The sequence below is a fragment of the Mus caroli genome, unplaced genomic scaffold, assembly GCF_978045245.1.
Source record: "Mus caroli unplaced genomic scaffold, Mus_caroli_1 scaffold_3, whole genome shotgun sequence".
NCBI classification, from domain to species: domain Eukaryota; kingdom Metazoa; phylum Chordata; class Mammalia; order Rodentia; family Muridae; genus Mus; species Mus caroli.
In genome coordinates, this window is record NW_028227258.1 from 35,448,349 (window position 1) to 35,520,437 (window position 72,089).

Consider the following 72,089-nt stretch of genomic DNA (forward strand, 5'->3'; position numbering starts at 1 on the left):
CATTCCTTTAATCCCAGCACTTGGGAGGCAGAGGCAGTCGAATTTCTGAGTTCAAGGCCAATCTGGTCTACAGAGTGAGTTCCAGGACAGCCAGGCTACCCAGAGAAACCCTGCCTTGAAAAACCAAAAAAACAAAAACAAAAGAAATGAACACTGGCTGCTCTTCCAGGAGACCTAGGTTCAATTCCCAGTACCTGCATAGCAGCTGAAAACAGTCTCTAACATCAGTTCCAGGAGATCAAATACTTCCACATAAACACACATGCTGGCAAAATACCAATGGAAATAAAATAAAAATAAATTATAAAATAAAAAGAGTTTACTTCCTTAACAACTGAGCCATGCCTCTAAAACCAAAATTTTAAGATTAAAAATGATTGTTCGGTTTTCCCTGATTAACAGGATGAAGGTGCTGGAGAAAGACAGGTGGAGAAGCTCAGGTAGAACCCACATGTAAGGGCAAGACTTGGAGGAGTCAAGGTGAAGACCTAAGACATGTGCAATAACACAGAGACCTGAAACCTCAGGCTCGGTCTGCAGACAACTCTGAAATCCTCAAAGACTCTGTGTGTCTATGTCCTAGTTCTTCAGTCATTCAAAGGGAAAGGCTTAAGATGAGCTTACTTCATTAGCAATGCTGGAAGTCTAGGATGACAATTACCTGAAAATAAAAGGTTTGCCCTCAAGTACCAATTTATTAAATATTTATTGTATTTGTTTTGTGCCAGTGTGTTATCTGGCAACAATGCACTTAAGGTTAGCTAGCTAGCTATATGGATAGATAGATAGATAGATAGATAGATAGATAGATAGATAGATAGATAGATAGATGATAGATAGATGATAGATAGATAGATAATAGATAGATGATAGATAGATAGATAGATAGATAGATAGATAGATAGATAGATAGATAGATAGATAGATAGATAGATAGATGAGATAGATAGATAGATAGATAGATAGATAGATAGATAGATAGATAGATAGATAGATAGATAGATAGATGATAGATACATAGATGATAGATAGATAGATAGATAGATAGATAGATAGATAGATAGATAGATAGATAGATGATAGATAGATAGATAGATAGATAGATAGATAGATAGATGATATAGATATATATATATATAGATAGATGATAGATACATAGATGATAGATAGATAGATAGATAGATAGATAGATAGATAGATAGATAGATAGATAGATATGTATTTTTGACTGAGGAAATGAGATTGTTGCAGAAGAAGGGCAGAAAGATTATAAACAGCAGTAGGGCATGGATTGCTTTGTGACTGTGCCTCCTGGTATGGCAGAAAATACACCGAGAAACTCTCACCAAAATGATTGCCTAAACAGGCACTGAGCAAATAGAACACCAACAGTTATAAAAATATGATGGGGAAAAAACCCAAGAGATCTAAACCCTACAGGAAGAGCTACAGGCAACTTAAAAATTCTGAGAGCAGCAGAAATAATCTTTTTGTATCACTGTATTGGGATTCCTTATGGGATTTGCAAACATACTTCCTTTGTTGATCCTCTTCCTTTCAGCCCTCAGTGAAGCCCCCTTTCCTGATCCTGCAACTCCCTTTAGGTCCTACACTAGCCACATTTCTGCTTACTTCTAATATGTTATTGTTTTATTTTTTTCCTCCTTTGAACATGGTTTTCATAGCCCAATGGTTCTTTCTCAAGTATCATGGTATATCAGCAATATATATTCCTGTGTAAAAGTTAACATTTAATTTGTTTGAGTTAATTTTATATGCAGCCACTTTGCTGAAGTTGTTTTTCAGCAGTAGACATTCTAAGTAGAATTTTAAGGGTTGCTTATGTATAATACCATATCATCTGCAAATGATACCTTGACTTCTGCCTTTTTCATTTGTATCCCCTGTTGATTACCATTTGCTGTCATACTGTATTAGAATGTTGAGTACTGTATTGAATAGATATGGAGAAAGTGGGCAGCCTTTTCTTGTCCCTAATTTTAGTGGAATTGCTTCAAGTTTCTCTTCATTTAATTTGATATTAGTTGTTCAAAATTTTTAACCCAGAATTGTTCCTGTTGAAAGGAAATGGAGGGACAAAAAGTGGAGCATAAACTGAAGAGAAGGCCATCCAGAGACCGCCCCAACTTGGGATCAATATCATGTGCACACACCAAATCCTAACACTATTACTGAGGCCATATTGTGCCTGCATACAAGGAGCCTAGCAAGGTTGTCCTCTGAGAGGCTCTACCAACACCTGACTGAGACTGTTGCAGATAGTTACAGCCAACCATTGCATTGAGGTCAGGGACCAATATGGAAGACTGAAGGAGCTAAAGGGGATTGCAACCCCATAGGAAGAACAGTATAAACTAACTGGTCCCCTCAGAGGTCCCAGAGAGTAAACCAAAACCAAGGAGCATACATGAACTGGTTCCTGGCCCCAGGCACATGTGTAGCAGAGGACTACCTTGTATAGAGAGCATTCACTTACTCTTGTGGAATCTTGATGTCTCAGGAGAGAAGGATGCTAGTAGGGGTGAGGTGGAATGGATGGCCTCGTGGGGAAGCATCCTCTTAGAGGTGGGGTGGTGAAGAACTCAGGGAGGGATGACTGGGATGGGGGACAACTTTTGGAATGTAAATAAATTAAGTAACTTAATAAAAAATGAAATTTCAGAAACTATTAAAAATTAACATGTATAATCTATATATGAAAAATTGTGGTGTTTGTCTGACCTTAAGATAAAACACTTAATAATTTACAGGTTTTTGCTTTTCCTTTACACTTTTCTGTCCAACAGAAAAACATTCAACTGTCTGCATATACTATATTCTCTTTATTCATTTTTTTGTTGGTGGATACTTACACTATATCAATTTATCAGCTTTTGTGAATATATTTAGTTATAGACTTATATGGTCATATGGTCAGATATTTCTGTGTGAGGACTCAGTGTCATTTGGATATATGTGGGGGGTGGATGGGTGGTTTATGTGGTAATTATTTTCAGTTTTTGATAAACCTCCATATCTATTGTCAAATATGGACCATTTTTTACTCCCACTGACAGTGAATGAGCACTCCTCTTACTATATATTTCTCAAACTTTTAACTCATTAATGTAATTAATTAACCATTTCATTAACCTAATAATGATTCTGAGATGGGCTCCCTAAATTCTCAATGTATTTTGAATTTGTGTTTTTCTGATGGTTAATGTTGTGCAACTCTCTTTGGAAGGTGTTTTGGAAGTTTGTGTTTCTTTTTTAGAAGTATATACTCAGTTCATTAATTCATTTTCAAATTATAGTTTTTTATATATTTTTGCTCTTATTTTACAAATTACTTTATTTATTTACATTTCAAATGTTCTCCTTCCTGGTTCCTCCTCCACAAGCCAGCCATCCCATCCCCTCACCCCTTTGCCTCTAAGAGGATGATCCCCACCCCAACCCATCCACTCAATCCTCACCCCTCTCTGGGGCATCAAGCCTCCACAGGAACAAGTGGATTCTCTCCCACTGAGGTCAGATAAGTCCTCTGCTACATACTTAGTGAGTGGCCGAGTACCAGCCCATGTACACTTTTTTGGTTGGTGGCTTAATCTCGGGGAGCTCTGAGGGATCTAACTAGTTGATATTGTTGTCCTTCTTATGGAGTTGCAATTCTCTTCAGCTCTTTCAGTCCTTCCCCTAACTCTGTAATAGGGATCCCTGAGCTTAGTCCATTGGTTGGCTGTAAGTATCTGTTTCAGTCAGGTGCTGGTAGAGCCTCTCAAAGACAGTCATGCCAGGCTCCTGTCTGTAAGCACAACCTAGCATCAGCAGGTTTGGAATCTGAACATGGGATGAACACCAAGGTGGGGTGGTCTATGGATTGCCTTTCCTTCAGTCTCTGCTCAATTTTTGTCCCTGTTCCTTTATACAAGTACAATTCTGGGTCAAAATTTTTGAGATGGGTGGGTGGTCCCATCATTCAACTGAAGGCAGTGTCTATCTGCTGGAGGTGGCCTCTTCAGATTCCATCTCCCAACTGTTGGGCATTTCAGCTAAAGTCATCCCCATTTAGTCCTGGGAGCCTCTCACATTCCAGGCCTTTGAGACTTTCTAGATGTACACACACACACACACACACACACACACACACACACACCTCCATGCTGCATATTTTTATTCATTCTCCTGAGTCTCTGGGCTTCTCTCTTATCTTTTCCCATAACTGATCCTGCTCTCCCTATTTACTCTCTCCTCCCCTCTTCCACCCAGGATCTTCCCTCTGCCTCCCATGATTATTTTGTTTCCCCTTCTAAGTACTTTGAAGCATCCATACTTTGACCTTCTTTCTTGTTAAACTTCATATGGTCTGTGAGTTGTATCATAGCCGTACTTAATAGTAGTATTCCATTGTGTAAATGAACCACATTTTCTGTATCAGTTCTTAAGCTGACGAACATTTCTGTGGTTTCCAGCTTCTAGACATTAAAAATAAGGCTGCTATGAACATAGTGGAGCACGTGTCCTTGTAGTATGGTGGGGCATCTTTTGGGTATATTCCCAGGAGTGGTATAGCTGGGTCTTCAGGTAGAACCATTTTCAATTTTCTGAGGAACCACCAGATTGATTTCCAGAGTTGTTGCACCAGTTTGCAATTTCACCAGCAATAGAGGAGTGTCCCTTTTTCTCCACATCCTCACTAACATCTGCTGTCACCGAGACTTTTTATTTTTTATTTTATCTTAGCTATTCTAATTGGTGTAAGGTTGAATCTTGGGGTTGTTTTGTATTTGCATTTCTCTGATGTCTAAGGATGTTAAACATTTCTTTACTTGCTTCTGGGCCATTCAAGACTTTAAAGTTGAGAACTCTCTCTTTAGCTCTGTAGACTTTTAAATATGGGTTGTTTGGTTGTCTGGAGTCTAACTTCTTGAGTTCTTTGTATATTGTGGATATTATCCCTCTATCAGATGTAGGGTTAGTGAAGTTTTTACCAATGTATAGATTGCTTTTTTTTTGCCTTATTGACAGTATCCTTTGCCTTATAGAAGATTTTCAGGTATCTGAGGTACTATTTGTCAATTGTTGATCTTAGAGCCTGAGCCATTGGTGATCTGTTCAGGAAATTTCTCTTTGTGATAATGTGTTCAAGGCTATTTCCAACTTTCTCTTCTATTAGATTCAGTTTATCTGGTTTATATGGGGCCCTTGATCCGTTTGGACTTGAGCTTTGTACAAGGAAATAAAGATGGTTTAATTTTCACTCTTCTACATGCAGACTTCCAGTTAGACCATCTGCATTTTCTGAAGATGCTTTCCTTTTTCCATTGTATTGTTGTGGCTCCTTTGTCAAAAATAAAGTGTGTGAGTTGATTTCTGAGTTTCCAATTCTATTCCACTGGTCAACCTGTTTATATGTTTTTAAAAATAAGTTTATTGAAAACAGATTTTTTTTCTCATACAATACATCCCAAACACACACTCCCTTCCCTTCCCTCCTGGAAGTTTTGTTCCCCACTTTCTATCTCCCCTAGATCCACTACTCCCTTTCCTGTTCAGAAAAGAGTAGGTCTTCAAGAGTCTATAGCTACAGGGGACAAAACAAAATGCAATAGGACTAGAAAAAAAATTCCTCATACTGAGACCGGAAAGGAAATCCAATAGGAAGGAAAGAGTTTCAAGAGTAAGCAAAGAACCTGGTGTATAATCATGTAGGCCTCTTGCTTGCTTCTTCAGTCTCTCTGAGCCCATGTGAGCCCTGCTTAACTGATTCAGAGGGCCTTGTTCTTCTGGTGTCCTCCATCCTCTCTGACTACTACAGTTTGTTTTCCCTCTCTCTTATTGATTGGCATATTTGAGGTTGTGCTGTATAATTTTACAGGTTTCATATATTCTAGGTCTCATCCCTCTGAGCTATAGGTAATTAATTATAGCTAAGATCTGGAATACAAGCATTGAAAGAAGATAACCTTTTCAAATGGACCTGGGAAAAATAGATATTAGTGTGGATAATAATAAAATTACACCCATACCTATCTCTTCTCCAAACACAATTCAAGAGGATTAAAGACTTTAATATAAAATACCAACTTCAGGGACAATTTAAAATCTAAGCCTAAGCAACAATTTTTTTTCCAGAGAACTTCAAAAGCACAGAGAATGATCTCAAGTAGGGGTAAATGGATTCATATATGAACGCAGAATCTACACATCAAGGGAAACTACTATCAACAGAATGTTGAGACACTTTGGGAATGGGTCAACTCTTGAAAACAGTCCCTGGGTTGAAACACTAATCAAATATCAGAAGAACATTAACTCATCATTGAAACAGAGCAGTTACTTACAATATGTGTTTCCTGAAGCAGGTGCTCTTAGAAAAGGGAGGTCCTGAGTCAAGAAGAAGAAGCCACCATTGCGAACATCGCCGGTGCTGAGAGTAGCAATGAACAGGTTTATACTTTTCACTGTCCACATGTGTACACTATCAATGAGGGAAGGAGGTATATTTTAAATGATTCTGAAATATAAGAGTGATTTATGATCATTGGAAATAAAATGATTCCCAGGTCTAAAAAGTATTAGGAAGCTAAGAATACTAGAATAGTAATAAAGAAGAAATTATATTTATTTATTTGTGGATAATTACTTTTAGATAACCAACCAAGTGATATTTATAGTTTTACTTTGCCAAGTGAAATGTCTTTTAGCAGTGAAAACATATTTCTTATCATGATCACCTTTAAAATTATTTCAAAGGAAAAAAAGTTCATGGTCAATCTATATCACCTTATTTTATCATTGAAAAAGAAATGTCACTGATAAGAGATAAATGATTCTGCAGGCAGTATTAAGTAGATAAAACAAATACCAAAGTTAAAGCAAGGATATTCTTTAACTCTGTTGAGCAGATAAATTATGCCTTTGAAACATATTTTCCATTTATCTGATAGGCAAATCTTAATGTAATGGTTGCTTAATGTTTATCTAGATGGAGCAATGTGAGGAAATTGCAGTAATGAGCCATCTTAAAGTATTTTAATGACAATCTAAGGAACTATGCCAATATATTTAATAGATTTGAAATGATTGAACAGAGAATAATGCCACCTTTAAAGAGATCTGAAAATATATGAGGCATGTCCTTAGCACTGCAATCTTCACACCAGATTTCTTCAATAGCAGATAATGAATGTCAAAATAAAAGGTCAAACTACACTGGAATTTAAAAAAATAAATGCAGATCTTTCACTGGACAACATACATCTTTATGTCAGAAAATAAAAAGCAATCATAAGTTTACTCATAGTAAGATAAACCCATCAACTCCATTTTTGCTGCCTATATATTGATAGAGTGTATTATGGAGTATTATGCACCTACTAGCAGAAACACACTTAAAGAAAATTGACTCTGCCTATCCCAGAAGCTGTCAATTACTAGACAGCAAGGGGTGGAGCTTCATGTTCACCTCTGCTCTCTATGCTGGAATTTTGTCTGGCTTGGGTTTGCACAGGGATTGTACATACTGTTATAACCTGTGAATTCATATGTGCAGATGCCTTGGTTTGTGTAGATGACATTGTCCTTATTATCCATTCACTGCCATTGGCTCTTAAAGTCTTTCTGCCCCCTCTTCCACGACAAGCTTGTGAGAAGAGGATGCAGTGTTGATGTGCCATTTAGGGTTGAGCATTCTTAAGGCTGTTAGTATCTACCCCATCACCTATTGTATTAAATCTATGGGTAAAGCAATAAATAATTAAGGTTCATTTTTAATACTATGCTCATTTAACAAAGTAATAGAAAAGTTACAGGTTCTTGATCTGACAACAGTTCCATGTATGCTTTTTTTATTGGATATTTTCTTTATTTACATTTCAAATGTTATCTCCTTTCTTGGTTTCCTTTCCTAAAAACACCCTTCCCCTATCCCCTCCTCCCTCCCATTGCTCACCAACTTACCCATTCCTGCATCCTGGCCCTGGCATTCCCTGACACTGGGGCATAGAGCCTTCAAAGGACAAAGGGCCTCTGCTCCCATTGATGTCCGACTAGGCCATCTTCTGCTACATATGCAGCTGGAGCCATGAGTCCTACCATGTGTGCTCTTTGGTTGGTAGTTTAGACCCTGGGAGTTCTGGGGATACTGACTAGTTCATATCCTTGTTCCTCCTATGAAGCAGGATTTACATGAAGTCAGGAAGTAGGTGAAAACTCCCATATCAATTTCACTATTACACCCCTAAAAACAACTTACAGTAATTACTGTAGTTCACAGAATTCACAGCTATGTTAAAACTGATGATTTTTGTCTGCTACAAAAAAAATCTGTGTAATATGAAACTATGCATATGCAAGATGAAAACTAATCCGTTTGAATGGATAAGACTTCCATGTCAGTACCAGTTTGATTTGTCCATGTTCTGTTCCTCTCATACATAGAATTTTCAGCAATAGTTTTTTACTGTAAAGAGTAATAGGAGTAGGACCACAGGAGTAGGTCTTCCGGCCAGACCAGCACCAGGGTAGCTAGAGCACAGGGTCGGCTGACACCCGCCAGCTACCCACGACCCCCGCCACAGGATTTTGAGACTGCTGGTGAGTGGAACACAGCTTCTGCTCCAGTCCAATCACGCGGGACCTGAGACTGCTCTGGTTGGGGAGGCAGAAATCCGGCCTGAGTAGGGCCAAAAGCCTCTTCCAGTAAGAAAAGCACCGGGGTAGCTAGGGCACAGGGTCGGCTGACACTCGCCAGCTAACCACAACACCCACCCGCCACAGGAACTTAAGACTTCTGGTGAGTGGAACACAGCTTCTGCTCCAATCCAATTTCGCAGGACCTGAGACTGCATTAGTTAGGGAAGCAGAAAACCGGCCTGAGTAGGATCACAGGCCTCTTCCTGCCTGACCAGCACCAGGATAGCTAGAGCGCAGGGTCGGCTGATACCTGCCAGCTACCCACGACCCCCAACACAGGATTTTGAGACTGCTGGTGAGTGGAACACAGCTTCTGCTCCAATCTTTAAACAGTGACAACGACAACAACTAACCCCAGAGATTACCAGATGGCGAAAGGTAAATGTAATAATCTTACTAACAGAAACCAAGACCACTCACCATCATCAGAACCCAGCACTCCCACTTCGCCCAGTCCAGGGCATCCCGAAGCACTGGAAAAGCTAGACACGGATCTAAAAGCATATCTCATGATGATGGTAGAGGACTTCAAGAAGGACTTTAATAACACACTTAAAGAAATACAAAGGAACACTGGTAAACAGGTAGAAGACAGTAAAGAGGAAGCACAAAAATCCCTTAAAGAATTGCAGGAGAACACTGCTAAAGACTTACAAATCCTTAAAGAAAAACAGGATAACATAATCAAACAGGTAGAAGTCCTTAAAGAAAAACAGGAATACACATCCAAACAGATGATGGAAATGAACAAAACCATACTAGACCTAAAAAGGGAAGTAGACACAATAAAGAAAACCCAAAATGAGGCAACACTGGAGATAGAAACCCTAGGAAAGAAATCTGGAACCATAGATACCAGCATCAGCAACAGAATACAAGAGATGGAAGAGAGAATCTCAGGTGCAGAAGATTCCATAGAGAACATCGGCACAACAATCAAGGAAAATGTAAAATGCAAAAAGATCCTAACTCAAAACATCCAAGAAATACAGGACACAATGAGAAGACCAAACCTACGGATAATAGGAGAGGATGAGAATGAAGATTTTCAAACTTATGGGACGCAATGAAAGCATTTCTAAGAGGAAAACTCATAGCTCTGATTGCCTCCAAAAGGAAACTAGAGAGAGCACACATTAGCAGCTTGACAACATACCTAAAAGCACTAGAACAAAAGGAAGCAAATTTACCCAAGAGGAGTAGACGGCAGGAAATAATCAAACTCAGGGGCGAAATCAACCAAGTGGAAACAAGAAAAACTATTCAAAGAATCAACCAATCAAGGAGCTGGTTCTTTGAGAAAATCAACAAGATAGATAAACCCTTAGCCAGACTCACTAGAGGGCACAGGGAAAGCATCCTAATTAACAAAATCAGAAATGAAAAAGGAGACATAACAACAGATCCTGAAGACATCCAAAACACCATCAGATCCTTCTACCAAAGGCTATACTCAACAAAACTGGAGAACCTGGATGAAATGGAGAAGTTCCTAGACAGATACCAGGTACCAAAGTTGAATCAAGATCAGGTTAATGATCTAAACAGCCCTATATCCCCCAAAGAAATAAAAGGAGTCATTAATAGTCTCCCAACTAAAAAAAGCCCAGGACTAGATGGGTTTAGTGCAGAGTTCTATCAGACCTTCAAAGAAGATCTAATCCCAGTTCTTCACAAACTATTCCACAAAATAGAAACAGAAGGTACTCTACCCAACTCATTCTATGAAGCCAAAACTACTCTGATACCTAAACCACAAAAAGACCCAACAAAGATAGAAAACTTCACACCAATATCCCTTATGAATATTGATGCAAAAATCCTCAATAAAGTTCTTGCTAACCGAATCCAAGAACACATCAAAACAATCATCCATCCAGACTAAATAGGTTTCATCCCAGGGATGCAGGGATGGTTCAATATACGGAAATCCATCAACATAATCCAGTATATAAACAAACTCAAAGACAAAAACCACATAGTCATTTCCTTAGAAGCAGAAAAATCATTTGACAAGATCCAACACCCATTCATGATAAAAGTCTTAGAAAGATTAGGAATTCAAGGCCCCTACCTAAACATGATAAAAGCAATCTACAGCAAACCAGTAGCCAACATCAAAGTAAATGGTGAGAAGCTTGAAGCAATCCCTCTAAAATCAGGGACTAGACAAGGCTGTCCACTTTCTCCATACCTATTCAACATTGTACTTGAAGTCCTAGCCAGAGCAATTCGACAACAAAAGGAGATCAAAGGGATACAAATTGGAAAAGATGAAGTCAAAATATCACTTTTTGCAGATGATATGATAGTATATATAAGTGACCCTAAAAATTCCACCAGAGAACTCCTAAGCCTGATAAACAGCTTCGGTGAAGTAGCTGGATATAAAATAAACAAATCAATGGCCTTTCTCTACACAAAGAATAAACAGGCTGAGAAAGAAATTAGGGAAACAACACTCTTCTCAATAGTCACAAATAATATAAAATATCTTGGCGTGACTCTAACTAAGGAAGTGAAAGATCTGTATAATAAAAACTTCAAGTCTCTGAAGAAAGAAATTATAGAAGATCTCAGAAGATGGAAAGATCTCCCATGCTCATGGATTGGCAGGATCAACATTGTAAAAATGGCTATCTTGCCAAAAGCAATCTACAGTCAATGCAATCCCCATCAAAATTCCAAATCAATTCTTCAACGAATTAGAAAGTGCAATCTGCAAATTCATCTGGAATAACAAAAAACCTAGGATAGCAAAAACTCTTCTCAAGGATATAAGAACCTCTGGTGGAATCACCATGCCGGACCTAAAGCTTTACTACAGAGCAATTGTGATAAAAACTGCATGGTACTGGTATAGTGACAGACAAATACACCAATGGAATAGAATTGAAGACCCAGAAATGAACCCACACACCTATGGTCACTTGATCTTCGACAAGGGAGCTAAAAACATCCAGTGGAAGAAAGACAGCATTTTCAACAAATGGTGCTGGCACAACTGGTTGTTAACATGTAGAAGAATGCGAATCGATCCATTCCTATCTCCTTGTACTAAGGTCAATTCTAAGTGGATCAAGGAACTTCACATAAAACCAGAGACACTGAAACTTATAGAGGAGAAAGTGGGGAAAAGCCTTGAAAATATGGGCACAGGGGAAAAATTCTTGAATTGAACAGTAATGGCTTGTGCTGTAAGATCGAGAATTGACAAGTGGGACCTCATGAAACTGCAAAGCTTCTGCAAGGCTAAAGACACCATCAATAAGACAAAAAAACCACCAACAGATTGGGAAAGGATCTTCACCTATCCTAAATCAGATAAGGGACTAATATCCAATATATATAAAGAACTCAAGAAGGTGGACTCCAGAAAGTCAAATAACCCCATTAAAAAATGGGGCTCAGAACTGAACAAAGAATTCTCACCTGAGGAATACCGAATGGCAGAGAAGCACCTGAAAAAAATGTTCAACATCCTTAATCATCAGGGAAATGCAACTCAAAACAACCCTGAGATTCCACCTCACACCAGTCAGAATGGCTAAGATCAAAAATTCAGGTGACAGCAGATGCTGGCGAGGATGTGGAGAAAGAGGAACACTCCTCCATTGTTGGTGGGATTGCAAGCTTGTACAACCACTCTGGAAATCAGTCTGGTGGTTCCTCAGGAAATTGGACATAGTACTACCAGAGGATCCAGCAATACCTCTCCTGGGCATATATCCAGAAGATGTCCAAACCGGTAAAAAGGACACATGCTCCACTATGTTCATAGCAGCCCTATTTATAATAGCCAGAAGCTGGAAAGAACCCAGGTGTCCCTCAACAGAGGAATGGATACAGAAATTATGGTACATTTACACAATGGAGTACTACTCAGCTATTAAAAAGAATGAATTTATGAAATTCCTAGCCAAATGGATGGACCTGGAGGGCATCATCTTGAGTGAAGTAACACAATCACAAAAGAACTCACACAATATGTATTCACTGATAAGTGGATATTAGCCCAAAACTTAGGATACCCAAGATATAAGATACAATTTGCTAAACGCATGAAACTCAAGAAGAATGAAGACCAAAGTGTGGACACTGTGCCCCTTCTTAGAATTGGGAACAAAACACCCAGGGAAGGAGTTACAGAGACAAAGTTCGTAGCTGTGATGAAAGGACGGACCATTTAGAGACTCCCGTATCCAGGGTTCCATCCCATAATCAGCTTCTAAACGCTGACACCATTGCATACACTAGCAAGATTTTGCTGAAAGGACCCAAATATAGCTGTTTCTTGTGAGATGATGCCGGGGCCTAGCACACACAGGAGTGGATGTTCACAGTCAGCTATTGGATGTATCACAGGGCTCCCAATGGAGAAGCTAGAGAAAGTACCCAAGGAGCTAAAGGGATCTGCAACCCTATTGTTGGAACAACATGATGTACTTACCAGAACCCCGGAGCTCTTGTCTCTAGCTGCATATGTATCGAAAGATGGCCTAGTCGGCCATCACTGGAAAGAGAGGCCCATTGGACTTGCAAACTTTATATGCCCCAATATAGGGGAATGCCAGGGCCAAAAGAATGGGAATGGGTGGGTAGGGAAGTGGGGGGCGCTATGGGGGACTTTTGGGATAGCATTGGAAATGTAATTTAGGAAAATATGTAATAAAAATATTAAAAATAAAAAAAAAGAGTAATAGGAGCATTGAGAACAGCCTGTAAGGTTTGGAATCTATAAGACTTAGAAGTTCAATAATTCTAAACGAGGAGACCCATACTTAGCCCTCCCTAGGACTTTGCATTAGTTAGTATGTTGTCTCTAGTAGGGATATTATTGTTTATTTATAAAGAAAATACATTTAAATAAAGCACAGACACACACACATGTAACTATATCTATCTATGGATAGATACATAGAGATAGATGTATATGACTATCGATGATAGATAGATAGATAGATAGATAGATAGATAGATAGATAGATAGATAGATAGATAGATAGATAGATAGATTTATATGACATATAGAAACTTACCTACTACTGTAGACACTTCCATAGTAAGTTTCCATGTTTCCATATGACTTTTGGAAAGGTTTTGATAGTTTATTCCTTCACAACTTGTATTTCTTGCTCTAACCTAGTATTCCTATACTCCATTGTAATTTAACCCTTCTTGTTTCATTAATGGCTTTCAAGCTTTCAAATGACAGTTTTCTATATCCTATCCTTGAATCCATTGCCTGCTACAGAAATCAAGATATATATGGACATTCCAAATGAACAATTAACATAAAATACCCAAAGGTAGCATTCACAAATGAGATCTTTAACATTTGATATTTGCATTATCTTTTATTCAGAATGACTGTTTATAGTTCCATCCATTTAGCTTTTAATTTCACTTGTGTTAGCAACTGAGTAATGTAATACATATTACAGAATATTTTTATCTCTTCATCATCTGATGAATGTCTCAGTTGTTTCATTTTCTGGTTATTTCAAAAAATAACTATGGATGAGCAGGTATCTCTATAGTAGGATATAGAGTCCTTTGAAAATGGTATAGCTATACCTCTTTACATATCTAGTTTCAAGTTTCTGAAGAATTTTTACACCAGTTTCCATAATGGAAACACTGATGGTTGTACTCACCATCAGGAAATAAATAACTTTTAAGAAAAGAAGATCATTGGAATTTCTAAACTGATGATCGTCAAGAATTGAATTGGGCTATAAAAGAGAAGACTAGTCAAGAAAGAGATTTTAATTTTTTTCTTGACTCAAAGATGATCTCTCTTTTGTTCCAGTGAGAAAAAGGAATACAATCCTTACATTTCTAAACAAATATGTTTAATTTCATATGTAAATAATGTTTAAATATGACAATTACACATTATGTTTCTGTGTCAGAATACTAGTGTTTGAGCACTAGAATACATCTTAACCATGCCTTGGAACTTATTCATTTGGCAACGACTAATTTTTCAGAAAACATTCATACTATCTACACTACTTCAATCTTTCAAAAGACATTCATTGCCATAATACATTTTCTTGGAAGAGTAAATATTTGTTTAATATTTTATTTGTTATATAAAATTGCCTTCAATGAGTAAAAAAAAAAAAAACAAACAGAAATAGATGAAAATGTCTGCCAAATTAATCTTACTTTCAGTGATGTCTATCTTGAATACATAGTCAGATGATGAAGAATGTTGAAATGACAAAAATTAAACAAAGAATTTCATCCAATTAGAAATTAATATCCACCAGAACCAAGAACTATATTTTACATGAATGATTTACTTTTATAACTAGAAGAGGAATACAATGGATTACAATTTTCCAAATAATGAATGCCACACTCATCTTCCAAAGTAGAAAATGGCATTTAAAAAATAATTAGATGTCTGAGCTGAAGCTGGTTATTTTTCTGTTTTCTTGGCTCATTAATCTTTAACTTATGTCCCATGCATTTCAAGATCATTTTCTATGCAAAGGCTTGAATTCTACATTTTTGCTAGTGATAATTGAGAAAAAAATCATTCTCAGCTTGATAACTTGATATATAATGTTCAGGATTTTTTATTTTGCTGTAATAAGTCCCATGGCAAAAGTCACTTATGAGATGACAGATTTTATTCAGTTTAAAGATTATAACCCATCATTGAGAGAAATTTTGTAGGAATGACTTCATGTCATTACTGCATGCCTTTCCATACACTATTTCCTCACATCAAGAAATTATGTCAAAGCAAAGAAAGTCCAGTAGAAACTATGCTGAGTATTTATTGCTTATGACTGGCAAAGTTATGCTGACCTTACACTCTTATAAGCCCAACACCAACAGTGCAGTAACTAGCGTTGCCGTAGGTAAATAAACCCACCTGCACCAATTAACATTCAAGATCATTTCCCTCAGGTTAACTTGATGTCTGAAGTCTCCTTTTAGATTACTTGTAGGAGGTACCAAGTTGACAGTCAAAGCCAGTGAAGATGGTCATATAAATTGCAGAATTATTTCTGGTTAGAAAAAAGAAACTGGTTTTTCTTCTTATGTATTTGATCTATACTATTTGTATGTCATCTCAAGTTTTCCAAAGCTGTAATATTATAAATTACTGTTGATAGCTCATGTCTGTAATCTTTGAACCTGGACAATAGAAGCAGGAAGATAGTCTCAAGTTGAAAGTCAGTCTAGGAATTCTAACAAGATTTTGGCAGCAATAGCAACATAGTCAGACACTGTTTTTATGAAGAACATTAGGGAATAACAAGGCCCAAACTCTACAAACAGAAAGTGATCAGCCTTGGATATGATGGTACTTCTCTGTGTCTTTAGACCTTTAGAGGTGGAAAGGAACAATGGTGATTTCAGGCATATGGGTTACAGAGTGAGGTCATGGGCAAGCTAGGCTGTTTCATAAGGAAAAGAATCATAGAAACTGAAGAAAATGATGAGTAACTAGTTTAACTTTTAACTTTAAAATTTTTATATACCTCTGCTCCCAGAATAGTTTTAACACAGACAGAATTGGTTTTTTTTTATAATTATCTTTACGTTTTTCTATCTCCATAGGCAAAGAAACAACACTAGGAAAACTGAGATCAAAACCTGAGCCAAGAAGAGCATTTTACTCTTTTTTTTTTTTTTTTTAACCTATGGAAGAGGAGTCAGTGCTCTTTTTTTTCTTTTAATAATTTTTAAGATTTATTTATTTTATGTATATGAGTACACTGTAGCTGTCTTCAGATACCCCAGAAGAGGGCATCGGATCCCATTACAGATGGTTGTGAGCCACCATGTGGTTGCTGGGAATTGAACTCAGGACCTCTGGAAGAGCAGTCAGTGCTCTTAACCGCTGAGCCATCTCTCCAGCCCCCACATTTTACTCTTTAGTTTAAGGTCAAAGATAAAGGTTTTTAAAAAAAATCCAGAATATATAGTAAAATCATGAGTGGATTTTGTGACCATGGATCCTTTTTTTTTTTTTTTTTAATATTTTTATTACATATTTTCCTCAATTACATTTCCAATACTATCCCAAAAGTCCCCCATAGCGCCCCCCACTTCCCTACCCACCCATTCCCATTCTTTTGGCCTGGCATTCCCCTATATTGTGGCATATAAAGTTTGCAAGTCCAATGGGCCTCTCTTTCCATTGATGGCCGACTAGGCCATCTTTCGATACATATGCAGCTAGAGACAAGAGCTCCAGGGTTCTGGTTAGTACATCCTGTTGTTCCAACAATAGGGTTGCAGATCCCTTTAGCTCCTTGGGTACTTTCTCTAGCTTCTCCATTGGGAGCCCTGTGATGCATCCAATAGCTGACTGTGAACATCCACTCCTGTGTTTGCTAGGCCCCGGCATCGTCTCACAAGAGACAGCTATATTTGGGTCCTTTCAGCAAGATCTTACTAGTGTATGCAATGGTGTCAGCGTTTAGAAGCTGATTATGGGACGGATCCCTGGATACAGCAGTCTCTAAATGGTCCATCCTTTCATCACAGCTACGAACTTTGTCTCTGTAACTCCTTCCCTGGGTGTTTTGTTCCCAATTCTAAGAAGGTGCACAGTGTCCACACTTTGGTCTTCATTCTTCTTGAGTTTCATGCGTTTATCAAATTGTATCTTATATCTTGGGTATCCTAAGTTTTGGGCTAATATCCACTTATCAATGAATACATATTGTGTGAGTTCTTTTGTGATTGTGTTACTTCACTCAAGATGATGCCCTCCAGGTCCATCCATTTGGCTAGGAATTTCATAAATTCATTCTTTTTAATAGCTGAGTAGTACTCCATTGTGTAAATGTACCATAATTTCTGTATCCATTCCTCTGTTGAGGGACATCTGGGTTCTTTCCAGCTTCTGGCTATTATAAATAGGGCTGCTATGAACATAGTGGAGCATGTGTCCTTTTTACCGGTTGGGACATCTTCTGGATATATGCCCAGGAGAGGTATTGCTGGATCCTCCGGTAGTACTATGTCCAATTTTCTGAGGAACCGCCAGACTGATTTCCAGAGTGGTTGTACAAGCTTGCAATCCCACCAACAATGGAGGAGTGTTCCACTTTCTCCACATCCTCGCCAGCATCTGCTGTCACCTGAATTTTTGATCTTAGCCATTCTGACTGGTGTGAGGTGGAATCTCAGGGTTGTTTTGATTTGCATTTCCCTGATGATTAAGGATGTTGAACATTTTTTCAGGTGCTTCTCTGCCATTCGGTATTCCTCAGGTGAGAATTCTTTGTTCAGTTCTGAGCCCCATTTTTTAATGGGGTTATTTGACTTTCTGGAGTCCACCTTCTTGAGTTCTTTATATATATTGGATATTAGTCCCTTATCTGATTTAGGATAGGTGAAGATCCTTTCCCAATCTGTTGGTGGTTTTTTTGTCTTATTGATGGTGTCTTTAGCCTTGCAGAAGCTTTGTAGTTTCATGAGGTCCCACTTGTCAATTCTCGATCTTACAGCACAAGCCATTACTGTTCTATTCAGGAATTTTTCCCCTGTGCCCATATCTTCAAGGCTTTTCCCCACTTTCTCCTCTATAAGTTTCAGTGTCTCTGGTTTTATGTGAAGTTCCTTGATCCACTTAGACTTGACCTTAGTACAAGGAGATAGGAATGGATCGATTCGCATTCTTCTACATGTTAACAACCAGTTGTGCCAGCACCATTTGTTGAAAATGCTGTCTTTCTTCCACTGGATGTTTTTAGCTCCCTTGTCGAAGATCAAGTGACCATAGGTGTGTGGGTTCATTTCTGGGTCTTCAATTCTATTCCATTGGTCTATTTGTCTGTCACTATACCAGTACCATGCAGTTTTTATCACAATTGCTCTGTAGTAGAGCTTTAGGTCCGGCATGGTGATTCCACCAGAGGTTCTTTTATCCTTGAGGAGAGTTTTTGCTATCCTAGGTTTTTTGTTATTCCAGATGAATTTGTAGATTGCACTTTCTAATTCGTTGAAGAATTGATTTGGAATTTTGATGGGGATTGCATTGAATCTGTAGATTGCTTTTGGCAAGATAGCCATTTTTACAATGTTGATCCTGCCAATCCATGAGCATGGGAGATCTTTCCATCTTCTGAGATCTTCTATAATTTCTTTCTTCAGAGACTTGAAGTTTTTATTATACAGATCTTTCACTTCCTTAGTTAGAGTCACGCCAAGATATTTTATATTATTTGTGACTATTGAGAAGGGTGTTGTTTCCCTAATTTCTTTCTCAGCCTGTTTATTCTTTGTGTAGAGAAAGGCCATTGATTTGTTTGAGTTAATTTTATATCCAGCTACTTCACCGAAGCTGTTTATCAGGCTTAGGAGTTCTCTGGTGGAATTTTTAGGGTCACTTATATATACTATCATATCATCTGCGAAAAGTGATATTTTGACTTCATCTTTTCCAATTTGTATCCCTTTGATCTCCTTTTGTTGTCGAATTGCTCTGGCTAGGACTTCAAGTACAATGTTGAATAGGTATGGAGAAAGTGGACAGCCTTGTCTAGTCCCTGATTTTAGAGGGATTGCTTCAAGCTTCTGACCATTTACTTTGATGTTGGCTACTGGTTTGCTGTAGATTGCTTTTATCATGTTTAGGTATGGGCCTTGACTTCCTGATCTTTCCAAGACTTTTATCATGAATGGGTGTTGGATCTTGTCAAATGCTTTTTCCGCATCTAAGGAGATGACCATGTGGTTTTTGTCTTTGAGTTTGTTTATATACTGGATTACGTTGATGGATTTCCGTATATTGAACCATCCCTGCATCCCTGGGATGAAGCCTACTTGGTCAGGATGGATGATTGTTTTGATGTGTTCTTGGATTCGGTTAGCAAGAACTTTATTGAGGATTTTTGCATCAATATTCATAAGGGATATTGGTCTGAAGTTTTCTATCTTTGTTGGGTCTTTTTGTGGTTTAGGTATCAGAGTAATTGTGGCTTCATAGAATGAGTTGGGTAGAGTACCTTCTGTTTCTATTTTGTGGAATAGTTTGTGAAGAACTGGGATTAGATCTTCTTTGAAGGTCTGATAGAACTCTGCACTAAACCCATCTGGTCCTGGGCTTTTTTTAGTTGGGAGACTATTAATGACTGCTTCTATTTCTTTGGGGGATATAGGGCTGTTTAGATCATTAACCTGATCTTGATTCAACTTTGGTACCTGGTATCTGTCTAGGAACTTCTCCATTTCATCGAGGTTCTCCAGTTTTGTTGAGTATAGCCTTTGGTAGAAGGATCTGATGGTGTTTTGGATGTCTTCAGGATCTGTTGTTATGTCTCCTTTTTCATTTCTGATTTTGTTAATTAGGATGCTTTCCCTGTGCCCTCTAGTGAGTCTGGCTAAGGGTTTATCTATCTTGTTGATTTTCTCAAAGAACCAGCTCCTTGATTGGTTGATTCTTTGAATAGTTTTTCTTGTTTCCACTTGGTTGATTTCACCCCTGAGTTTGATTATTTCCTGCCGTCTACTCCTCTTGGGTGAATTTGCTTCCTTTTGTTCTAGTGCTTTTAGGTGTGTTGTCAAGCTGCTAATGTGTGCTCTCTCTAGTTTCCTTTTGGAGGCACTCAGAGCTATGAGTTTTCCTCTTAAGAATGCTTTCATTGCGTCCCATAAGTTTGGGTATGTTGTGGCTTCATTTTCATTGAACTCTAAAAAGTCCTTAATTTCTTTCTTTATTCCTTCCTTGACCAAGGTATCATTGAGAAGAGTGTTGTTCAGTTTCCACGTGAAGGTTGGCTTTCTATTATTTATTTTGTTATTGAAGATCAGCCTTAGTCCATGGTGATCTGATAGGATGCATGGGACAATTTCAATATTTTTATATCTGTTGAGGCCTGTTTTGTGACCAATTATGTGGTCAATTTTGGAGAAGGTACCATGAGGTGCTGAGAAGAAGGTATATCCTTTTGTTTTAGGATAGAATGTTCTGTAGATATCTGCCAGATCCATTTGATTCATAGTTTCTGTTAGTTTCACTGTGTCCCTGTTTAGTTTCTGTTTCCATGATCTGTCCATTGGTGAAAGTGGTGTGTTGAAGTCTCCCACTATTATTGTATGAGGTGCAATGTGTGCTTTGAGCTTTACTAAAGTTTCTTTAATGAATGTGGCTGCCTTTGTATTTGGAGCATAGATATTCAGGATTGATAGTTCCTCTTGGAGGATTTTACCTTTGATGAGTATGAAGTGTCCCTCCCTGTCTTTTTTAATGACTTTGGGTTGGAAGTCAATCTTATCAGATATTAGAATGGCTACTCCAGCTTGTTTCTTCATGCCATTTGCTTGGAAAATTGTTTTCCAGCCTTTCATTCTGAGGTAGTGTCTATCCTTTTCTCTGAGATGAGTTTCCTGTAAGCAGCAAAATGTTGGGTCTTGTTTGTGTAGCCAGTTTGTTAGTCTATGTCTTTTTATCGGGGAGTTTAGTCCATTGATATTAAGAGATATTAAGGAAAAGTAATTGTTGTTTCCTGTTATTTTTGATGTTAAAGTTGGCATTTTGTTCTTGTGGCTGTCTTCTTTTAGGTTTGTTGAGGGATTACCTTCTTGTTGTTTCTAGGGCTTGGTTCCTGTCCTTGTATTGGTTTTTTTCTGTTATTATCCTTTGAAGGGCTGGATTCGTGGAGAGATAATGTGTGAATTTGGTTTTGTCGTGGAATACTTTGGTTTCTCCATCTATGTTAATTGAGAGTTTGGCTGGGTATAGTAGCCTGGGCTGGAATTTGTGTTCTTTTAGTGTCTGTATAACATCCGTCCAGGATCTTCTGGCTTTCATAGTCTCTGGTGAAAAGTCTGGTGTAATTCTGATAGGCTTGCCTTTATATGTTACTTGGCCTTTTTCTCTTACTGCTTTTAGTATTCTATCTTTATTTAGAGCATTTGTTGCTCTGATTATTATGTGTCGGGAGGTATTTCTTTTCTGGTCCAGTCTATTTGGAGTTCTGTAGGCTTCTTGTATGTTCATGGGCATCTCTTTCTTTAGATTTGGGAAGTTTTCTTCTATAATTTTGTTGAAGATGTTTGCTGGTCCTTTGAGTTGAAAATCTTCATTCTCATCCACTCCTATTATCCGTAGGTTTGGTCTTCTCATTATGTCCTGTATTTCTTGGATGTTTTGAGTTAGGATCTTTTTGCATTTTACATTTTCCTTGATTGTTGTGCCGATGTTCTCTATGGAATCTTCTGCACCTGAGATTCTCTCTTCCATCTCTTGTATTCTGTTGCTGATGCTCGTATCTATGGTTCCAGATTTCTTTCCTAGGGTTTCTATCTCCAGTGTTGCCTCATTTTGGGTTTTCTTTATTGTGTCTACTTCCCTTTTTAGGTCTAGTATGGTTTTGTTCATTTCCATCATCTGTTTGGATGTGTTTTCCTGTTTTTCTGTAAGGACTTCTACCTGTTTGATTATGTTATCATGTTTTTCTTTAAGGATTTGTAACTCTTTAGCAGTGTTCTCCTGCAATTCTTTAAGGGATTTTTGTGCTTCCTCTTTATTGTCTTCTGCCTTTTTATCAGTGTTCTCCTGCATTTCTTTAAGTGTGTTATTAAAGTCCTTCTTGAAGTCCTCTATCATCATCAGGAGATATGCTTTTAAATCCGTGTCTAGTTTTTCCGGTATGTTGGGGTGCCCTGGACTGGGCGAAGTGGGGGTGCTGGGTTCTGATGATGGTGAGTGGTCTTGGTTCCTGTTAGTAAGATTATTACGTTTACCTTTCGCCATCTGGTAATCTCTGGGGTTAGTTGTTATCGTTGTCACTATTTAAAGAATGGAGCAGAAGCTGTGTTCCACTCACCAGCAGTCTCTAAATCCTGCGGCGGGGGTCGTGGGTAGCTGACGGTACCCCGGTGCTGGTCCAGCCGGAAGAGGCCTGTGGTCCTACTCAGGCCGTTTTTCTGCTTCCCTAACTAATGCAGTCTCTGGTCCCGCGTGCAATTGGATTGGAGCAGAAGCTGTGTTCCACTCACCAGCAGTCCCAAAATCCTGCGGCGGGGGTCGTGGGTAGCTGGCGGGTGTCAGGCAACCCTGCGCTCTCGCTACCCCGGCGCTGATCCAGCCGGAAGAGGCCTGTGGTCCTACTCAGGCCGGTTTCTGCTTCCCTAACTAATGCAGTCTCAGGTCCCGCGCAATTGGATTGGAGCAGAAGCTGTGCTCCACTCACCAGAAGTCTTAAGATCCTGTGGCGGGTGTTGTGGGTAGCTGGCGAGTGTCAGCAGACCCTGCGCCCCAGCTGCCCTGGTGCTTTTCTGACCGGAAGAGGGTTGTGGCCCTATGTAGGCCGGATTTCTCTCCCCAACCAGAGCAGTCTCAGGTCCCGCGTGATTGGACTGGAGCAGAAGCTGTGTTCCACTCACCAGCAGTCCCAAAATCCTGCGGCGGGGGTCGTGGGTAGCTGGCGGGTGTCAGGTAACCCTGTGCTCCCGCTACCCAGGCGCTGATCCGGCCGGATGAGGCCTGTGGTCCTACTCAGGCCGGTTTTCTGCTTCCCTAACTAATGCAGTCTCAGGTCCCGCGCAATTGGATTGGAGCAGAAGCTGTGTTCCACTCACCAGCAGTCCCAAAATCCTGCGGCGGGGGTCGTGGGTAGCTGGTGGGTGTCAGGCAACCCTGCGCTCCAGCTACCCTGGCGCTGATCTGGCCGGGTGAGGCCTGTGGCCCTACTCCGTGACCATGGATCCTTAAGATGGACCAGAACTGATTTTCAGGCAAAGTGTTGATTTGTTTTTAATTATGTGTACTAGTGGTGCTGTGTGTGTGAATATAAGCAAAGCTGCTAACAGAGGTCAGAGGGAGCATAGAGTCATATGGATCTGTAGTTACAGGCAGATTCTTTATAATAAAATATATTTATTTTTAATACAATAGCTACCAGCAATATACTAGTGCTGATGTCCCAAAGAGAAGGCAATATAAGCATTTTATTATGAGCTTTCTTTCCTCCCCAAGGAATTCTATAAAATATTCTAATCCTGTTCTGCATCATGGCTTGGGAGCTGAATCTGTATGAATTGGACTTAATATTTTCTCCATGATAAAATAATTTTAGTTGTTCCCACTTTGATAATTGTAACAATGAACTTTTAGAAGTCTATTATGAGTCAGTCTCTCTCTCTCTCTCTCTCTCTCTCTCTCTCTCTCTCTCTCTCTCTCTCTCTCTCTCTCTCTCTCTCTCTCCTACATGTCAATTATTTCCAGCCCAAGAATGAATCTCCAGGACCACTGCAGCAGGCTGACTGGACCTCCCCCGGGGAGCTTGTGACGATGCTTTGGCAAAGGCTTCTTGACTAGAATCCATTCTGTTCAGTGCTCACTTAATTTAAAAGTCAACAATACACACACAGGCGTGCACACACACACACACATACACACACATGCAAACACACACACACACACAAACACACACACACACACACACACAGAATGAATCCCTTACAACTCTATAAGATATGGACCAAAATTGTCACCAAAAAAAAATACTTTCTATATCCCCTCATTTTTTTTCCTCTATAGTATTTCCTAACTGCTACTTATATGCAAATCTGAGGACATTCTGGAAATATAAATCATCAAAACCATAAATGCCTACATTCTAAAACTGATCTACCTCCTATACATACAAGTCAGAACCTCTTGCTGGCATGCAAACTGCTCACAAGTTTAAAGCTATGAAAGCTGATGTTACTGAGAAAAATCTCAGATGTGAACTGCCTGCTATAAGGACTGGAAACAGGACTGGGACCTTTACAAGAATGAGTAAGTACTCTTTTTTTTTTTTTAGGTATTTATTTCATTTACATTTCCAATGCTATCCCAAAAGTCCCCCACACGCTCCCCCACACCCTCCCCCACCCACCCACTACCACTTCTTGGCCCTGACGTTCCCCTGTACTGAGGCAGATAAAGTTTGCACGACCAATGGGCCTCTCATTCCACTGATGGCCAACTAAGCCATCTTCTGATACATATGCAGCTAGAGACACGAGCTCCGGGGGGTACTGGTTAGTTCATATTGTTGTTCCACCTATAGGGTCGCAGATCCCCCCAGCTACTTGGGTACTTTCTCTAGCTCCTCCATTGGGGACCCTGTGATCCATCCAATAGCTGACTGTGAGCATCCACTTCTGTGTTTGCTAGGCCCCAGCATAGTCTCACAAGAGACAGCTATATCTGGGTCCTTTCAGCAAAATCTTGTTAGTGTATGCAATGGTGTCAGCATTTGGAGGCTGATTATGGGATGGATCCCCGGGTATGGCAGTCTCTAAATGGTCCTTCCTTTCGTCTCAGCTCCAAACTTTGTCTCTGTAACTTCTTCCATGGGTGTTTTGTTCCCAATTCTAAGAAGGAGTAAAGTGTCCACACTTTGGTCTTTGTTCTTCTTGAGTTTCATGTGTTTCGCAAATTGTATCTTATATCTTGAGTATTCTAAGTTTAATTACTGAGCCAACTTTTTCAGCTCTGTTTTTAAAAACTCAATAGCAGATAATCTATATGTTTATACCTAATGGGTTTCAGGATGCCTTTTACAATTTTAAAGACTTCTCTATTGTATTTCATGTGTTTGAATGTTTTGTTTATGTGCATGAGTGCCTTATTCATGACTAGTACCAGAGCTTTTGAAGTCATAAGCTATCAGATTTGGGATTTCTGATCTTTGTAATCCACTATGTGTGTGCTGGGTGCTGAACATGGCTCCTCTGCCATAGCAACTACTCTTGATGGCTGAATGACTTCTCCAACCCCTGCTTATGACATGTTCATAGATGTCTTTATGAGAAATGTATGGTATATGGGCTACTTAGCAGAGGCTACATCACTGAAACCTGAGTCCCCTCTCACAGCAAGTATTTATTGTCAATAGCTCTTCAGAGAGATGTGAGGCCCTGGGAAACTCTCTAAATCCATAACAGAATGGCAGAATCCAAATATTGTTCAAGTTTGGTCTGAATCCTCAAAGCTGCAGAGAGTTCATGATTACCACTTGTAGGTCTTTCTAGGAACTCAGTGCTTTTCAGTATTCATCTCCTCCCTTCAACTTGTACTTCTTGCCACCTTCTGTTTTATAATATCCTTTGAGTTCTAAAAGAGGAGGTACTGCTGTTATATTTATGACAAAGACTCTAATATTTGGACCAGCTCTAAGCCTCCGGACTAATTTTAGCCAATAGGGTGAATAATCATTGATGTTCATAGCTGAGAGAAACAATATTATATGATCAGTGTGATGGTTTGTATGTGTTTGGCCCAGGGAGTGGCACTGTTAAAAGGTGTGGCCCTGTTGGAGTAGGTGTGTCACTGTGGGTGTGGACTTTAAGACATTCAACCTTGCTGCCTGGAAGTGAGTATTCTGCTAGCAGCCTTCAGATGAAGATGTAGAACTCTCAGCTCCTCCTGCACCATGCCTGCCTGGATTCTGCCATGTTCCTGACTTGATGATAATGGGCTGAACTTTTGAACAGGTAAGCCAACCCCAATTAAATATTGTCCTTGTAAGAGTTGCCATGATGTTTTTTCACAGCAGTAAAATCCTAAGACACTCAGTTTGACAGGGACAGCTGCTCTAACAAAACAAAAGTAGGTTACGCTATAGGGCCTAAAATCTCCTCAGCCCTGGGCTTTGATCAGACTTACAGAACAAGACACAGGTTCCTTTCTGTAAAGAAGCCCTCACAGCCAATTAGAAAGCTGTTGGCTAATCGACAGCAATCATGCCATTATAGCACCGGGGAGAGTCTAGAAATCCTGTAGTGTACCCAGCAGAGGCTATAGCCTACCCTGGCACTGAGATTTTCATTTCAGAACCTTCTGTGAGTCACTGTGAATCATTTCTAATGTCAAGTGTTTTAATATAATCCATTTTCTTCTAATTTGTTTTTCTTAAAAATTCAGATTATATGGTAGTCAATACATTTGCATAATTCCAATAAAATATGTTGATATATTAAGTGATTCCAGTGAATATTACTATAGACATTGTTAACCCTTAAATTAGTTTTAAATATTTAGCCAGTGTTTTACCCGTTGCTTCAGCTTAAGTTTGAAAGAAATACAGAATTAGTATGTGAATATGCAAATGAATAAAACTGTAATAGCTGCATTTTTATTTTAGATACATGTGTATAGGTAATCTTCATGTCTTACAACATGTCATATTTGGATTAAACTTTTATCTCTGGCATCAGTGGGAGGTGAGGCCCTTGGTTCTATTGAGGGTCTATGTTCCAGCTTAGAGGGATGCTAGGACTGTGAGACAGGAGTGGGTGGGTGGGTGAGGGAGCATCCTCACCAACTTACTTCTCAGTCATGATGTTTGTGCAGGAATAAAAACCCTAAGTCAGATAGAGACCTCCCTACCTCTAGTAATGTGATTAGTGTTATCTTTGAATAACTCACAATTAAATATCTGTTTCTAACTCTGCATAGAATTAAAGTAACTCCAGAAAGACTATGGACTTATCTCCACATAAAAATATTATGTTACTTCTTGTACCTCAGTGAGTCTATAGGTCTTTCCATAATAGATTCTAAAAGTCAGTTATTTTTGAAAATTTTGTTTTGGGTGTTTCCTCTGCTTTCCCTTGTCTTAGACTGCATGGCCTTTTGTAACATTCTTCCTTTCAACTTTATAGCCCATCATTTCCAACCTTATCAATAAATAAGATAAACTAGTTTCAATATCTTACATGACAGATGGATGGATTTTCTCACCCAGTGGGATCTTAGAGTCTCTATAACATCCTGAATGTCTTAAACAATGGGGGTGGAGGGTTGCAAATATCAGTCATTGTAAACTTAATGTGTCCGGAGCAGATATGTGATGGGACTCTGGAGAGGGGAACCTTTTTACTCAAGGCTGACTAGTATGAAACTGACTTGTTTGTCTTTGCTCTTTGTTCTTGCTCTCATCTCAGTTCTCCTCTTTGTAAAGTAAGATATCAATAGCTGACTTCTTTGAAGTTAGTTCCTAATGAATTTAAAGATAAAAACCAAAGAATTACAGGATTAAATAAAACATATTCTAGTAATGAATGGTATAAAAGAATGTAAGGTAATCAAGAAACACTGAACAGCCCTCAGTTATATCAGGGATGCTATTAAAGGAGTATCTAGCCAGTTGGATGTCACTAGCTGGATGACTTGGAAGAACACAAAAACTTAATAAAACACTATCAGGAAAAGAAGATGGTTGTATTATGCTGAGGAAATAATACAAAGTCTTCAGTCAGTATTATAAATTAAGATAGCCCTAACAAAAATACTAGTAAATATTTAATAAATAAAATAATGTGGTTTTGTTTGGTTTTTGTTTTTTTAGGGTAGAGTTGAATCATCAACAACATCATCTTTGTCATCTTCCACAATCAACTCTTTCAGAACTATTGAACATATTTTGGGATTCAGAAGTAATTTAGTTGTAAATTTCTGGTGCATAATTTCACTGAGCCCTTCAGTTCTTTCATAGGCTATTTCTTAGAAGCTGCATGCCTCTATGGGAGCATGAGTGAATGGCATTAAAAACCTAGATATTAACATTGGTCTTATATCATCCTTTTCTCCAGGGATTTATTCTGAAACCAGGCTGACTACAGACTCGTGACCCATTCATCTCAATCTCAGAATACCTAGAACTGCAGAAACGGACCAACTAAATCTGTTTTCCATATATTATGAGAATCCCTGAATCTGGTGCCTGTCTGTCTGTGGATTCGGTCCCCTGAAATGGACTTTCTTGACTGGCCTCAGTGGGAGAGGATGTGCCTAGTCCTGCAGGACCTGGTGTGCAGGGGAAGGAGGTTTACCTAGAGGAGGGCTTTCCCTTCTTAAAGGAGAAGAGGAGGGAGAAAGGGGGAGGAGAAGGTCTACATGAGGAGGTCCTGGGTTGTAAAGTGAATAAAAACAAAAAGATCATAAAAAAGAGAGAAAGACAGAATCACTAAATTTAAGAGTTGAAATTAATAGGCTAAGTTGGAACCATTTCAGATTGGGGCTTTTGAGAATTTAACCATTAGGTATTGCAGAATTTAAAAATCATCTATATGCTCTTTTTCTCATTTCTTGTTTTATTTCCAAATTAAATCTGTAGCTACCTTGCCACCACATAGTATCAGAAAACACGATAGTTTGTGAAGCCAAGCCCATCACTCCCATACTCACATTCCTATTGTCTGTTTTTCTTAATCATTAATGTGGATAGTCACCTGGGGATTCCATTATAATGGAGACGGATTCAGTACTTAGGGCTGGGCTGAGGCTCATATTTCTAATTGGCAGACACTATACACTGATGCTGCTTAGCCCAGGGCAAACTTTAAATAACAAGGATCTGCAATCTCAAGTTATTTATTCTTCTCTTGACATTCAATCATTGCTAAATATTCTCATAAGAATCTCTCAGAATTGGCTACTTCACCTGGATATGTTAAAATATCCCTATAATTTTTTGAAGTCCCAACTGTGATAATGGCTTCTAGCAAAGTAAAACTCAAGAATAATGTTTATCATATTCTATTTATTTATTTATTAGATATTTTCTTTATATACATTTCAAATGCTATCTTGAATGCTTCCTCCTCCCTGCTCCCCTACCCACCCACTCCCACTTCTTGGCCCTGGCATTCCCCTGTACTGGGGCATATAAAGTTTGCAATACCAAGGAGCCTCTCTTCCCAGTGTTGACGGATTAGGCCATCTTCTGCTACATATGCAAAACATGACTCTAAACAGTGCAATCTCAAATGTTAAGGTCAATCAAAATAAGTGCAGCTAAAAAAGTTTTTCTTGCGGTAAAATTTTCAACAACTTGTGTTGTGTCCTAATATTAAGATTTGTTTTAACTGCATTGGTTTAAAAAAAACACATTATTAGCTGTTTATTATGTTTATCTGTTTGTCTTTCTCTCTATTTGTTTGTTTGTTTAAATGCGTTGCCAGCTGGGACATGTTTCTGTTGGCTGGATGCTGCACAAGCAAAGAAACTAGGATACTTCACAGAACAGAAATAAGTGATGATGCTTATTCCAAGGGACTACTTTTTAGTGTTTGTTTGTTCGAATCAGGTCATGTTAGCTATACCTACTTCAATACAAATACAGTACCTTTGGGGGCCATCTAAGAGAGTGAAGGCAACAGGTAAGTTGGCTCCACCAAATTAAAAAGTATACACATACACACACACACAAAAAAAAAACTTAATTGGCACATAAAATTAGAAAGAGTAGTATGATTTGCTGAATGTAGTGGTGATTTACTTGATAAAGTATTAACATTATTTTTGGATTATAGTTTCTAGGCATTACATTTCTGTTGCTGTTTTAAGACTAATAGAGAAAGGAGTCTATTTGGGCTTATGGTTTCAGTGTGATAAGAGTGTACCATAATAGGTTTTTTTGCAGATAAAAAAATAAAAATAAATAAATTAAAAAAAATAACAAAACGAGAGATCAGATCATTAAGGGAAAAGACAAAGCTAAACTCAAATGAAGCCAGGTTATAAGAATTTGTTCTAACGAAAGGATGGATTATCCAAAGACTACCCCATCCGGGGATTGATCCCATAATCAGCCACCAAACCCAGACACTATTGCATATGCCAGCAAGATTTTGATGAAGGGACCCTGGTATAGCTGTCTTCTATGAGGCTATTCCAGTGCCTGGCAAATACAAAAGTGGATGCTCACAGTCATCTATAAAATGGAACACAGCGCCCCCAGTGGAGAAACTAGAGAGAGCACCCAAGGAGCTGAAGGGGTCTGCAACCCTATATGAGGAACTACAATATGAACTAACCAGTACCCCCAGAGTTCGTGTCTCTAGCTGCATATGTAGCAGAGGATGGCCTAGTCAGCCATCACTGGAGAGAGAGGCTCCTTGGTATTGCAAACTTTATATGCCCCAGTACAGGGGAATGCCAGGGCCAAGAAGTGGGAGTGGGTGGGTAGGGGAACAGGGCAGGGAGGGGTATAGGGGCCTTTCAGGATAGCATTTGAAATTTGAAATGTATATAAAGAAAATATCTAATAAAAATTAAATTAAATAAAAAGAATTTGTTCTAAAACATGTTCTAATATAATTAGCAAAATAAATGGAAATAAAAATAATCTACATATTTAGAATGTGATTTTGAATTACTTGTCCTCAGAACGTTTGGCAGCTGAACATCCTCTGTAGGAAAGAAATGGTGCCTCTCAAATTCACCTTCCTGAGGTGGGAACAATTCTCAGGCCCTGAAACTGTAATTGCTGTATTTGCACATTTGAAATAATTTTCTAGTATGTGGATATATCTTTGTAGGAAAGTATGAAACATACACTTACCACCTGCCCTTTCCATCAGAGAACTAATGTTTTAAGCACAAACTTGTTCAAAGTCTGTGAACTGTACAAAAGATACAGTATGCCTTTAGAATTTATATTAAATATTCATTAAAAACTTCACAATGAAGATTTTAAAAAAGAAACTTCTCTAAGTTACATCCATTCCCTGATTCCTCTGGGTCAGAAACCTAACATGAATCTTAAGGCTATTAGGATTCGTGGTATTACTTTATGAATACTTCCTGTGTTAAAGTTTCAGACAGAACTGTGGGCCATATTTTTCTTAGAAAATGATGGTTTAGATCATAAAACACAGAGAGCACCATGCACTTGATGTTGGTAATAGAGATGGTATTGCATTGCCAAGACAGCCTCACTGAGTTTGACACATGTCTAAATATGGAAGTGATGTTTCTTTCCCTATTGAAAAACAGGATGACATAGTTGACTAAATTTTATACTTGAACGTTATTCTATTTGCTCTTTTAGTGTATTACTTCGGTTTCCTTGAGATACATCGAAGAAGGAATGCTTCCAAAATCTCCCTCCTAAGCCAACCATTCAATATATAATGGGCAGTTCCAGGACAGTTTTAAAGCTTCATATTGACCCAAATATCACTGTAGTTTCCTCTATGTGATTCCTTTTCTGAATCAGGTGTCTCTTGTATAAAGTGAAATAAAATATCCAAGGACACAAAATTAAAACACAAACTTCTCTCTGTCCTCAGAAACACCTAAAACACATGGTTAGCTTTCCCTGGAAAAATAACAATATGACTCAAACATGAATAAAGACCTTGCAATTAATTTAAGGGGATAAAAAGAATAGAGCTTAAGGTACACTTTCTATTTTAGCGGCACAGTAGAACTACCTAGAGAAACTTTATTTCTTATTTCATTTTATTTTGGTTTTTTATTGTTATTGTGTTTGTAGAGTGGATGTCATGGTATATATGTAGAAGCCAAAGGACAGTTTCAGAAGATGATTCTCTCCTTCCATGGTGGCTGTGGTTTTCAAGTTCATCAGGTTTGCACAGCAAGCTCCTTTACCCACCAAACCATCTGGCTGGCCTTTTAAGAGGTTCATTACTCCACTATCTAGGCATCATTTGATATCAAACAAAACTGACATGAAATGTAATGTTTCTCAGATGATCATATAATACAGACCATGCTGATATTCACTAACCAGAAAGACTTCAAGCAAATTGGATAGATTGGCGTCAATTACACTAAAATTTAAAGTGAAGATTTAAATTTAAATGTGCACAATAGTAAATTTAAGATCATTTTATATTTTAAATTTACTTTTATTTATTTGTATTATGTGGACATTAATGGTTGCATATACACTACATGTGTGCAGCTACTCATGTAGGCAGAAGAGGACATTGCATTCCCTAAGAGCTGGCCTTTAAATATGATGTGGGTGCTAGGAATTGAGCCCGAGACCTAGGTAAAAGCAAATTGAGCCTTGACTGCTGAGCCATTTAATAAGCTTCAGTTTTACATTTGACTAAAATTTAACAGTTATCAAATGCTAAACAATTGATCATTAAATAAACTCTTTTTATGCATTATACATGACTCAACACTAAAAAGTTTTATATTATGGGATAATTTCATATTTTTAAACATTGTATCTTCTTTTATAAATACAAATTAATTAATTTTTAAGTTAATTTAAAAATTCTGTTTTAGAGAAATATTGAGCTTTATAAAATAATACTAGACATAAAGTCATCTGAATAAATTATTAACACTGAACATGACATAGTGTCCATGGCCCTGTGACTGTCACATGAGAAAGGGAGAGCTGGGAAATGTAGTAATTGTTGGGTTGAGATAGCTGAGCTAAGGATGCTGAGTTTCTTCTGGCTTCTCTTTGTAAAATGAGGCACATTTCCTAAGGTTCTTGGAAATTGGTGGGTGTTTATAGAAAGAGTATGAATAACACTGTTTTTTGGTTTTGTTTCCTAATGTCAAAATAATGGTCAATGTTGTTTCAATCCCCCCTACCGCCAGTTGTGATGGATATCATGCCAGTCAGGAGTCATTAAGAATAAAATATGAGAAAGAATTTAGTTTAAAAAATTAAATAGATGATAAACACACATACAGACTGAAAAACAGATATTGTTAGTTTATCCACAAGCTGCTTATCCACACTGAGTGGATCTATACTGAGCACAATGAGCAATGTCAACATGAGATTTCCTAGGCATATCATTGCATCACAATATGTGTTTATCCTTGTGAAAAATAATTACATTCATTATGTCTTTAGCTTTAACTGTAAAGTCATAAGCTATGAACTATGCGACTGTTTTATAAGATAGTTGTGTTTGTGTTTTCACAAAGCATGCCAACACTAGAAAAAATTATAAAATAACCAACTACTCAAATTATGTTTACATATTCTCCTGTGGGCTGCAGAAAATTATTCATATTTAGTTCATGTATAAGTTTAATATCTATTAATTTATCTTTAATTATTTATGTCATGAATACTTTATAAGGTTTTACATTCATTCACCTATTTCATATCCTTGAATGCCTATGTAAAATTTGCTAGTATTAGCTTCTCATTAACTAGCAACCAGAAATAGCACAGCAGAATATGTGAGAATTAATTGTCTTTCAAGTGCATTTACTGTGTGAACATTTTAATCATTAGCCTTAAGGAAAATCTGTGTGACCCATAGTTAAGGAAGAATCAATAATACATTATATTTCATCCTACGTGCTAGGCACTTAAAGGATGATAACGAACAAGAGAAGTGTGTAGTCACTGTCCTCAGGGAGCCTTGTGGTAAAGCCTGGATGGAGCATGCACTACAATGGAGCTTTGGGAGAGAGTAGACTAACAGAAGGCGTAAAACAGAATTTTAAGCTGAAAATGCATGACTTTTGGCCTCTAAATTTATTTGCCATAAAGTAATAACAAAATATAGTTCTACACAGACCTGTTTGAAATGATAGTCAATTGGCAAAAATAATAAAACATTTTGGAAACTGAGAGATGGCTTCCAAGTAGACAAATCAGAAATCTTAAAGGCGTTTGCCCTGATTTGATGATAGCTGGCTCATTAAAGAAATAGATTAGGCCATTTGTGGAACTGTTCAAGACTCCCAGGGTCTTCCATAAACTGTAGGTATTCATTTTTACCCCAGTCAGAATCATGTCAAAGTTGATTTATATGTTGCAACCATTGTTTTTATCTTTCTGTCTGGTAATTCAGCCCAGCCATTCTCATATGTTCCACAAAGTATTTTCAATGATATTTAGAATAAAAAAATGCAGTGCTTCTATTCCTGTTTAGATATTAATAAGCTCAAAAATTACCTCCTCCATATTATTTAAACATTAGGCAGGCTCTCCCTGCCTAGAGGCCAATGACCCACTTATTATTATTATTATTATTATTATTATTATTATTATTATTACAATTCAGAATTTTATAAATGAATACTGTACTGCCAGCATTTCCACACATCCCTCTTCCCTTTCCAACTGATGTCTTCTCAATTCCTGCACAATTTGCTGACCTTGAATTCTTTAATTTACATTGCTACACAAAAATACACACACAGATACATACATGCACTTACACAAGCATGCATGCACATTCACCAATATATATGTATGTATAGCAATCTGATGAGTTTCTTTCATATCGGTAAAATATAATATATTTAGGCTTGACCACTTGTTATTGGATAACCTATCAGAAACATATCTCTGGAGAAGACTCATTCTTATGCTCTTAGCATCCATCGATTGCCTGTAGCTCTTTATTTAGGTGTGGGATCTTGTGAAATTTCTCACATGTATGTTTCATATCACCTGGTGTTGTCATACTTTAAGTCTTACTTAGAGGTCCATATTTCTAGGGTTTACATATAGGTGATGGATCCCTGTCCTATATTAAGGACTCAGTCTTGAAGCAGATGTCTTGGTCTAATGGGTCTTACAATCTTTTAATCCCACTTTCAACAATGCTCCCTGAGCTTTAGGTAAAAGGATTTTGCATTGTAGACATATCAAAAGTTGGACACCCCACAATATGTTGTTCTCCACAGTTTTACTACTAGTGGTTTTCTTTACTAATCTTCATCTGCTTAATATAAAAAAAGTCCTTTAAATGATGGTGAGATCTACAGTTATTTGTACATATAAAGATAAGTATATAGAATACAGTGAAAAAATATACTCACTTGGGAAAGCCACTTTAAGGTCTCCTCTAGGGTTCATGCCCTCATCAATCTGGTTATATTTACAGGACCAGGCTTGAATTTCCTCCTATTGATTAAGCCTTAACTCCAATTCAAAAGCCACTGGCTACCAATGGAAATGTGTGAGTATTGCACTTTGTGGGATACTTAGCCCTGCTGGTTATCATTGTAGTTTGTGAGCTTTAAAATTCAGTAGGACTAATGTTTGCTTTTCTCCCTAGAAAATTTGAATAGTATCTTTGATATTATGAATATTAGTACCATGGAGGAGGCTTCCAGACAAGTTTCAGCTGTGTGCTTATATCCTAGGAGTGTGGACTATACAGAAATAAGTTCTTACCTTCAAATTCTTGGAAGCAACCAAGAAAAACAACAAAATGCTATTTTATTTGAGGATATTTTTGGACTCTCTACACCAATACTTTGAAAACAGGTGTTCTACCCCATACTTGTTACTAAATTTTTGATAGTTTATTGCTCTTAAAGGGAAGTATTGTCGTTCAAAATAAAGTTGGTGTGTGTGTGTGTGTGTGTGTGTGTGTGTGTGTGTGATCAACTAATCAACTACGGAAAACAATTTTCTTTGGGAACTCATTTGGAATCCTCTCACCAGTACCTTCAAGTCAAGTATCCCACCCATCCCATGTCTGCCACCGAGTTATTAATAGTCTATTGCTCTTGACGAAAAGTATGTCCACCCAACCTGGTACTGTGTGTGTGTGCATGTTTATGCGTGCATGTGTGTTAATGTGTGGTTTTACATTAACTGAAAATACATAATTTAAAAAACAAATGATTAATTATGGTTTCACTGTCAGTTTGAAATTGAAACCTTTCCTAAAACTCCTTTGTAGGACTTTCTCATACCAGAGAACCACTGCTCTGAAGGCTGATAGTCATGGAAGAGTAGTGTTCCCATCCTAACTTTCAATAGAAGATCTGCTTCTGACTCTGGTGCTCCACATTGTGAACCACATCCACTTATGAAAGCAAGAGAATAAGTACTTAATTTTTCCTTTGCATGAAATAAATAGTGGACACAATAAGCTTAAAAGCCATCCAGCCCATCTTTAAATAACTTTTCTGCCTTTTCTGGGATGCAATTGAATGACTACGCTTATCTAGTATGCATTTACTCTTATATTTCTGGCAATAGTTTTTAAATAAAATGTATGCCTGGTTATTCATCTTGTCCATTATTATTTTTAAAGCTCTTTTGTGGCATAACTCTGACTACTTTATGATGTCCATGAATTTAAGGTCTTCTCTCTCCCCAAAGCAAAGTCCACCACTGGGATTGACATTGCCTTGATAGCAGTTAACTTTCAATAAGTGCAGCTAGTGATTTCAAGGTCCAAATATAATGCCCATAATGGAAATCGATGTTTCTTTTCTGAGAGATTAAATTTGGGTCAGAGTCTTTTAGGGAATAAAGTTCTTATGTATATTACAACATGAGATGGAAAATAATATCAGGGAAAATTGAAAAGGAAATTTCTCAATGTGTTGAGATCTTTTTTTGACCTAATATTCCTGCTTAAGCCATTTTGGAGAAGATATTAAGTACTTCCTTTCCTAAAGATAACATTTTAGAAAGATGTTTGATGTCCTGTCAAGAAAATGAAATTTCTTTTAACTGACTCAGCAAATACTCATCTTCTCTGCATCCCTGTCACAACTTCACATCCTTCAACTTTGTCTTCAGTGCCCAGTGATCTTCTGACTCCCTTCATCCTTCTCATTACCGGTGTATATCGAACACCAGTGTTTTCCAAATTTGCCCACCCTTGATGTGTTCAGGACCCTAGAGAATATCTTGCATCCCAGAAACAACCCCTTGATGCTGAGAGAGCTAATTGATAGTGACAGGCTATTTGGAATGTGCAACTGAGCTTAGAGACACCAAATGTCTATGTAATGTCTCATCAGACCTTCACAAGTCTTAGCTCATCACTCTCATGAGGCTAACAACAGTGCAAATACCAGAACTCTCTTCCATGAATATTGGTGAGAAGCTTTCATATTGAAGTAATAGCATCCATTTCAGTCTATTATCTGGAAAAAATGTTCCTGGCTGAGAATGTTTGTCTAGCATGTGAAAAGCCCTGAATTTTATCTTCAGCAGAGAAAATATACCAAAGAGGAGAAAGATGATTCTTTGGAAACCGTGTGTCACAAACACAGCATGAGTGGCAATCATTTAATTCATAGAAATGTAGCAACACTCTCAAGACCTAAACAGGTTTAAATCAGTTCTTCTTGGTTAACTTTTGTGAGTGGATCTTGCCTGGTACTATAGTTGATAAACCAGAGATTACACCATTAAAGACATCTACTTCTCCATCTCCCAGTAAATGTTAAATGCTAATAGCTTCCCATCAAAAGGGTAGGATTTGAACATAATTCTCCCTCACTCCATGATCATTTTAATCTGGTTTGAGATTATGTAGATCTGATGCTTGCTTTCATGATCATTATGGATTCATGTGTGATTCTGACATATTTCATCTGGACAGTAGTGTTTAATCACCAAGCATCTTTGACTTGTTTAATCATTCAGCTCTGTATATTTACAGATCCACAAGCCTTGAGGAGAGTGGTATGATATAAATGTTGTGGGCCTGTATGTTTATTGTCATCTACTACAAGAAGAAGCTTTCTCTGATAAGAATTAAGCAACATGCTACTGTCAAGTTCTGTAGGATGACCAACAGTAATTTAAATATCTTATAATAATTGGTGTTGATATAGTATGATTGGCAATTAATTCATTAAGACAATTCATTCCTGTTACTGGTGTTTTTATTTGGCTCTGTGTAGTTTCCCTTGGAGTATTAACCCCCATAGTCTTAGATGTTTGAACTCCCATTGTGGCTTTTGGGGAGGAGTTCTATTTGGTCAGTTACTTGGAGGGGCTTCTAGAGAAAAGCATTCTTTTATCACTGGCAGTTTGCTCTCTCTGCTACAATTCATCTTCAAGATGTGTGCTCTTGTTGCCTGCTCATGCTGCTGCTTTTGCTGTTTACCAGTGCACATCAATTCTGTCATCATGAACTTTAATCCCTCTAGAAACAGAAGCCAAAATAAATGCCTTCCTCTTTAAGTTGCCTTGGTCATGAAGTTTTATCACATCAACGTACACAATTAGTATTTCCACTATAGGGTGACCCCATCTAACTCTTTTTCTACAGAAATATGTATCAGTCGTGTGACGCTTCTACAGTAGATTTCCACATGGCTTTTTAAATGGCCTCATGTGTTAGTTATCCATCAACATACTCCCTTCTCTAACCTTTCCTTTCATTAGTAATCACACTTAATTATTTCTCCTCTTCCATCATTACTTCTTTAAAAAATCTATATTCTGTCTCACCTTCCTTGAAAGATTCCCTGCACTTCCATATACAGTTACCAGATATTTAATATCCCTGTGTATTTCAGGGGAAACACACATAACGAAAGGTTAGTAGCTAACATCCATAGAGAAGAAAACATGAGATTTTGATCTATGTTTGGCTCACTAACTCAGAATGACTGTTTCAAGGAATATCTATTTACTAGTTTATTGCATGTTTAATTTCTTCTGAAAAGTTGAATAATATGTTGAAAATGCCACATATTTTATTCATAAGTTGATGAGCATCTAGGCTGTAAAAGTAACCTTTAATTCACCTGATGTAATCGTCGTCTCTGAGGAGGCTTACTACTCAATAAGCTCACCTTCTCTAATTCTTCCTGAAGTCTAGCTGGCTGGGTCAACTCAGTTGATCTGGCTCAACTGCCTCTCCAAGTTGATTGATTGACTCTGGCTTCTCTTAGCTTCTCATTGAATTGCACTGCTTGGCCTCACACTCTGGAAATTTGTTCTAATCTTCTGTCTCCTTATTCTCTGGCTTCAACTTCCTCTGCTGAACTTCCCTAAACTGTGTGAACTCATGAAGAAACTCAACTCCATTACACTGCACTCACTGAACTGAGAGTTGGGTGTCTCCTATCTTTAACTCATTCTAGAAAACTTTCTCGGCCAGGCGTGGTGGCGCACGCCTTTAATCCCAGCACTCAGGAGGCAGAGGCAGGTGGATTTCTGAGTTCGAGGCCAGCCTGGGCTACAGAGTGAGTTCCAGGACAGCCATGACTACACAGAGAAACCCTGTCTCGAAAAGCCAAAAAAAAAAAAAAAAAAAAAGAAAACTTTCTCTTTCTCATCAGTTTGTCTGCCCCTCAATTAGATGTCATTGTTTGGAGTTTAAAGGTATGTACTAAAGATTCCAGTCAGAGGGTATAACGGTATGTACTAATGGAACGTTTTCATTACAGCCAGAACTTACAGATCTAGGACTTTGGATATGATCAGATCAGCCATGTTGCTGGATTTAAATTTCTCTATACTCGGCTGTCTCTATTTTCTGGCTATTTTTAATAGACCAGCAAAAACATGGATGAAGAAGTACCTCTGCAGTCAGGTAAAGTGTCCTTTGGATATTTTCCCAAAAATTATATACCTGAGTCTGATAATAGATCTTGTTTTAGCTTCTGAAAGATGATACAGTGATTTCCACAGTGGTGGCATCAGTCTGCACAAACAGCTTTGAAGAGTGTTTATTCTCCTCTCTCCACATCCATAAATATCCTGTTCTGTCTGAATAGTCTTCCTTGCAGGTGTGTTAAATTAAAATCCAGATACCACAGGCAGCTATTAACAAACTATCTCATAATTAGACATGAGCATTCCTTTGTCATTGATGAAAGAGATAAGTTAATCTAGACAGGAAACAGATGAGCTCAAACTTGAGTAGGGTTGTCTTAGTCAGGGTTTCTATTCCTGCACAAACGTCATGACCAAGAAGCAAGTTGGGGAGGAAAAGGTTCATTTGGCATACACTTCCATGCTGCTGTTCATCACCAAAGAAGTCAGGACTGGAACTCAAGCAGGTCAGGAAGCAGGAGCTGATGCAGAGGCCATGGAGGGATGTTCTTTATTGGCTTGCCTCCCCTGGCTTGCTCAGCCTGCTCTCTTATAGAACCAAGACTACCAGCCCAGAGATGGTCCCACCCACAAGGGGCCTTTCCCCCTTGACCACCAATTGAGAAAATGCCTTACAGTTAGATCTCATGGAGGCATTTCCTCAACTGAAGCTCCTTTCTCTGTGATAATTCCAGCTGTGTCAAATTGACACAAAACTAGCCAGTACAGACACATAAAGGGGTTGATCTAAATTTTAAAAGCAGAAAAAGTATACTTATGATGTAAGTGATGAATATGGGGTGACCTATGGGTGTGTCACGAACATTAGCACATCCTTTGCTAGCGGACACACTGCTATTGGCATGGCAGAGCTAATTAATGCAAATTCAGCCACTGATTCAGCTGCAGTTATGTTCTTATGTACTACATTGTATTTCATGTGTTCTTAGAAATGTCATCATAGATAACATATAATGTATAACTTCATATATTTGAAGAGCAAAGCAATAGCTGACTTTTGATATAAAAGCACAACAAAATATTAGAATCTAAGAGTTAAAAAAAACTCAATCCCATTATTTCTGATCCAAAGTACCTTCCTTTATGTACTTTATCACAATATTATATTAAATGACAAAATAATTTTAATGAGATAGCTTCATTATCTTTTCATTCTTATGAAGAATCATAGCTTGGTTTATATTCACTGTCATCTCCACAATCCGTAAAACTAATGTGTAGTCATTACTTCCCACATCTACTTCTAGTGAATGTCCATCCCTTTGCCTCTGTTCCAATAGACTTTTTAATCCCTGGCCCAAAATATCACAAAATTCACTCCTAGTCCTCTTCTATCAGGAAAAGAGCCAAAGCTCAGTTCTTACTTGAAACATAGTCTAAGCATCCATAACATGGTCATTCCCATTTTGCTCACTTTCTTTCTCTTTCTCTTTCTTTCTTTCTTTCTTTCTTTCTTTCTTTCTTTCTTTCTTTCTTTCTTTCTTTCTTTCTTCCTTTCTTTCTTTCTTTCTTTCTTTCTTTTTTTCCTCTTTCTTTTTTTCCAAAAAATTTGGGAAAACCTTCTGGGAAAAACTGTAGAGCACATTACAGATTCGGTAAGACAACTTTTTATTGGTGAGACAGTCAGGCTCTGACAGGCCATATAAACAAGCAGCTGTTACTTGTAATATCAACTTTTGACTTTTTGCAGATGCCATTCCCACTTGGCTACACACTGTGTGAAACGTAGTTTCCTTAGACATTTCAAGAAGGCCTACCTCAATATTAACTCTACGTTTCACGTCTATTTACCTAGTGGCTTAATATATTTGAGTAAATATGTGACCTTTTTGAATATTTTAATTCATTAGGGATAACTTTCTTCATGATGTGCTGTCCTTTTGTTATATAAACCTCAAATCATGGATTGCTAAGTAGTCTAAGAAATAAGATGAAATAAGTCCACCTTTCCTCTCACGTGTAATATCAAAGCTTCTACAATGTTATTTTTCATCTGCTTACATTTTGGTCTGTGGTTTATAACATGAGCTGAAAATTTAAATGACATAAAAACATAAGAATAGTGGAAAGCTGTGCGGTGGTGGCACATGCCTTTAATCCCAGCACTTGGGAGGCAGAGGCAGGTGGATTTCTGAGTTCAGGGCCAACCTGGTCTACAGAGTGAGTTCCAGGACAGCAGGGGCTACACAGAGAAACCCTGTCTCGAAAAACCAATATATATATATATATATATATATATATATATATATAGTGGGAAGACAGTTTGATTCTATATCACATTTCAGTTTCACAGTTGTACATCTGATGATGTATCAAGAAACAGAACAATGTAGCAGACCTGGTGAGGTTGGAGAGATTATTTAGTGATATGAAAATGGAGTCTATGGGCACACAGATTTTTCCATACTTAACCACTTAAGACATAGTTTCAAAATGTTTCTCATAAAACTACAATTATTTTATTATAGTAACAATGACTTGATGCCAATTTATAACAAGGTGAAATAAAAATAGGTATTACACACTTGGAAAATCATATTTAGTTGAGATAGTATTATTGACTTAGATACAATTTGTAATATATTTAATGGAATGGTGATCTTCATTAATAAAAGAATAAAAGAGCACATGGGCACAGGGGAAATTTTCCTAAACAGAACACCAATAGCTTATGTTCTAAGATCAAGAATTGACAAATGGAACCTCATAAAATTGCAAAGCTTCTGTAAGGCAAAGGACACTGTCAATAAGACAAAAAGGCAACCAACAGATTGCGAAAAGATCATTACCAATTCTACATCTGATAGAGGGCTAATATCCAATATATAAAAAGAACTCAAGAAGTTAGACACCAGAAAACCAAATAAGCCTATTTTAAAAATGGGGAACAGTGCTAAACAAAGAATTCTCAACTGAGGAATACCAAATGGCTGAGAAGCACCTAAAGAAATGTTCAACATACTTAGTCATCAGGAAAATAAAAATCAAAACAACCCTGAGATTCCCATCTTACACCAGTCAGAATGGCTAAGATCAAAACCTCAGGTGACAGCAGATGCTGGCGAGGTTGCAGAGAAAGAGGAACACTTTTTCATTGTTGATGGGATTGCAAGCTGGTACAACCACTCTGGAAATCAATTTGGCCGTTCCTCAGGAAATTGGATATAATACTAACTGAGGACCCATTAATACCACTCTTGAGCATATACCCAGAAGATGCTCCAACATGTAATAAGGACACATGTTCCACTCTGTTCACAGCAGCCTTATTTATAACAGCCAGGAGCTGGGAAGAACCCAGATGTCCCTCAACATAGTAATGAATAAAAGATGTGGTACATTTACACAATGGAGTATTACTTCGCTATGAAACAATAAAAACAATGACTTTATGAAATTCTTGGGCAAATTGAACTAGAAAATATCATCTTGAGTGAGATAACCCAATCACAAAAGAACACACAAGGTATGCACTCACTGATAATTGGATATCATCTGAGAAACTCAGAATACCCAAGATACAATTCACAAACTACATAAAACTCAAGAACAAGGAAGAATAAAGTTTGGATACTTTGATCCTTCTTAGGAGGGGAAACAAAATACCCATGGAAGGAGTTACAGAGACAAAATGTGAAGCAGAGACTGAAGCAATGACCATCCAGAGACTGCCCCATCTGGGAATCCATCCCATATACAATCACCAAACCCAGACACTTTCATGGATGCCAACAGGTGCTTACTGACAGAAGCCTGTTTTAACTGTCTCCGAAGAGGCTCCACCAATGCCTGACAAATACAGAGATGGATCCTCACAGCTTACCCTGAGCACAGGGTCCCCAATGAAGGAGCTAGAGAATGGACCCAAGGAGCTGAAGGGGTTAGCAGTCTCCAAAAGGAACAACATTATGAACTAACCAGTACCCCCAGAGCTCCCAGGGACTAAATCACCAACCAAAGAAAACACATGGTGGGACTCATGGCCATAGCTGCATATATAGCAGAGGATGGCCTAGTTTGTCATCGTTAGGAAGAGAGGCCCTTGGTCCTGTGAAGGCTCTATGCCTCAGTGTAGGGAAATGCCAGGGCCAGGAAGCAGGTATGGGTGGGTTGGTGAACAGTGGGAGGAGGAGGGGATAGGAGGTTTTTGGAGGGGAAAGCAGAAAAAGAGGCAACATTTGAAATGTAAATAAAGTAAATATCTATTTCAAAAAAGGAATAATTTATCTGCTCATTTCTTGTTTAGAAATATATTTATTAAGCCGGGTGTGGTGGCACATGCCTTTAATCCCAGCACTTGGGAGGCAGAGGCAGGAGGAGTTCAAGGTCAGCCTGGTCTACAGAGTGAGTTCCAGGACAGCCAGGGCTAGACAGAGAAACCCTGCCTCAAAAAAAAAAAATGAAGTATATTTATTGCCTAAAAAATAATTACTGAGGAATGGAACTATTACTTAAATGTATACAATGCTGGCTATTCTTGCAGATGCCTTGAGTCCAATTCGCAGCACACATATAATAGCTCCAAACTGTCTGTTTCTCAAATTTCAAGAGATCCAATACCTTCCTCTGGCCTACACAGGCAACAGATGTGGTAAGTAAATATTCATACAGACAAAAATACACATATACATCAAAAAGAAATAATACAAAATATTTGAAAGCTAATAATGGACTTTATTATTTATTACCTTAATATTGAGATAGAATTCATGAAAATAATGCCATGTTTTTCTATATAGAAATAATGTACATGGAAAGATTTGCCATGCATTTTTTGGTGTCTTTTTTTTATTAGATATTTTCTTCATTTACATTTTAAATGCTGTCCCCAAAGTCCCCTATACTGGGGCATATAATCTTCACAAGACCAAGGGCCTCTCCTCCCATTGATGGCCAACTAGGCCATCCTCTTCTACATATGCAACTAGAGACACAAGCTCTGGGGGGTATTGGTTGGTTCATATTGTTGTTCCTTCTATAGGGTTGCAGACCCCTTTAGCTTCTTGGGTACTTTCTCTAGCTCTTCCATTGTTCATTGGGCTTCGATGGCCCTATGTTACATCCAATAGATGACTGTGAGCATCCACTTCTGTATTTGCCAGGTACTGGCATAGCCTCACAAGAGAAAGGTATGTCAGGGTCCTGTCCGCAAAATCTTGCTGTTAAATGGAACAAAAATTATTCTTGGACAATAAATAAGATGTTGTCATATGTTCATAAAATAATTGAATATTCTGACACATTTCTCCTAAAGATTCATATTGTTATACTAATTTAATTATAGTGTTTTATATATATATATATACATATTTATTTTAATATATCAATGTATATGAGGTACTACAAACTCAGACTACTGAGATAGAGAATAGTGATGAAACAAGTTGGAAAATAAAACACTATGCACTCAATAACATTTTTCTCTAATAAAGTAAAATAAAATTTTAACCTACACATGATTTACAAATGGTTTACATTGTCATATCACCATCATTCTACTTATAGGAATGACTAGAAATTGTGTTTTTTGTAACAAGACACATTAGAGTTAAACAAGTATGGTAGAATAATATCAAAGGGTCAAGTGTCTGCTTGCTTCATGATAAGAAACCATGCTGTATTAGCTGGAGGCAATTCTAGGAACGTAGGAGAAACACTGAAACATTAATACTGCTCAGCACTAAAACTGAGTTTTTGAAAATTAATGACACACTAATGACTATGGAAATCTATTTATAAAATAATTCATTCATTGTCTCTGTTTATAATGGTTTGCCAGCAACTATGTATATGAAGTATGTACGTTCTTGCTGCCTAGTTAGACTAGAAGGGAACATCAGATCAATTGGAACTGCAGTTAAAGACAGCTGTTAACTGTCACAGGGGTGCTGGCAATCTCACCTAGGATTGCTCTTGGCTCCTGCACAAGTTTTTCAAGACCCTATGAGAACCTTTTGTGTACAGATAAAAGAGTTGATTTTGTTCTGTGCTTATTTCATTGTACAACATCAAGTGTTTGTGTTTGAATATCAGAGTATTAAGAAAGTAGAGTTTACAGTTCTATGTGATTATTTTCAGGAAATAATACTACATAAGCATCACCTTAGCATCCTTTAGAAACCACAATGCCTCCTCATGCATTACAATTTATTTGAAACTATTGGTTTTATAAATAGTATAGATGTCAAGAATTTAGGTACTTTGAGCTTTCATTTATATTAGTTAGAATAAATACTATACCTATGTAATTTTTATATCATTTATCTTTCATGTGTATGGGTATTTTGTCTATATGAATGTTTATATAGATACTTATATGTAGATATATGTAATTATTTTATACTTCCATGAGAAATATTTGCATTTCATTAAAATTATTTTCTTATTGATAAGAATGCAAGGTTCAAATTAAAGCAACTAATGTGGTTATTAATTCTAATAATAGAAAATTCTGATATGGTTTTGTTTAACTTTTAGTAGCTACTATAATTTTTATTTTCAGATAACCCTTCTAAGTAAGTTTTTAAGTAAGTATTTTATACAGCATTTATGATTTTGAATCCTCAAATATTCATAGGTTTTGAAATTAACATAGTGCCTTTATTAAAATTTTGACTTAATAATTTTCCTGTGTGGTATGAAGAAAAGTTGCAGACAAAGGTGGTAAAAATAGTCTCTATCTTACAGCAGACAGGAAATTGCGTAAAAACATTATCTTCTCTCAATGTATTGGAAATTCTACTAAGTCAAAGACGTAAAACTAAATTGCTGCACCACAAACATATCTCAAAATGTATTAAAAATTTAATATTTATTGAATATTTGAGTATATCCAATGTATAACCTTCTTGAAAATGCTTAAAAACAAAATTCATCAAGTACGTAGCATATTTATCTTAATATTAAAAAATACATTTAAATGACGCATGGTAGATGAATTGTATTACATACCATAGATAGATTTCTAATTTACTTATGACTTAATATTTATAGCATGTTGTATGCATTGGGTATTTTTTTTGTTTCATGATTAAATACCATGGTCAAATTATGGAAGAGCCATTGCTCATATTATGTACAAAACTAATTTCTAGACTGACTAACGATGTAGGGGAAGTCCTGAAATGGAAGTTACTATAAGAAAAATTAGTTTCTTTTTCTTGTCATTCATTTGAGCAACGATGTAAAGAGAAATTTCACCACAGCCTAGAAATCTGTAGCAAAAATGAGGATTTATGAGATTGAAAGTCTTCCAAATTGTGAATAAAGAAAATTGTAGCTGCTATTATCCTGTGGTCTATAAGTGATCAAAAGCCAATATGCACATCAAAAGAAATCAGGGGAGAGACAGAAAAGATAGTGCAGAGATTGTGAGACATCTCTTGGCAGGCATGCGTCTGATAAGTCAAGCAATAATAAATGTCTCTAGAGAAGGTAATTGGCCAACATGAACTCAGAGAGATGTTCAGACACTAATTAAGGAAATACATGTTGAAGGGAGTTGACATACACCACCTTACACTTTCTAGAACAGCAGCTGTGAATAATAAAAATGTGAAGGACAAATGTTGGCAAAAGAACTGAATGGAATCTTTGTACACTGTTGGTGGGAATATAAATTAGTATCATTATCACATAAAACAATGTCAAGATTCCTTAAAATACTAAAAATACACTTCACCACATGATCCAGCAGCTGGAGTTCTGGTTATCTATGCAAAGAAAGTGAAATCAGCATGCAAAGAGATATCTGCATTTCCAGATTCATTAAACACTATTCATATTTACCAAGGGCCCAGTCAATGTGTGTGTATGGCACACATACATGTATATTTTATAGACAAAAGTAGTTGCAAATATCCTGTGTTAGTCTGCACCAGCCTTATTTAAATGTACATGTATAAATGTGTTTACTAGGAATTAACATAATGAAAAACATTCAGCTATGAAGAAGGAAGCCACAAGCTACTTCCTTCAACCTGTAGCACGAGCTTCAATTTTAGGAAACAGAATGTTGTATCAGTATGCCAACATTTAATTCCACCCTAAATCTTTTATTATGGAGAAGTATAGCCAAGAGCCAGGCCATGAGTGGGAGCCCACCCTTGATGCTGCTAATGATATTCTTGTATACGTGCAGACAGGAGTCTAGCATAATACTCATCAGAGAGGCTTCACACAGCAACTGATAGAACAGATGTAGATACCCACACCCAAACATTAGTCAGAGCTTGGGGAATCCTGCACAGGAGGAAGAGAAAGGACTGTAGGAGTCAGAGGAGTCAGGGACACCACAGGAAAACCCACAGAATCAACTAAACTGAATCCATAGAGGCTCACAGAGACTGCAGCACCAACCAGGGAACTCGCATTGAACTAACCTAGGTCCTTTGCACAAATGTAACAGTTGTGAAGTTTGGACTTCATGTGGAACTCCTATGAGTGGGGACAGGGCAGGCTCATGCCGGACTTTAGGACTGAACTGCCTACTCTTAGACTTAAAATGAGAGCATGTACCTAGTCTTGCTGCACTTTGATATGCCAGGGATGGTCGATATTCATGGAAGGCCTGCACTTTTTCTGAAGAAAAAGAGAGGAGGTATAGATGGGGGAGGGAGGAAGGGACTAGGAGGAGAAGAAGTAGGGGGATCTGTAATCTGGATGTAAAATTAATTAATTGATTAGTTTTATAAAAGTACTACTCATTCAAATATTCAGTTGCTATTTTTCCATTTTCTTAAACTGTGCATGCAATATAAAAACTATAGTCACTGACTTCTCTAGGTTGAAGTAGTTCCCTTATACTAAAAAGCTGGCATAAATAAAAGTAATGCTAAATTTTATTTTAATGAAAGTTAAAACAGCAAATATCAAAGCACATAATACTGAAAAAGAAAGAGTATTCAGACCGTATATTTTATAATATACAATCACATAAATTAATTGCATGCTTGGCACAAAGATAAATGTTTATTTTTATTTTTTTTGAATTCAACAAATATTCTCTTTAATTGACTAGATTAGCATTGTTATTCTTATTGAACAGTAAACTGCTGAATTTAACAGCCAGCATGATCCATTCTCTAAAAAGCATGAATGAATTAGTTGGCAAACTTTTCTTGTTTTTTTTCCTTTCTTTCTTCTTCCTTTCTTTCTCTTTAACATAACCTTTTTATTGATTCTGTGACTTTCACATCATGAATCCTGATCACACTTCCCTGTCCTTCAGTGTCTGCCCTCTACCCTTATTATCCTACCCCATACACACACACAAATACACACACACACACACAAACACACACACACACACACACAGAGGGGGGGGGAGTAAAAATACAAATAAGAATAAATCAATAGAAAATCAATAGAAAAAAGTCCAAGTCACGTTATCTATGTACTCAGTCGAGCATGGACAGACTCAGTGACCTGCCCCTTAAATGGAACTGTAGAGCTATACCTCTGCATCTCCATCACACTCTTTGGTGGCCTCCTGCCTAAGTCATGATTTTTTGAAGAGGAGGTGCAGGGGTGGGAGTTGACAGAAGCTTTCCATCTCCCTCCAACTAAAGATACATTTTAAAATCTGTGTTTTGGATAAACCATAATAATCTCCAAAGTTTCTAATCATTTACTACTGTATTTACTAAATAAAAACATTTTAAGACAGCCTTTGTTCTCAGTGTATTCTAATGCTCCATTCCCTCAATTCAGTTCATATGGAATATTAAGAAAGTAAGAACGTAAAATCATTATTTTTAATCTTTCTGCACAATTGCCTCATGCTTACTTGAACTATTGTTTAATTTCATGTAAAATATCTTGTTATTTGAAGTATTTTGCATTTTATAGATGGGTTTCCTCAAATAATTCTTAAATCTTTACATGGGAAAATAAACCGACATATCTTTTTAATTTTCTAGTTCTTGGGTAAAATATTCAACATCATTTACTCTTTAAATGTCAGATTTATGGAATTAATTAGCTGAAATCATTATAGTACTTAAGCATTGCAATGCAATTTCTCATATAATTATCTCATTGACCTTATTTGATGTGATACAATAATCTTGCTGTTGATATAAGTTCACTGTCTTCATATTAGAATACTACAAGAACTCATTTCTACTATCTTATTATCGAAATTAGGAAATACAGAAAAAAATATTTACAGAAAAACAAGAATCAAAGTAGTTACTTTTATCCAAATCTGGACAGTATAAATGTATTTATTTTTATTAATAAAGGAGTAAATTTTGTTTCTCTCAACAAATAAAATGTATTGTAAATACCATTGGCACATTGCCGGTGTCCTGTCAGTATTTAACATTTTTGTTCACAGCAAACTACCCTCCAACTGTCAGCCCCTGAGACTCTGCAGGTTTTCTCTGCCCTCTGCAACCTGCTGTTTCCCATACCACATGGTGATGCCCGTGAACTAACATGCCTCAGGGAGCATCTCTCAACCAGTGATTGATGGGAGTTAATGTGGCTTCACCGCAGGTCGCTGGCTTCCAGGTGAGAGGTCCCTGTGCAGTGTGCTCTAGAGGAGCTCTGAGGATCCCAGGCAGGCTTCGCCTTCATGTGCTCATCAAACCAACGGGCTTAATAAGGGACCCAGAGTTGCTGCTTCTCCACATTTGTCTCAGTTTTCCTTCTCTCCTGCCAATGGTTCTTGCGAACACTTTGGAAAGAGTTGTATGCACATCCTTGTGCCTCACTTGTTTCTGGAGAAACCCACAATGTTGCAGGAAGGCTTTTAAATTATTTCTTTCACGTGAACTTAAATAATTTACAAAGAAATGGGATGATTTCTCACAAGAATTTGGATTCCTTTTTTTTATATCGGACTGCTTTATCTGGCCTCAGTGGGAGAGGATGCACCTAGTCCTGTTGTGACTTGATGTACCTGGGTGGTTTGGTGCCCACAGGGGCTTTCCCCTCTCTGAGGAAAAAGGAATGGGGGAGGGTGGGAGGGTGGGACTGGGAAGAGAAAAGGGAGAAGGATTTGAGTCAAGCTATAAAGTGACTTAATAAACAAATAAGAAAAAATAGTTTTAAAAAGGATTCTGGGACAATTGGATCAGCTGATCTCTGATGTGTGAGGCAGCTCACTGAGTAGCAAATTTCTCACAGAGGATTCTTTCCTGGATATAATTATTTGTCAAAAGATAGCAATCCCTCTTGCTTTCCCTCATGAATCTGATCTAAACAGAAATGAGTTGTTTCTACTCTAAGTTAAAAATCTCTAGAAAAAAAAATCATTATGATATGTCTGCTGTGGGATGCATTGATCCAGTATGAGGCTCAAAGCTGCCAGTGATATTATTAATTTTCAACTACATTAAAACATTGTTTGGTCCCGTAGTACTAATTTCCCCCTTTACTAATAAAGCTTTCTAACTCTATGATATACCAAGCATCATCAAATATAGCATTAATGTAAAGACAAATGTGAGAGATATTGAGACTTGCCTTTTTTTTTCTTGGAAATTTTTGGTACCCAGACATGTACATCCTACATCTGGACTGTTATAGTAGCCAGAATTTTTGTGGACAATGTTGATTTTCAGTGCTGTTATTTGGATCCTGAATGTTCCTCAGAGACTTGGTCCTCTACTGGTTCATATTTGAAAATGAAATAGGTACAGAAAGAAAGTTATCCTACGTACCTTATTGAATGAGATGTTAGGAGTCTATGCTTTCCTCTATCTCTATATCCAGGAAACCAAGAGGAGAGCAACTGCCTGTGCCCTTCAGCTAATATAACCCTTTGTCTTGTCACATGCTGAAGACCAACAAAACCAAGGGACATGACTTGAAAACTCATAAACTCTGAGCAAAAATAGAAACTTCTTCCTGTTAAGATTATTGTCTCAGGGGTTTTATCATGATACAAATCTAACATAGTCTGTTTCTGCATCTTTAGTGGTTAATTCCATTATTTAAATTCACATTTGAGATCATTGTATTCCTCCTTTCACTCCCAAACATGATTCCACCAAAGCATGGTGGAAAACAAGGAAATCAGTACGTTTAGGGACAGAACTTGCAGAATGCTTATAATTGTTAGAAGAACGCTCCAGTAGGATTTCACACAACCTGTTAAGAGGATGGTGATCTTTCTTGTTTGCTTGGTAGTTTTGCGATTTTATAGGTAAGAAATTATTGAGTCCAGGAGAACTTAGGGATTCTCTTAGTGGCAGAAGAGCAAAAAAACAGAAGCTTTATGTATATATCTTCCCCCCTTAAAGATCTAAAGTTCTTTACACAGAACTCACCTGTGTGAAGGGTGTACATGTACGTTAAACCCAAGGAATCTGAACTTAGTCCCTAACTTTATGAGAATGGCAGTTAAGTCCCTAACTTTATGAGAATGGCAGTTAAGTAGACATTCGCTTCCTATTGAATATGTTAGGAAACAGACCTTCTTAAAGGAGACACTATTATTTGGCCTCAAAAGTATGTAGTAGAGAGACCCCTTTCAAACAGCTATCCCCAGACATACACTATCAGGAGATGTGTACAAGCATTAAAAACCACTACATGCCAGTACCTTCCCACGTAAGAGGTGTGCCCTGGATTGTTTATTATAAACTTGACACACTTAAAGTTATTTGGAAAGAGGGAGTCACAGTTGAAAACAATGACACCCCTAAGATTTGCCAACAGGCAAGCCTGATTGAACGTTTATCCTGGTTGAAGATCAGTTAGTGAGGGCTCTCTGTAGATAGTTCCACAGCTAGGCTGGTTGAAGTGCTAGGTATAAGAAAGCAGAATGATAAAGCCACAGTGAAGAAGCTGCTATGTGGCACTACTGCATAGCTCTCCTTCAGTTCCTGCCTGCAGCCTCCTGCCTTAACTTCCTGCCCTGCTGTCTTTCCATGATGCAGTGCAACATGGACTTGTGAACAAAGTAAATACTATTTCTCCCCCATGTAGGCATGGTGTTTCTCACAACAATAGAAACCCTAGCTAAGCCAAAGGCAATGCAGTGATCCTTCTGTGAGACACAGAGAAAATATGTCTGTAGTTGGATTCTATTCTCAGATGTTTGTCCATTAGCAATTGTGGTGACAAATAGAAACTGACACACAGAGCTACAAATTCTTGCCACCGTGATCAGGTTAATTTTCATATTGAGAAATTCTAGAGTATTTAAAGGAAGACACCACCTGATATCAGAGAGTTGTAGTCATATCCCCTCATGAAGATGTTTCTGTTGAATACATCCTATATCATCATTCAAACTTCATGTATACATCTCTTCAGTTGTCCCCTCTCACTTTCTTCAGTGTTAGTGCTTCAACAACCTAACCACTGATACTAATCTCCAGGGACTCACTATAGACTCTCGTGGATGTATATTCTGACTTTCACCCATATAGTTCTAGTATCCTTTAGAAAACTGCACAGAAAAAAATCTCCCAGAAAACAGTAAGATTGAAGTGGGAATTGTTTATTTTTATTAAAATGTGATTATCATTCCCAACCCCCTCCCTCCAATCTTCCCACGAGCCCCTAACACTCCACATTGCCACTCTTTAATTATTCATATTTAGTTTTTGTGTTGACTATTTCAAATTACAATGTATTAACCTTTATTTTCAAAATATATAAAATGTGCTTCTAAAGACCGAGGTTGACATACATGCTAGCATATATTAGCTTACCAAAAGGACTTAAAATCCATGGAAAAAATAAGTGTATACAAAAGCCAGCACATCAGAGATGGTTTCAACCCATTGTGCTAAAACTTTTCTCGTGGATGCTTATGGTTACTTTTCACCAAAGCAGAATTGCCATATTCATTTGACTAAAGAATTAGTCAAATATTTCCAGTTTCTTTTTTTTATAGTAATCTCATGGTGAGGAAAACCAGCCTTGCAATTATCAGTGTTTATCTACAATGCAACCAGTTTTAAAAGTGTATCTGTTAAAGGGACTTTGGGAAATGTTTCTAATTCAACAATTAGCAATACTTGGTTTTATAGTTTCCATGACATTGGGTAGCACTGTTTTCTCAGTATTCCTTTCCAACTTCCTGGAAAATAAATCAACTGTTTGTCTAAACTGTATGACATAATTACTTCTATTGTGTGTTCTGTACAATGGACTGTCATAAAGAACACAGCAGCTTCATTCCATTGTCTCTCAGCTGTGGAGAGTAGAGACACCCATTATGTGGAGAAAGAGTTTAATTTAGAGGTCTCTGTTATGCCTCTCCCTTGGAGCTCAGAGAACCCCTTGGAAAGCAGAATGAAATACAGTAGGAGTCATGGCCCCCTGAATCAACTAAGCAGGACTCTATGGGTTCATGAAGACTTAAGGGGCAAGCATAGGCTTACATCTGTCTGCACCAGGTTCTCTGTGTATAGGCTGTTGCTGTGATGTTAGAGCTTTTTGGTGAATCCTAACTGTGGGTAGACATGACTTTGATTCATTTGCCTTCTTTTGGGACTATTTCCTTCCATTCTGTTGCCTGTTCCAGCCTTGGTGTAAGATGTCTCATTTTGTAGTTGTCTTTTGGTGACATGCCTTTTTCTGAAGTGAGACAGGAAGGGAGTGATTGAATCAGAATGAGAAGGAAGGGAGTACAGCTGGATAGAGAGAAGGGAGGGAAAGCTGTGCTCAGGAAGGATTGTATAAAAGGAGAATCTATTTACAATCAAAAGAGAAAAAAGGATTGAAGGTTTTTTTTGTTTGGTTGGTTTTTTTGTTTTTTATTTTTTCCTGTGTTCTTGTTTAAGATATTTTCTATGCATTTGACATCAGATTTTTTCATTTACATCTATTCCTATCATTCAAACGCATGAACTTTTCATGGTTTCTTTTATATTTTCTTGTTTTGTTTTGTTTTCATACTCTTTGTTTATCTGATAAACATCTTCTATTTTTGACTCTTAATAGTCTATCTTCTGTTTGATCCACTTTAGTTCTCCAGTTGGTTTATTGGGTATTGTAGTACCATCTTTATTTTTTCTTGAGTCCTGTTTTTTATAGCTTTATTCAATGCAATACTTAAATCTCAGATTGTCTTCATCATTTCTTTCTGCCTTAGGTGTGTGTTTTCTTGGACATTCTTCCTATGTTGATTCTCCTTGAGTTCTGTCTCCTTAAATTCAATGAACTTTTTAATTTTATTCTTTGATTTTTATTGTTGGTTTGTTTGTTTGCTTGTTTAGGTTTTGTTTGTTTTGTTTTTTGGTTTGTTGGTTTTTATTTTTTTGTTGTTGTTTTGTTCACTTTGCTTCACTTGGATGGTTTGTTTCTTTACTTGTGTTGTGTGTACTTTCATTAAATTCCTTGAATTTTCTGATAAAGCCTATTATTGTTATTTTAAATTCTTGTTCCTTAGGTTTAACTGGCTAACTCCTATGGGAAAACATTTCTACAATACTGGTAGGATTTGGAGAGAACATACTGTGTCAATATTTCATTTTTGTATTTTTCTTTTGTCATATATTAACTTATGGACTTTTTTGTTTGTTTGTTTGTTTGTTTGTTTGTTTGTTTGTTTGTTTGTTTCTATGTCTTATCTGGGCAGAGCAGCTTGTGCTAAAAAATAAGAATGTGGTCTCAGGTTGTCCTGAGGTTAAAAATGGCTTAGTTGAGAGGGATTCAGGAGGACAGAAGGGGCTGAGCTGATTCACAGGATATGCCTCCTGGTCTTAGAGTAGATTATAAGGGTAAGTATTATTGAGTGAAGGTGTTAGTAATAGTGAGATAAGAGGTAAGCCAGTACTGCACCCCTCCCCAGAGCTCCCTGGGACTAAACCACCAACCAAAGAAAACACATGGTGGGACTCATAGCTGCTTATGTAGCAGAGGATGGCCTAGTCACTCATCAATGGGAGGAGAGGCTCTTGTTCCTGTGAAGGTTCTATGCCCCAGTTTAGGGAAATTCCAGGGCCAGGAAGCAGGAGTGGGTGAGTTGGGGAGCAGGGGAAGGGTGAAAGAGATAGGAGGTTTTCAGAGTGAAACCAGGAAGGGGATAACATCTGAAATGTAAATAAAGAAACTATCTAAGGAAAAAAGAAAGAAAAAAGAACAAGAAAATAAAAAGAGGTAAGCAGAAAGGGCCCTGGATAAATCCTAGAAATTATGGTCCAGGACTAGACAAACTAGGTTAGGCACTGAAAGTAGACCTTGTTATATATGACAATCAGAGGGAATAACCAGGCTCGAATCTTTAGAAGATGATAGACAGACAATTAGATAATCTTGTAAATAGTACAACACAATATTGCATTTCCTTATTCTTATATATATGCAAGACATATTGGGTATATAAATTGAGATGACATTTGTAAAGGACTTTTAATACAGTAACATGACTCTTCTGGCAAGTGATCATATCCAAAGATGTAGGTCTAGCTAGAATGCAGACACAGCACACCCCTATAGTCCCTCTGGCTAGAATTAAGACACACCCTTAGCACACACCTTTAAGGTAAAATTGGATTATAGAAGGAAGCAGTCATATTTAAAAGTGATGTCTAATTGAGGGATAAACAAAGTAATGAATCAGAGAAAGATTGGCTAGAAATAGTCAGAGATAGGATATACCCAGCACTCAGGAGAACAAAACAGGAAAGATAAGTTATTTAAGAGAGCAGGAGCGAGTGAGAAAGTAGAGGCAGAGAAGGAGGAGTCAGTTTTACTGAGAAAGGACGTGTGGAGTCAGATTGAGCCAGAGAATGAGAAGAAGTCAGAAGATTAGAACAAATTGCCAGAGTTAGTTTAAGGCCAAGCGGAGCAATTGGGTGAGAGCAGAGAGAAGCCAGATTGAATCAGTTTGGAGAGGACTTTGAGCCAAAACAGCTTAGTTGAATGAGGAGCCAGAGTTCAGAAAGAACTAGAGAGGTTGAGCTTATTCAGAATCAAGCCTCTGAGATGACAATTACTTCAGGCAAATAAAGGCTACATTTACAACATTTAACTTAACTTACGTATAGTTATATACAGATTACATATTAATCCATTTTGTTAAATTGTGTACTTACGATTACAAAAATTAAGTTATGCCAATTATATGAATATAACATATTACCTCACTTTAGGTTTAATTTGTAGCTTATTTTCTGCTAGTGAAGTCTGTCACATTCAAAGTTATACATCTGAGCTGCATGGACTATTAAGTGTTTATTCAGAACAAACTCATTTGCTCTTCTTTGGTTTTACTGCTGTATGTATATCTGTGTGGTTTTGCTGTTTGTATTTATGTGTAGATTAGCACATATATTTCTTATTAGCACATGATTACATGCTACAAATATCTTATCAACTATCCATCATGACTCTGGATATTTCAAGGGAAATATGGAGAAATTCTCAGAATTCTTTATTTATTCACTTGCTTAGGGATGCTTCATTGACATTCTAAAGAACTTATGTTGTATGATTCTTTTTTTTCATTATTCACTTGAATCTATGCTAGGAAGCCACCACACAGTAATTTAACAATATTAAAACATTACTCTTTTAGGAATATTTTCCATCTGTGTTCATATTCAGGAAAATAGACTGAACATAAATTGCACCATTTACTTTTTAAGTTACTTGTAAAAAATTATAGGTGTTTTATTGGAATTGAATAAAACTTCTATGCCACTAGCTGCTAACATACTTAAACTCATTGTGTCTCTCTTGCAAAATGATGCTTGAATATAATAAACTAACAGAAATGATCCAAATTTTTTCTCTTAAAGTCATAAACAAACATCTTACTTTCTTTTTATTTCTCTTCTACATAAAATGCTAAAGTTGTGTCTCTGGGATGCCAGTGTGCTAAAGATTTTGTTATAGGAAGTTCCTGGAAAATATTTTCAACTGAATCCCTGGGAAGGATCATTACTTAATAAGAACAGAGTGACTGCAAAGAGCTTGAAAATTTGCAAGTCCAAAGCCCATTTAGAGGATGGTAATTTTCAGCCATTAAAATAGCCATTTCCTGTGCTCCTCTGCATCTGACCTAACAACTTTGTAGGCATTAGGCAAATCCTTTGAAATGCCCAAAACACTAATTTTCAAGTAACCAAAACCTAAGCAGGCTATCAGGTTGTCTTTGCGGCTGTAAACAATGAGAGTTTAATGGGTTTTTTCTATTTATTTATTTATTTATTTATGCTTTAATCTGCCTATTTTATGTCTCCAAAATATTTCAAATATGTTTTAATTTATGACTGTTTTGTCCTGTTAATATAAAAACATCCTAAGACTTCTTCGATTATGAAACATGTAGTTTTTGGTAATATGTATTTGTGTTTCTGGAGCCATGGACTTGTATTTGGATCCAGAATAAACTATACACTGCCTACTTTGAAATGAGAGTTGTGTTTGTCCTCAGTCTATGATACTATGGGGAGAATATTGAATTGTGAGGAGATGACATCCAGTAGAGGTAACTCACATCACTCGAATGTATACTTGAAGGGGATATGAGAACCTGACCACTGTGTGTGGTGTGTGTGTGTGTGTGTGTGTGTGTGTGTGTGTGTGTGTGTGTGTGTGTGGGTGTGTGTGTGGGTGTGTGTGTGATCTCTTTTTTCAATTTGCCATGAGGTGGTAGTTATAACTACACACTTGGCTAAATCAAGTGATCATAGTCAGAAAACTCTCAATCTATGAGACCAATGTACTCTTTGTATAATTTTTTCTGAATTTTCAATAAATTTTAAAGTACCTCTCTTTTATATTATTCATTTATTCTGTTTCAAATGTTAGGGTTACTGATATACCAGGATGATTTCTATGGTAACATACATTTTCTGCTTATCTTGCTTACAGTTTTTCTTCTTGCCACCATTGAAAATGGACAAAATTCATTTTGTGAACTTTTCATTTTTTTCTCTCTCCCTAAGAACATTTTTCACTTGAACATGCTTAGCCTTTGGAATTAAGTTTTAAAAATCCAAAAATACTCAATCTATTAGTGACATGCTTTCCAGTGCATACGCTATTCTGTATCCTTTCATCATAAACACATTAATTCTACATGAAGATATCATTCCATAATTTCTACAATAAACTTTGACAAGATAATTATATACATGTAAAAAAGAATGCTTTTAATACTTACATATCATAAACTCTGGGATTGAGCTTTGATTGGATCAAAAACACCAGTCGAATTGTCTTGCAAGGTGCTGTGTTAATTTTTTCTTGTTGGATATGTTTTGCACATTTTGTAGGAATAAAATTTTGTAACTATGATTTTTGAGAACAATTATTTTCTTAAATTTTATCCAGTTTGACACATAGTAACTTTGTACACTTTTCTTTTCAAAACTATTTTTCCTATAGAAGAATATAGAATAGTATATCCTAGGAACTGTAACAAGTAAGGCTGAGAGATAAAGACAGAGAAAAACTAGGTAAGAATAAAATTTCAATTAAATATTATAGAAAAAATTATTCTTATCCATGTAATGTCATCTTTGTGTAGAAGTTATACTTGGTTCCTCCTCCCAGCTTCATGCTCCCAGAATAATACTCAGATTCAAAATATATTTACCTTGTTCAAATAGCTAGGTTCTTCTCTCACTCGTTCATAACTTAAAATAACCCATTTATTCTTATTCTACATCATGCCATGTGATTGGTTACTTGTGTTCAGGTACCATGAGTCTGTCATATCACATCTTCCCAGTCGAATCTTCTTAAGCCTAGCTCTATCTCTAAATTCATTCTGCTTCCTGGATGCCCCACCTTCTATTCAACCCTTTCCTATATGTCATAGATTCTTTTAATTAACAGGTAATGAAATCTATACAATACACACGAAATTCTCTCTGCATCTTTGTGTTATAATGTATTATCTATAAATTACATAATCTATCAGTGTCCCAAATATCTATTCATTTCAATTACAATATACCCTTGTTTCTCTAGAAACCACAGAATTAATTTTAAAATAAAAATGGTAATTTCTTCATGTATGTAACACAAATTTTCATTAACTGTATTTTTAGTTGTGTTAGTGTAGAGCCTAAAATATCTTTTTAAAAACTGTTTCATTCTGCTGGTTTGGGATTACTTCAAATAATTCTGCATTGTCTTTGATACTGCTGAAAATTTTACTTTATAAAAGAAAAAGCTCATGTGAGGGTTTGAGGGTTTGATATACTATCTATTGTTTTCTATTTCCTTTTAGAAAATAGAAAATTGATATTTGATGTACCTGTGGACCCATTTGGACTTGTGTATATCCTTTAGGGCATGAAGTTCATTTCTTATCTATGTCCTATCCCAGTGCACTATCCAGCAGCAGATCAAACCATTTATCCAGCAACCCCAAAAGAGCTTACACTTCAGAACTTACACTGCAACAATGTAAAATGACATCTTTGCCTTTGGACAAGAGCTAGACAATTGATTGCAGTTTTCTCCTTGATACAGCTTCTGATATTTTTTTTTTCTCTGAGCCTAACATGGGTCTAAATAGTCACTGAATGACTAAACCCCCTTTTTATAGTAGCTTTCATAACCTATCTGCTCTTCACATTTTCTTTGTTGAATATGAAAAAAATCAGAGGTTTATAATTTGGTTTTGTTTTTATCTACTTTTATCTACTTATTGGTAATAATACAACTGTGTACTTCTTTCTTGACCTTCACAAGGCTGTTGTTTATTTTATGGTAGTTTACTTTGCAACCTAATGTAGCCACTTCCTAAGCTCTCCCTCAATTATTCACATCCTACAGAGTTCTCTTGATAGTATTTGTTAACATCAGCCATACCACATAGAAAATAATACACAGAAGCTCAGTGATACCTGCTCCCATCTGTTGGAAAACAGCTCTGACAATTCTCTAAGTAAATGAACTACTTCAGAAACACTTCACATTTTTTGGTTTATCAAGTCTCATTTAAATATACATTCTGGTAAGCCAGTGCTGGAGCATTTAATTGATAAATTCAGAAAGTAGCCAAAATATTATTTAATGTATTATGAATTGCCAATAACTCATAACTTAGAGAAACCAATAGTGACATGGTTTTACGTCTAGCTCTTGGTGATATGCTAGGTTGTTAATTTGTGAACAATGTAAATGCTCCTAGATCAACAATTTCTTCTTTCATTTTTTAATTGGATATTTTGTTTATTTATATTTCAAATGTTATCCCCTTTCCTGGATTCCCCTCCGAAAACCCCCTATATTATAATTTCTATTCCCCTTCCCCTGCTTCTATAGGGTGCTCCCCCGCCCAACCACCCACTCCCACCTCTCTGCCCTGGCATTCTCCTACACTGGGGCATAGAACCTTCAGAGGACCAAGGGCCTCTCCTTCCATTGATGTCCAACAAGCCCACCCTCTGCTACATATTCCACTGGAGACATGGGGCCTTCCATGTGTTCTCTTTGGTTGGTGGTTTAGTTCCTGGTAGTTATGAGGGGTCTGGTTGGTTGATGCTGTTGTTCTTCCTATGGGTTGCAAACCCCTTCAGCTCCTTCAGTCCTTCCTCTAACTCCTTCATTGGGAATACTGTGCTCAGGCCAATGGTTGGCTCTGAGCATCAACCTCTGAATTTGTCAGGCCCTGGCAGAGCATCTCAAGAGACAGCTATATCAGGATCCTGTCAGCATGCACTTCTTGGCATCCACAATAGTGTCTGGGTTTGGTGACTATATATGGGGTGGATCACCAGGTAGGGCAGTCTCTGTATAGCCTTTCCTTCAGTCTCTGTTCCACATTTTGTCTCCATATTTCCTCCCTTGAGCATTTTGGTCCCCCTTCTAAGAAGGACTGAAGCATCTACACTTTGATCTTCCATCCTCTTGAGCTTCATTTGCTCTGAGAATTGTATCTTGGCTATTCTGAGCTCTTGGGCTAATATCCAATTCTCAGGGAGTGCATAACATGTGTGTTCTATTGTGACTGGGTTACCTCACTCAGGATGATATTTTCTAATTCCATACATTTGCCTAAGAATTTCATGAAGTAATTGTTTTTAATGACTGAGTAGTAATCCATTGCGTAAATGTACCACATTTCTGTATCCATTCCTCTGTTGAAGGACATCTGAGTTTTTTCCAGCTTCTTTAATTTATATAATTTATAATTTATAACAATAATGTATTTATTTTTAGGGTATTTTTATTAGATATTTTCTTCATTTACATTTCAAATGCTATCCCAAAAGTCCCCTATACCCTCCCTCGCCCTGCTCCCCAACCCACTCACTCTTACTTCCTGGCCCTGGCATTCCCCTGTATTGGAGCATAAGATCTTTGCAAGACCAAAGGCCTCTCCTCCCATTTATGGCTGACTAGGCCATCCTCTGCCACATATGCAACTAGATACATAGTTCTAGAGGGTACTGGTTTGTTGATATTGTTGATCCTCCTATAGGGTTGCAGACCCCTTGTAACAATAATTTATAATAGTAAATAAATCTGCTATCAGCGTAGTAGAGCATGTGTCCTTGTTATATGTTGGAACATCTTTTGGATATATGCCCAGGAGTGGTATAACTATACCACTATGAGTTCTTTGGGTCCTCAGATAACAATATGACCAATTTTCTGAGGAACTCCAGTGGTTGTACCAGTTGCAATCCCACCAACAATATAGCAGTGTTCCTCTTTCTCCACATACGTGTCAGCATCTACTGTCACCTGAGGTTTTTCATCTTAGCCATTCTGACTGGTGTGAGGTGGAATCTCAGGGTTGTTTTGTTTTGCACTTCCCTGATGACTATGTTGAACATTTCTTTTGCTACTTTTCAGCCATTAGGTATTCCTCAGTTGAGAATTCTTTGTTTAGTTCTGTACCCCACAGGGTTATTAGGTTCTCTTTAGTCTAACTTTTTGAGTTCTTTGGATATATTGGATAATAGCCCTCTATCAGATGTAGGATTGATAAATATTGTTTCTGAATCTGTTGGTTGCTCTTTTATCTTCTTCTGTATGTGCCTGTGGACCTCTGTGCCAACTTCCCTTCTCCCTGAATGTCATAATCAAGGCATGTTCATTTTCTATGTTCTAAAAAGCAGGTTATTTTAGGTTTGTTATTAAATTGACCCCATTCCCCTTACCAGATCTATGAGAAGGCCCAGTTTAATTTGACCCTCTCTATATGAATATAGGTCAAAAGCTAGGGAGACAACATTCAATTTTAACTGCTGATGAAGTGCCTTTCATAGTAAGCTTACATAAATGTTAGAAGGACACAATAATAATATAATGGTATTAAAGTCACATTCTGTTTGTTTGTTTGTTTGTTTGTTTGTTTGTTTGTTTTTTGGGCAGGGTTTCTATGTATAGCCCTGGCTGTCCTGGAACTCACTTTATAGACCAGGCTGGCCTCGAACTCAGAAATTCACCTGCCTCTGCCTCTCAAGTGCTGGGATTAAAGGAGTGTGCCACTACGCCCAGCTTAAAGTCACATTTTGGAATGAAACAGAGTTTATAGCACAGTATACAAATCCAAAACATAATCTTAAATTGAAAGGATTTTTTAAAATGTTTCACACAAATAACAACTAATAGAGACATGGTTGACTACACTAGTAGGCACATTTTCAATATTGATAAACACTATTAGAAAACAAAATATATTTTAAATTTAGAAGACTCAATATTCAGGAAAATGTCATTGAAAAACAGACCAAGAAGAATCTGTCTTGTAAATCTGTGGATGTCTTTGTCCAGACGCTAGCGAAGACTCTAGTCTGGCACTGTCAGAGGAAAGACTACAAAATGTCATTTTCAATGAAATTCCTCAAACCTTATCTCTCTATATATTAGTATGTTTCCTAATATTAGTGATTTATTTTGTTAACTTTTATATATTGTTGCCTTAATTTTTCTTCCTGTGCTTTCTTGAAGATTCTTAAATATTCCCAAATTTCAGAGGTGATGTAGCATCTTTTCTTTATCAATTAAAACCTATCTGGGAATGTTGTTTATTCTAAGAAATTTGATGAAAATGTGTCTTATTAAATTAGTTTTGTGTTGTTTGGAAGCACTTTATACCAATAGCTTATTTTTGGGTTTCTTTTTTTTTTTTTTTTTTTTAGATATTTTCTTCATTTACATTTCAAATGCTATCCTGAAAGTCCGCTATACCCTCCCCGCTTGGGTTTCTTGATTTATCTACACACCTAGCAATGACACAAGCATCCAAGGTCCAGGGCCAACATAGGTTAAATTAGTAAAACTTTTTCTCAAAATTTTTCTCTCACCAAAAAATTTTTTTTCAGTTTAAGTCTTAAAATTCACTTAGCATGTCACACTATGTATGCCAGTACGATCTATAACATTTTAATAATTCCAACCACTATGTACTTAATTCTATTTATAATACTAAGTGATTTTTCTATTATTATCATAGCTTTTATCTAATTAAGGTTTATTTTATAATGACATACTACAATAGCATTTTAGTTTCTAATTATAGATATTATATATATGCATATATTCATAAATGAATTTCAAATATGATTTCTTTAATTTTCTGAATTAGTCATCCTTTTTTAATAATTTTGTTAATCTTAAATGTATTATAATTATTCTTGATGTTATTCTCCAGAATATTTTGTGTAACAATGTTGTGGCATTACATTTATTAATTCTGAACTCACTCATTGCTAAAGTAATATAAGGTTTATACATGTTTTTATGTTTCTTTCATTCTTCCTTATTAGGCTATTAACTATTTTATTCACATTTTTGATGCCCTAATTTTCTCTAGAAACTTCCTACTGTTACAAGATTTTCAAAATTTAAATCAGGTATTTTATTTTTTAAGTTTCCCTATATAATCACTGTTTCTAATTTGTTTGTTCTCCTATTTATGTCTATTTTTTCTGAGAACTTGTAATATTTTGAAATTAAAAGAAAATAGCAGTTTATTTTTACATCTGCCTCTGCCTAACCACCCACAGTGTTCTAACAAACAGATTCACATTTGGCATTTGGAGGAAAGTTACTTTGAGATGAAAGTTAAACCACCGAATGTAGTTTTATTTTTCTTTCTGATTTCACTTCAATAAATTAAGCATTGTACTTAGCTTTCACCCACATTCAACTTTATAATGCATAAAAATTAAGTGCCCTCATACATGACATTAGAATCCAACATTAGAGACCTATAAGACATCTCTTTCTGGTGAATTCCAGCAATACCCTAAGAACATCTAATTAATAATAGCCAATACTGTAGAAATTAAACACATATAGAAATACCACTTCTTTTAAATTGTGCAATTTTGGATATACTAATTCTGTCAGGCATCAGATGGGATCTAACTTTTTATTTGCATTTTCTGTACAATTAGTAATTGTGAGTATCTGTATAAATGCCTATTAAGTATGTTTACATCTCTGTTAAGGAAGTCTACGCTCTTACTGACTGTTAAAGTGTGATATATGTGTTTAGAGGTGTTGAAAGGGTTTAGACTGAGGTAATGGGTTCAATTTAGAGTTGTGTATATTAAATATGATTGACATACAAATTTCATGCAATACATCCCAATAAATTTCTTTAAAACTCAAATAATTTATAAATATAATTATGATTATTTTATTTCTTTCTGAATAAAATTAACTAGTACCATTTCTACCAACAGCAATTTTTGAGTTATTTAGCCATAAAAGTACTTCCAGATTTTGCCTGAAATACTAACATGCAACATAAAAAATGAAATATGTGCCCCAAATTATCAAGTTATGTAGAGCTGTGTGTACTGAGCCCTAAAATCAATTAACAGATGTTTTTCCTCAGTTCAGTAGTTATTTCATATTCACATACAATAAGATACACATCCTGCTACTTATATTATTTCTTTTTCAATTATAAGATGGAATCTATCTTGAAAAACTATATTCACTTTCTGCTTCTTTGTACACTCTACAAAAAGTCATTTAGTTTTTATTAACATTTTTACTCACTTCTGAAGTCTTCTATTTTCATAGTATCAGTACACAAAAAGGAACTTATCATTATCTTGCTAAATATCTTGTCTCTTTAAAACATTTTGTAGAGGAATTTTAATTGCCCTAATGGAATGCAGAAATGCCCAAATATATGCCTTTAATACCAATCAACATAGTAGGTAAATTTATAGAAAGAAGTGATGCTTAAAAAATACTTCTATTAGTGAGTACATACCATGCATGTCCTTTTGGGTCTGAGTTACTTCACTCAGGATAGTATTTTTTAGTTCCATCCATTTGCCTGCAAAACTCAATATGTCCTCATTCTTGATAGCTGAATAGTATTCCCTTGTATAAATGAACCACATTTTCTGTATCCATTTTCTGTCGTGGGACATCTGGGTTGTTTCCAGCTTCTGACTATCACAAATAAAGGCTGATATGAAATAGTGGAACACATGTCCCTGTGGCATGTTGGGGCATCTTTTGGGTATATTCCCAAGAGTTAGAACTGGGTCTTCAGGTAGATGTATTTCCAATTAGGCAAGGCTGAAAGAAACTGAGGAGAAGGGAAATCCTATAGGAAGACCAGCAGTCTCAATCAATCTGGACCCCTGAGATTTCTCAAACACTGGACCACCTAACAGGCAGCATACACCAGCTGGTATGAAACCCCCAACACACATACAGTAGAGAACTGCCAGGTCTGTGTTCCTTCAGAGATGATGTACTTAACCCTCAAGAGACTAGAGGCCCCAGGGAGTTTAGAGGTCAGGTGGGGTGGGACAGTGGGGATGTCCACATGGAGACAGGGGGCTGGGCAGGAGGTATGGGATGTGGAACAATCTGAGGGTAGATGGGGGAGAATAAAATATGGAGTGTAAAAAATTTAATTTTTAAAAAAGAAAAAACATACATTTAATACCTACTTAATAAATAAAGGGAAAAAAAGACTTCTAATTGAGGAGCAAAAAAAGTGATGAATCAGAGAAAAACTCAACATAATGAGTCAGAGATAGGATATGCCTAGCTCACAGGAGAAAAGCTATTTAAGAGCGCATAAGGAAAATGAGTTCATCAGTTCTGTCAGTGTGGGTCTCTTCAGTCAGTTGGGAGTCAGTAAAGAGGAAGTCCAGGGCAGTGGAGTTGGTGGCAGTTCAATTGGTGGAGATAAGGGGCAGCTTTTACTACAACAGTTTTATAGACATGTTACAAAGAGAGCAAGCTAGACACAGGTGAAGATAGAATGAGCAAGAGAATGAGAATGAGCCAGAAGATTAGAACAGATTGCTAGAGTTAGTATGTGGCCAAGCAGAACAATTCAGTCAAAACTGGAGGAAAGCCAGTTGGACTCAGTCAGCTTGAAGAGGAGTTTGGGCCAGAAAAGCTGAGTTGAACCTGACATTCAGAGTTCAGAAAGCTAGAAAGGGTGAGCTTATTCTGCAGTAAGCTTTTAGATAACAATTACATCTAGCAAACAAAAGTTACATTTAAAGCTTCTAAACACATTTACAAATACATTGTAATATTCATAAAATAAAAATAAATTCTTCATTTAAATTGATATTTCCTTTTTCGCTATTTCAAATTTAATTTAAAAGCACATCAATCTTAGTAACATTTCTTATTTTAATTTTTATTTAATTATTCTGTGTGTGTATGTGTGTGTGAGTGTGTGTGTGTGTGTGTTTGTATGTGTCTCTATTTCCTAACAAGATAGAGTGATCAAGGCACATATGAAAATTAATAAATAAGTATAATGAAAAGAAGTAGCATGAATTCATCAAAAATGATAAATAAAAATGTTATTATATAAACATAGCTATATATGCTAATATTAATATTTAATAAAAGCTATTGTAATAAATTCAAAGAAAACCTCTACAAAACAGGCTAACTCAAATGAATATGTAAATGTAGAATATATGCCTTTATGTATAGAGGATAGCACAGTACACTATTCATGTTGTTATAAATCATTATATATGGATAGGACTTTGAGAGCCTTTCGCTATGACCATTGTATGACCTTAGTAGAGCTGAATGCTTACCCATATCATGACCTTCTAAGGATTTTTAAAAAGCTAAATATGTGAATCTGACTAGTGTAAAATTGTTGTAATTTTTCATTACTAAAATGACCTATCTCATAATTAGAATAATGACTAGAATTTCTTCTAATTAATTTAATAAAGTTAATCATATTAAAGAGTCATTATGATGTGAGGTAGGCAATCAATTTAGAATGACAAGCACAGGATTTCTCCTGAAAGTATAAAACCTTTTGACCTTAAATAAGATATTATAACTTAATTATAATGTGTTCCTCCATTAATTAGTATTTTAATAGCATAAATACATTTGCAGAAATATTTAAATGATTATTGCTTATAAATTATTAGAAAAGGTTATTTTACCAATGACACCATTTACATAAAATGCAAAGAATTCTCAAAATAATGAATATTTTTAAAGAAATATTTAATAAATTATTGACTTTGACTTTGATTTACATTTCACATTATATGTAAAATCTACACATTTTACCATTGAATTTATACTATCATATTTGTGAATTATACTTCAATATTGTTAAAAAAATAATACCACCATGCACTTCAAAAAGATGATCAAGAAGCTTGTGATCTGAATATTTTATAAATGCCCACTCTCTGAGGACTGGCTTTAGTGATATAACAAGGCATCATACAAGCCTGCAAATGGAGAGGCAATGAAACCACTCAGCTATGAAGCTCATAAATTGCATTAACAACCAGCATGGGACAAAAATCTTATGGGTGCAGTAGTAGAACCCATATCATGAGAATAAGCAATTAGCAATAGTTCCTAAGTGAATTTTAGACCTAGTCAACAAGATTAAAATCATAAATGGTATTGGAAAACTAGCTAACTAATCACTGCTAGTGAACTCATGCTTATTGGAGGAGAACTTAATTTATTAAGACCAAAATAATCCCTAAAAACAATCTCTGAACATTTCTTTGTACACCCACGGGTAAGTTTAATCATGACCCCTTATCAAGAAAACTTCTCTTTGCAACAGATTGAGACCAGTAGAAAACACACAATCAATTAATATGCAGAGTTGTGTAGTCCAGGCCTAAGTGATTCATCTACAAAATACTCCCAAGTATAAGGCTCAGGGTACATTGCAGAAGATGGCACAGAAAGATTTTAAGAGCCAGAAGATGGGACACTTTGCTATGAGATTGTGTAATTTATTAACATCACTAACGAAACGCATAAACATCTCTTCTGGATGTCCAACCTTCTAACCCTTCCTCATCTCACTAGAAACAGGGGGATTCTAATACTCAGTTATTCATCACTTCCTCAATTCTTGGAAAATTTTCTTGCATGGCATTTTTATTGGAATTATGCCCTTGGTATTTGGTGAGCTAGCTTTCTTCATCTACACTACTAATTTGAAGTTTTGGTTTGTGCATCATGTCCAAAAGCTCGCCCATGATATATTATTTTATATTTTAGTCACTGACCTTTGCTGAATTGTTCAATAGGTAGCACTGAGAGATTTTCTGAGAACTGAGACTATTCATTTGATCCTTCCTATTGGTGAGGCTACCCACTGATCTTTTAATTTGGGTGATGGAGTTTTTTTTTTTCCTTTTTTAAATAATATATAGTAGAGTTTACTTAGGGCATTGGGAAGGGAGTTGAGGGAGTAAGAGAGAGAGGGGGAGAGCGGGGGAGGGGAGGGAGAGGGGGGAGGAAGAGGGAGGAGGGGGAGGGAAAGAGGGAGAGGGAGAGGGAGAGGTGTGGAGGCCATGAGCATGGAAAGAGACAGGGGTGGGGAATGGGAAGAAAAGGGACAGAGGGGGAAAGAGAGTAAGAAAACAAGAGAAGAGAGGAAAGGAAGAGAGGAGGTTTTTTTCAATTACAGCAATTTTAGTTTGATTATTCATCATCAGTTTCCTATATTTATTGAATAATTTTTTTTCTTCTACTAATGACTTCTTTATTACTTTAAATAACTTTTCTTATTTTCGTGCATTGAATCCCTATATTCTTTACATTGGTTTCTTTTGAATTTTGTTACCCCACCCTACCCCCATGTTATTTATGTGGCTTTGCTGGGAATGTTATTTTTTCTAATTCTCATTGAAGTTTCTTTTACTATTTCAGTGGAAGAGTCTACAATACTCACAATAGGACTAAGTCATAGTAGAGATTAAGTATCCTTTTCCTGTGTAAAACTGATATTTTGGTCAAGAGACTCTAACATCAGCCTTTTTTAAAAAATAGATGTTTTCTTTATTTACATTTCAAATGTTATCCCCTTTCCTGGTTTCCCCCGTGGAAATCCCCTATCCCACCCCCCTCCCGCTACTTCTATGAGGATGTTCTCCCATCCAACCACCCACTCCCGCATGTTCGCCCCCACATTCCCCTACACTAGGGCATCAAGTCTTCACAGAACCAAAAATATCTCCTCCCGTTGAAGCTCAACAAGGCCATTCTCTGCTACATATGCAGCTGGAGCCATCGGGCCCTCCATGTGTACTCTTTGGTTGGTGGTTTAGTCCCTGGGACATCTGGTAGGTTGATATTGTTGTTCTTCCTATGGGTTGTAAACCCCTTCAGCTCCTCAGTCCCTTATCTAACTCCTCCATCAGGGACCCTGCACTCAGTCCATCTCTGTATTTGTCAGATTCTGGCAGAGTATCTCAGGAGACAGCATCAGGCTCTTGTCAGCAAGCAATTCTTAGCATCAGCAATAGTGTTTGGGTTTGGTGACTGTATATGGGATGGATCCCTAGGTGGGGCAAACTCTAGATGGCCTTTCCTTCAGTCTCTGCTCTAAAGTTTGTCTCTGTATTATTCCTTCATTGAGTATTTTGTTCTTTCTAAGAAGGTCCAAAGCATCCATACTTGGGTTATCTTTGTTCTTGAGCTTCATGTGGTCTGTGAATTGTATCTTGGGTATTCCAGGTGTGGGGTTAATATCCACTTATCAGTGAATGTATACCATTTGTATTCTTTTGTGATTAGGTTACCTCACTCAGGATGATATTTTTTAATTCCTTCCATTTGCCTAAGAATTTCATGTATTCACTGTTTTTTATAGCTGAGTAGTACTCCATTGTGCACATGTACCGCATGTTCTGTATCCATTCCCCTGTTGAAGGACATCTGGGTTCTTTTTAGCTTCAGGCTATTATAAATAAGGCTGCTATGAACATAGTAGAGCATGTGTCCTTGTTATATGTTGGAACAACTTTTGGGTATATGCCCAGGAGTGGTATAGTTGGGTCCTCAGAATACTATGTTCAATTTTCTGAGGAACCACCAGGTTGATTTCCAGAGTGATTGTACCAGCTTGCAATCCCACTAGAAATGGAAGGGTGTTCCTCTTTCTCCAGATCCTCACCAGCATCTGCTGCCACCTGAGTTCTTCATCTTAGCCATTCTGACTGGTGTGAGGTGGAATCTCAGGGTTGTTTTGATTTGTATTTCCCTGTTGACTAAGAATGTTGAACATTTCTTTAGACACTTCTCAGTCATTCGATATTCCTCAGTTAAGAATTCTTTAATTCTGTACCCCAATTTTAATAGTGTTACTTGAATCTGGAGTTTAATTTCTTAAGTTCTTTGTATATATTAGATATTAGCCCTCTATCGGATGTGGGATTGGTAAACAACATCAGTCTTTCTTTGAGTGTCAGATATTGTCTTATGTCAGCTCAGGTCTCCTGCCTGGGTCTTCCCATTGTTCTGGGAGTTGTGAAATCCCATGAACCTGTAGGTCTTTCTCTGGGTAAACATGGCACCCCAGCATAGGTCCTCCACTTGTGCAAAGGTCTGTGTAACTCCCTGTTTTTGTGACCTTACCCTGGAAAACTTTATATATCCTTCCTGAGGATATAAGTTTCATTACCTGGAGTTATAAAGCTCCCTCCTACTATTGAGCCCTTCACTGGTACCAGGCCCTGTGTTGGATTTGTTGTGCCTGTCAGCCACGTTGTAGAATACCTTAATCCTATGTCATCTCTTCATTCCTTCCTATGTCTGCAAATTTTACCCAGAATTGTCCATAATGATTTTTTTTAAATGTTGCATAGTAAAGGCTTCTGAACCTGAAGTCTGAATAAGTAATTCAATATGTTTGGAAAAGAACATGGAATATAATCAGCAACCATCCAGTATATACAGAAATAAATGAAGAAAAGAAGAACTTAAAAATATTTAAATTATTTGACTACTGTGTACTTATAGAATTCAACCAATAGTTATACATTGCAAAGTTGATCTTTGCTATTTATAGAGTAGAATAAAAAATTTGTTTTGTAAATATAAATATTTTAATGCCACTTTTGTTTTTCAAAACTCATATTGAATAGTTGATTCTGTTTCAGTCTCAGACATGATGACAACTACTTAAAACCTTCAAAGTTTAAACTGTGACATATTTTCTACATACCG